Raw genomic sequence first — 71,805 nt, 5'->3', positions numbered from 1 at the left:
CATTTAAAGTCTAAAGTTTGAATATACAGAGATAGACTGCTTTTCTGCACCCATTCCTTTTAGTCTGCTGCAGTATTGCGTAGTCTACGTTAACTCTGCTTAAATGCATGCTTGTTGACATAGGATATTTCAGTTTCCCACTGGTACTGTGTAAAGATCTGCAGTTAAGGCTCATGGCTTTCTAAAAGTCTTATCAGTGAATGTTTTCCAGTATCATATATAATGTAAATGGAAGCCTGAAATTGGCTTTCATTGTAAGTGGTACATTTGATGCTTTCCTTTAATCAGACTCAGAGATGTGACCAAGTGAAAACCTATTAAAGGGAAGGTGGGTTGGCCTGAGCTCTTTGAATGGGTGATGTGAAGTCTCATTGATTCTTTGTAGAATCATGAAATAGTTGAGGTTGGAAGAAGGGACCTCTGGAGACTGTTTAGTCAACTCCTTGCACAAAGGAGGGTCACCTAGAGCAGGTTGATACAGGCCATGTCCAGTCTGGTTTTGAATATCTCTGAGGATGGAGGCTTTACAACCTCCGAGCAACCTGTTCCAGCGTTTCATCACCCTAAGAGTAAAAACTTTTGTTTAAACAATTTCCAGTATGTCAGCTTGTGCCCATTGCCTTATCCTTTCACTGGGTACCACTGAGGAGAGTCTGGCTCAGACTCTTTACACCCTCCTGTCAGATACTTATACACACAGAGATCCTCCCTGGTTGTTCTCATTCTCCAGGCTGAACCATTGTAGTGCTTTCAGTCTCTCATAAGAAAGACACTCCAATTCCATAATCGCTTTCACTGGTCTTGCTCTGGTGTGTCTATATCTGTCTTGTACCCAGGGAGCCCAGAACTGTACGCAGTGGTCCAGGTGTGGTCTCAGCAGTGCTGAGGGTAGGGAAAGAACCGCCTCCATCAGCCTGCTGGCTAATGCAACCCAAGACATTGGTTTTTTTTCTGCACCGGTGCATTTCTGGCTTGTGTTCAACTTATTTTCCACAAGGACCTCCAGATTTTTCCCTGCCTTGCCACTTTCCATCCAAAGGGACTCCTGTGTCTGTGGGTACATGGGTTTATTACTCCTTAGGTGCAGGATTTTTGCATTTCGCTTGGAACATGTCGGTTTGTCAGGATTTGCCTTAAAAAGTACTTCTGCTGAAAACCTCTGTTTTTCTTTGAATTTACATTAGGCTTCACTGGCAAAATGGCTTGGATTTGGGCAAGCCTATGAGACTCCGAAAAACAGATCACGGCCTTGCCAACTCTAAATACCGTAACATTAAATCAAAGCTTGGGTAAGTACAGATGTAAAATGAGTTTATACGGACTTATAAACAGTCACTTTATCCTAATTTTGCCATGCATTTGCCTATTACTTCCTAGAAAATGCAGTTTTCATGTGAGGGCTGGTAGTTTTATACTAAGTGTCTCTTCCAGATTTTATTTTTTGAAGCTATTTGTGCGGTGCTGTAAATGGATGGCATCGGTGGTATGCACTGCTGGATTCTAGCCTTGACCGTGACAAAACCCATTCAAGCAATGATCTTGGACTGTTTCTTTCCAACCCACATGATGGGTTTTTGGCTTCTGCAAAGGTTATATTTATCCAAACACCACCCTTAAAATTCCCTCCCAAAACCCCAAATGTCCTCTTTAGGATATCTAAAATTCATTTCTCATGTGGGATGTCTGCTTCCAGACAGACAAAGCTTTAAACAACTAGAAATGCACTGTTTGGGTATGCCCTAAGGACTCTTTCCTGTTATGATTGACTGCAGAGGTTAGTTTCCTGTGTTACATTACATAAAATTATGTAACTTCATAAAAAAGTTCATCAAACTTTTGTATAATCATGTTTTCTTTCCAAGCTGTTGGTGGAATGATGTATGTTGTATTTAGACTCTTTCCTTTGGAATAGGCTGTTGTTTTCTTGCAGCTGTTGGTCATGAGGTTAGGCTATACTTCCACTCTGAATTATTAGTTGGAATGTCACTGTTCTCCTCTCTTCACTTGCCATACTTGTACTTAGGCCTGCTGAAAAGTGTTCTTGTGTACATGTATCTGTAGAGTTTTTTCCCTCTTTTACTAATGCTTGGTACAGGATAGTGTTTCATTTGCCTAGCATCAAAAAAATCAGAAGTTACTTTATAGTCCTAAGAGAAAGTATTCTTTGCGGTATGTCATTGTAAGAGCATCTATAGTATCAAAATGAAAGTTAAGAATTTAAAAGCCAGCTAGTAAAGCAGGTTGCATTTGACACAACGTATGTATTTGTTGCAATGACAGATCTGCACAGGAATTTTGAATGGATGGAGAAAATATGTCTGCATTGCTACTAAGAAATGAGATGGCTGTTCTTATCTACGGCCCTAAATTCTTTTCAATGAGTTACCCATTTACAAAAATATGAAAAGTTTGGTTAAGTAGCTATTCCTGTGGAAAAACGTGCTGATCAATAAAAAAAATATGCAGCCCTACTTACTGCAGTCCAACAAAAATATATAAAATGCTGTAAAACCTGCAAAGAAGTCAGTTCTGTTATGTGGCTTTACCATCTGCAGACAAACATGGTTTCATAACCTCTGTGAAAGCATCTTTCTAGATGTTGTGAAATCAAAAATACCAACGGTACCAAGAAAACTGAAATGTCCAAGCAGTGTTTGAGATGCAGAGGAAAAAACTTTCACATTTTTAACAAGCTAATTGACTATATTTACTTTAGTTAGAAGTTCATTTACAGCATAATGCTTACTATGATGATTTTCCAAAGTGGACTAACTTAAAGGTGATATGCTTTGGAGTTAAGGATATGTAGTTCCATCCTTCTTGATGATCTATGGTTGTAGAAGGTTGCAACAGAAGCACAACAGGGTTGATAGTGGGTGGAGGTGATGGCAGGGGTCTCTTTTCAGCACGTTTCAGGGCCTTGCCAAAGATGATTTCATGCATTCCCCACCACACTTGTGCGTACCAGAAAGGTTCACTGCTCCTGGTGCTTGGCAGGCCAGTTCGGTGAGGCAACACCGAACGCCTGCAGGGCCTGTTTGATACAGCTGTACACCCTGCAGTGTCCAGATCCTTTTTTTCCCTTAGGCATGCTCAGTTACCCCTTAGCAAAGGAGCATGTCTTCAACTCTCCTTCCTAAGGATCCTGCTTTGGTCTGTGTAAGGGATACAAACATAATTGCTCACACAAGAAGTAAAAAAGTATATCACAAGAAAAAAAATCCCCATAAAATGTCAAACCCTGGAAGAAGATACAGGTGGATGTGTACATTGCAGTAAAAAATGAGTTATATCCAACAGTGTCTTTAGTGCCTAGCTTGTTTGCTTGTCTCTTTTACTGAACCTGAATAGCCACTGCATGGCATTAGCTTTCCCATTCAATATCATTTGACTTGATCCAACTGAACACTTTGGCCATAATTTCTGTGCATTCCTTAAACGAGCATTTAGAAGTAATTTCACATGGATAAGTGATTTAAGTCGATAGCTTAATGATTTCCCATGATTAAATTAATGACTTTATTATGCAATGAAATAAGGAATACAATATCAATACTGAAGTGTCACAGTTAAATTCTGGTTTTGCTTAGTTCTAGCTACAACAGCTGTACTGAATAACAAGTGTGTGCAGAGGAGTGCCCAGGGCTGCCCTGCATTCTGTGCAGTGTCATCACTATCTCCTATTTCATAAATATAAAGTCTGCTTTTAATCTTGGCAAATAAACATTTGGCTGGATTTCATTACTTACGTTTATCAAAGCCCTTATGCTTTTGCATAAATCATTAGGATTAATTTTTAACATAACCTAGATAAACAGATTCTCATTGTACATTGTAAGAAATTTCAGGTTAACTTCCTGTTTCATGAATACCTGTATTCATAGGCTACATGAATATAACGCCAATGCTTGTCACACTCATTACTTTCATGGTTTTAAAGACAAGTTTGGAAAGGTATGCATGAGAAACCTATTGCTGAGACCTGGGCTAGCAAGTTTCCCATAGCATTCCTGGAATACCAGAGGAAGAAATATGCAAATCACTTCAAACCCAGACACTTTGGGCACAGCTTACAAATTAGTCTTTTCGGCATAAATCCTAGTTCAATAGCTTAGTTATTCATCTGTAGTTTTGCACTCCTGCTACAAAAGGAAGGAATTTCAAGCACATTGTTTGTGAGCTGCTTACAAGCCCTCCCCTATGAACCTTGGACCTCTTTCTTAACTGCAGCAAAGCAGGCTGAGAACATACCACAGAGCAGTATGCTGGAATAGTTTTTAAATGTTAATGAATAATATGATCACTTTATTAGAAAACCCTTCTGTGATGTGTTTCCAGGCACTGTACAGGAATGTATTTGTGCAAACAATGTTTTATTTGCTTAAGAGAACAAATCACTTTTTTGATATCCTTTGACCTTCTTTTTTCCACTTTTCAACTTTTAAAGTTGTTGATGTAAAACTTCTGTGAAACAGGGCAGGGTAACTGGCAGAGAACAGTGTTCTAATGTCTACTATAAGTATTTTTAAAGAGCCATGATCTATACTATCTCTAAATGATTAGATCCTTTCTGTGCAGCAGCATTAATCATCCCTTCAATTATGTCCCTGAACTGCTTTCAGAGCTCTGATATCTCTTATTTCTTCGTCTCATATTACATGTGACAGGAATGAAAAGTGGCTGTAATTATATAAAGTGGGGACTACTTCCCATTTTAGTTCACAGGATATAAAAGCACTATCCTATTTGTATCTGGCATTAAAAATCTGGGCAACATTCACACTTATGGAGCAGATACAACAAAACAGATGGGAATAATTCAGGTGTTTTTCCTTAAAACAGGCTGGTAACTTGAAAAAATGTGCTGTAAATTAAAACTGCTCATCCAAGCAGCTGTAAATTTCATGACTAGCACTTTTTCAGCATATGACTTCCTGTGACCTCACTGACCTTGTCAATATTGTGAGGAGCATAACTTCAGATGGAGAGAAATTACTTTTGAATAGTTGCTCTGAGAATGTACAAAGAGGCATCTCTGTAACAGGAGGCATGAGATAATTTAAAAACATATGAGAAGTTTTAAAACAAAGGAAAAACATACAAAAAATTTTTGTATATTTGGTGTTCCTGATTCACAACTTGCTTGCTTGTCTCACTATATTGTGTTTAAGGCTATAACTTCAAGAATCATTCTTTTTTTAAAACAATCTCAGCTTGTTTGGAGGGAAGGTCATTAGCTGTCATATTTATGTAAGAGCTTCCAGTTGTCAACCTAATTGAACTAAAATGCAAAAGTAGTAAGGCTTTCTTACCTCAAAGTTTCACTCTTGATGTAAGGTCAATTTAAAGCCACGTTCAGGTTTTCTGGAAAACGAAATCATGTGTGTGTAATGGTTGCAATTGGCAATACTGGTGAAATGTGCTGCTCTGCAGCATCTTCTTTTTTGTACTTGATTAACTTATAGTAAAAATTACCTGTTGAAAGGGCATTATTTCAAGGCATAACACTCAGTTTTAAATCCCTACATTCTGTGAAATTTATCCTTTGTTACTGATAGCTATTTGTAGCAAAAATCATCCAGGTGACTTAACAGACAATTAAAAGAAGATTTGAAACCTTTTATTTTAAGTTTGTAAATAGTTTGTCTGCCTTTCTCATTTTTTATTTTTTGCAATTCACGTCTGACTTGATCTACAAGGTAGATAAGTTAACTGAATGGTACTGTGAATTGTCTTGCTTCTTGGTAGAAGTGATTTTATTTGCAATTTGAAGGTTCTGTTGTCTCTTCACTGTTGTTTCCTGAGTACCTACAGTAATGGCCTTAGCAGCAGAAATGATTTGGAGGTTAAACAGTTAGCTCAAAGAAGCATCATTTGCTTCAGACAGTTTTGCTGTGTACTTAGATATGTCCAACTATTCTAACTTAGGTAAACCAGCGCAGTGCTTTTGCACACCTTGAAGTGTTCTTGGACTCAAGGACTATAGAACTTGCCCTCTGGATCTTTTGCAGATTTTTTTTAAATTTCAAATGTAAGTCTTTCAACCAGCTCTAACACTATGGTAATGCCCAGAGTTTAAAGTTGTCAGGTGCTATGTAAGTTCAGACACTGCCTTTGCTAAAGGGCTTTTAAAACTTATTTCACACAATACCCAACTGCTTGTAACAGCCATTTCAACGGAACAACAGAGAATGGAGAAAATAGCAATACAATACTCTGCTTAGGGAAGCTGTTAAGGCTACAAACTTAATGGTCAGTTCATTTTCAATACACGTGGCAAAAATGTCATAGGAAGAACGAATCTGAAAAACTAGTGAGATTCTAGGCTGTTGATCCTGATTGCATGCACAAATGCAGCTGATAATATGCAGTGTATTTCATGTGCAGATGCCCAAGTTTTCTCTAAAAATGAAAAACAAGTTTCACCTCCACCTATAGGATAGGTAAAATGATAAAAGGGTAGTATAATAGCCTGCCCACACTTACACTGTAAGGGAACATCAAAGGATAGAATTCCTTCTGATTTGCATACTGACTATTTGCAACACGCTTTGCTCTTACCCTCAGCTGCAATAAAACTAATAACATGAATCTCATACTGACATTGTTTGGGACAAAAGTATTAACCCAGAATTATTCACCACTGCCCCCTTCAATCCATGTCCTCTTAAATACAGAAATCTGTCTTGAAATCTAAGTCCAAAAAGTGTTCCACTAACTATACCGCAAATTCAAAACAACTTATTACCATGTGTGAATCAACTTCATAACCTGCTTTGAGGAGCAGTGTAAAAGTCTGGATTCCAATGCCAGTGTTCCTATATTGGGGACTTTCATATTTGGTGTTCAGATCTGCCTGCTTCTCCAAATAAGCGCAAGAATTCAGCAAGAAAAACAGGTCAAAGGCATTTTAGTAAGGCATTTATCCCCATGGCAGTAAGCAAAGTAAGCAGATAGAAGAGACACTTAACTGAATCACAAGAGAAATTCTCAGATACTTTCTCACTTGCTAAAAAAATCTCAAGCGCTTGCAGCTTTCTGTTTTTGCATAATTTCAGTGAATCAGCCACCACAAAATCATATGATAAATAGTTTGTGGGCAATCTTGGGGAAGGTTAAGGCTTGTATCTTAGGAGTAACAAGCCATGTTTGTCAGGTATCTCACCACTGTCATAATGATGCAACTCAATTTTGCTGGAATGACTCTGTTACAAAGCTGTTAAAATGCAGTTAAGTCCATATGTTACTCCTATGTCATTTAGATAAAATTCTGGCAAATTCAGTGGTAGCAGCAGGCTTATAAGTAGTGATTGCAGGACACATACCAGATTCGTTAAGGCTGTGGGCTTGGCTTTCTTAGCTGCAGCTGAATAAAGTGATTCATCTTATGTGTATTAAATGTTCAGTTATTAAGAATATGAGTGTGGAATTTCTTTGTAATTCTAAATTTAGTTCAACAAAGTGAGCTGTGCCAGCCATATATCCCAGTTGCTGGATCAATCTTTAGGTTAAACGTTTCCCTTAAGGAACTTTGCACTGCATGGACGACCTTAGGGGTTTGCAGCGATCCCTAAATAGAAAATAACTGGTTCTTGTGTATTTTGCAGAAAGTTAATGCTGGCATCTAGTGGTGGCTTTTTGCATGTACAAAAACCCTGACAAATTTGGTGGCTTGATAACTAAATGACTGCTAACCTGATACTTTGATGCTGCCTCTTCAAAATCTAATAAAATGTGACATTTCCTGTTATAAACAGCTTTATTGTGGGGAAAATAAATAGTACCAATAACAATTCTATGCTTTTCAAATGCTTTTACTATTTTATGTAGAAAAGATAAATTGGCGATATAATGCATTTCCCCTAATTTACTTATAATTAAAGTACCTAAAATATAATATTTCTCATAGTTCTGTTATTAGGTCAATTGCCAAGTAATGTCGTGCAAAAACATTAAAAAATATTCAGGATATATTATTTTTGTGTCAAGCTATTTTTATTTCAACTATTAGCCGTAACAAAGCAGTGACTAATAGTCACAGATCTCAAAAGCTGAAGGAATTTCAACAAACCTATTCAGTATTTTACTTCTGTATTTGGCCACATAGTACCATATATAATCAAATCTGCAGTTTTTGTTGCCTCCTATAGTTTCTCCAAGTGAAAATTTCATTTTTGTTTCAGTGCTTTTATTTGAAGGTTTTTAAAAATTGTGTTAACACAAGGAATTCAAATCAGAAGAGATGCATAGTATCTACTGTCTATTTACAAAGTATAGTAAGGGAGAGGTTATGCAAATGTAGAAAATATTAACATCTCCGTTCTCAGTCATGTTAAAAGATATTGAGATGAAAATGAGAACCCACAGAAAGATTTCTGCATTGGATGGGAATGGAAAATCAGCTAAGGCTACTGGAAAGATTTTATACAGAAATGGTTACTTTGTTCTGTGGAATGCAGCCTGACCTTTTAGTTATAAACTTTTTTGGAGATGGGTTTTAGGTTTAGACCTAAGACTGTGTGATTGTATATATTGAATTTTTTTATAGGAACTTGGAGAGGTTGACATGTTTTAAAAAAATCCAGCTGTAAAATGGGTTATCCCTGTTCCAAGCTACAGTCATATTTTAGCTCTGCCTGAAGTCTGTGTGATATCAAGAATCATAGAATGGTTTGGGTTGGAAAGGACCTTAAAGATCATCTATTTCCAACCCCCCTGCCATTGGCAGGGATGCCTTCCACTAGACCAGGTAATGCAAGAATCAACTTGTAAAAAAAAAAATGAACTTCCTAATGGGTTGATGGAAATTATGTCCTTTGAGGCCAAATTTTCACCCACTGAATTTTTAGTCAAACTCAGAACTATTTCTGGGTTTTTCTTTTATGTAGCAAAGTGGCAGTACTTCATATCAAAAGAGGACAATTTTCAAATTGGATTGCCCCCTTGCTATATACAGACATCATCAGTATAAAGTTAGTAACTATGAATACATGTACAGGCATATTTGGCTAGATATTTACATATATTTCTAAAATCTGTTAGTCTTCTGTCAAAAAAAACTTCCGTTTTAGCTCAGAATTCATATTTTTTAAAAAAGTAACACATTAATCTTTGTGTTAAGCAACCCAGCAATTCAGATTTCATTCAGTTTTGAGATCTGATATGTATAAGCGTGTGGTGTAACATCTATAAACCGTAAGAAGGCTATACGACACAGGAGTCAATATCTTGTTCCATGTGACATTTTCTAATATATTTTCATGTAGTTCAAAATAACTTTCAATATAAGGTATACCCGTGGAATCAGTACTATAGCTGAGTGGAAGCTTTTTACAAATTGAATGATTTTCAAGCATATAGGTAAACATTTGCAAACAGGCTGGTTTTGTAGTAAACCAGGGGGTGATTTAATGTTTGTTACTGTATCACATATTTGTGAACAGTTGAAAACATTTAGCATGCAAGACTTCAGCTGCTTTGAGCAAAGATAGCACACAACACTGCCACACAGACTAGTTCCCAGCACAGGTATTAAGGTGACTTGAAACGGAATCTTTAAACAAAATAAACCCAAACTTGATTCTTTGCTTACAAATGTTCCTACCAGTGAGCTTTAGTGTTCATCAGAAGGAATGTGAAAGCAAGCTGAGCAACAGTCACTGAGAGCTGAGGAGTCCGAGGCCTCCTTTCTTCAGTTTCTGTGTTCTAACGTTTGTGTACTGAACTACAGGATCTTCTCATTGCACTTTGGAGAGGAATGTTTTAGTTTTAACTGAACGTTAAGGCTTTTTCCTTTCTCTTGAAGCATTGTAGATTTGTCACTCCTGGTGCTCTGACGGGATGCACTGCTTTCATCACATTAAGCACCCTTAGGTATCAGGCTGGGGTACCCCACTCATGTGCTCTGAGCTAAGCCATGTGCTAAGACGATTGGCTTTTTTGCCCTTCTTTGCCCTGTACATGTTATAGACAGTCCCATAACAAGTTTTCTTATTGCAGGAAACTATCACTGGTAATGTTCTCACTCCTGTACCTTTCCTGTGTACTATTGTTTGTTTTTCAATTTGTACTCCAGGTTTTAAGTTCATTGCGCTTGGTGTTTTGTGGTCTGTGACAGCAGCATGTGCAGCTGTTCCGCAGATCCTCCTGATCTAGGCTGTTTTTGAACAGTCTGTAAAAGCGGGAAGCAGGTCTCAACGACATGGGCTGTCACTTCCAGTTTTATTTGGCTGTGTTGCTTGGCAGGATTCTCTGCAGAATGTGAAATCATCTCTTGCAGAATCTTTCTAGCTCTCGTTATCTTTTTAAACTAACAATGATCAGCAATCAGTTGAATAATACAAAGTTTCAAACGGATATTAACAACTCATTAGACACATTTAAATAGTCCCTGTGGTGTCCTTCATTGTCAAGTCAACTTGCATCTTCCCTGTGTTACTCTCAGTGAATGATAAATCCTTACTTCTGGTAAATTAGGTCAGAATTCAGCCAACATAACCTGCTGTGTGGCAAGATGGCAGGCTTAGATGGGATTTTCCCATATGCTCGATTCTGATATCTGGTCCTGTGCTTCTTAGGTTTCTGTCTGCCTGGGGTGAAGTCTCATTACTGCAGAAAGGACCCATATTTTAAGTGTATAATTTCTATTTCTCATTTTCCATTGTTTGCATAGATGCACAACACACTAGAAGATTTTTTTTGCCTTCTCTGTCTATTTCTACTGTCCTCAACTACCCTCTTGAGATACTTGAGAATGCAGAAACTCAGCTGATAACCAGTTTCCAACGTTACAGGCATGCTGTTACAGCTGTGCTGAACAGTGTGGTGACCCATACTTCCTTAACATTGTTCTGCAGTTTCAACTTTCCCTAATGCAAATCAGTCTGAATGTCATACTCTTTTTCTGTTAAATTCCCCACTGGGTCAAAATTATAGCCAAGTGATCGGGGCATAAGGCAATTAAATCCCCTTATCAGTACGGCTATTGGAGAACAGCACAGCTATTGGCATGCATGGGATCATTTAACTTGTGTGCAAATGCCTATTTGTATTTGCAAACAAATGTTTCCAAATGTATTTTGTATGCTCAAAGCATTAAGCTGTAGGCAAAAAGAAACTCGCCCCAGGGAATGAACTTTGTGCAATATGGAAAAAATTGTTATAGTCTCTAATGTCAAGCCATTGAACCAGGCCCAGTGCTTTACATTTTGTTTATAAAATGTTTCTTGGATTTCAGCTTCTTGTAGATATAATTGCTGTCCAAAATAGTCGTCTTTCCAATACATACATAAAACTTGCCTTACAAATTAAATGCAATTGGAAATGTGTATCAACTGTTAAACCTAGTATTTTTTTTAGCTAGTTACAATAAGACATGCTTCTCTTTTTTGTGCCTTTGTTCTGGCTAGGAGAAGGAATTGAAAGATACTGTTCCACACTTTATTTATAGATAAAAGCTTTCACAATCTTAATCTTTGAATAGCAACAGATGTTTTTTAAACTCTGCAGATTAAGTTTTAAACTCTGCAACGAATTACATAATAATGTAATGCCCTGCTGTTGTGATTCAGTCCTCAGATTTCAATCTAACAAGTTTATAACTAAAGCCTGATAGTTTTGATAGCAGTTATGATTGACCTTTCTTGTTTTTCTTCTCTGTGAATGTTTTCCTAACTTCCACTGTTCCTCTTACTTGCAAGGAGTGTGGGCTACATAATGGCACTGTTGGCAATGGGCCTAAAAGAGCCATTGATTGGATTCCAATGGCAGTTGTGTTCATTCCAATTCAGAATGAAAAATTGAAATTTAAACCACCTGTAGAACAGATGTTTTGTTTCAAGAACATTGAATCATGTTAATTCATCCTATACTTTTATTCAGCTTCATCATTTTTGTGTTATATTTCTTATGTTTAAAATATATGGGTCATGTTTACTAAAATAAACTACTTCTAGCATGTTCAAATTGAATGAAAGTTGAAAAGATTTGGTATTTCTTACTCAAAAGCTTTGTCCAAGTAGTTGTTCCCCTAAACCTCTGGTTTTCTAAAGACTTTTACAATTTCTTTGTCTATCCTGCTAAGGAAACCAAAAGCTACAGCTACTGAAAGCAACATAATACAATTTCAGTTAATCTAAGAAAAGTTAAAAAAAATCCCGCTGGGAGCAATGTATCACTAGCCTTGCATCCTTCACAATAAAACATAGCATTGCCAAAAATCCCACATTATTAGGCAGAATATACAGAAGCAGGATCATTTGTCTGAGGTCCACTGGCACCACATAAGCAGTGATGTTTCTGGAAGGCTCACAATGAATATTCACTGTATTTAAAAGCATGTTCATGATTTGTCTGGTACCTTGTAAGTGAAGTTAGATGCAGCAACTTGTGTATATGGCTGTTGTGATACACCTTAGAAGTTTCTAATACCTGACAGCTGATGGGGTCTCCTTTCATACCACTGAAATTTGGTAGAGTTGAAAATATATTTATTTTGGTGAGAAAAAAATAACCTGAAGAATAACTTATTGCCACTGTTTCCATAGTTTCATATGAGACAATAGAGAATAGGTGTGGACAACAGATGTACCAGGGGACGTTGTAAAGAAGTAATTCTGGATTTAAAGTCAACTGTCAGCACAGCCAAATATTTCTTGGGGGTGAGGAAGAAAAAAGGGTGAACTATGTGGGTGTGTTTGCATGTTTGTTCACTTCTGTGCATCTTGCCTTCTGTGAGCTGTAATTGAGCATTTAGGGCTTTCAGGACACAGTGAGTACTGAGGAAAAGATGCAATGCAAAAAGATACTGGATATAACTAAACAGGGATTTTATTAAATGGGAAGATCAAATACAGCTGTGATTCTTTTAAATACAGCTTACCTTTAGAAGCTGGAGATTACATTGCCTTCAAATGCATAGTCTTTAGTGGAAAAATATTTCTAAGAGTGGTAGACTTGTATTAGTGTTTGCTATCTGCGTTGCAAACATGAGTGTAAATCAAATGCTGGCATTTCTACTTTACCATTAAAGTTTGCTGTGCTCACAGTGAAATCACTTGGTGTGGAGGCAATTGTATATGATCTGCATTGGGACATAGATTTCCTGTTGGAAATATACTGTGAAAGCAAACATGAAAGTGTGCCAGAAAAAGGGGGAACAGCAAAAAAGGAAGGGATTCTGAAACCAGACAGTGACATACTGTGGGGAGATGCTGGGATATAGAAACTACTGCAAATCAGAAATATTTAATATGCATGCTCACTTGAGAAAGATGGATAGGACCAAGATTTTAAGCAGGCCATCACCTTTGGGCGAGAGTTCATGAGGTAGAAATTGAAAAAAAAAAAATATTTCCACAATGCAAGAATACTCAAGTCCTGAATTCCAGCCTCTTTAATACTTCAGTACATAAAAAGTTAAAACATTTAATTGCAAAATATAGATATACATAAATCCAGTGTTGCAAATATGAAACATTGTGATATCTCTTTAAAAAAAAGTTGAAATATTGAAGTGAAGCATTTTGACCTTCTCTAACCCTGACTAAAAGGTTAACTTAAAAGTGACTGACTTCTCATTTCTCTCTCTCCAGGGTTCTCTCTTTGGGATTAGAATTCCCTGGATGGAAAGTAAAGGAATTAACATAGCACACGTACTGGTAGTGATGCATCCTTGTTCTTGCCGGAGCAGTGGAAGATGCAGAGAAAACGGTTGCCAAGGCTGCCTTCATAACTGTCCCAATAAAGAGAGGAGAGGTGGTTTTGAACAGGAATCCATCCTAGAGTTGAATTCTTAGTTTTCTAAATTGCCTTCTGGCTAGGCTAAGTAAAGCAAACTAATTGTACTGAAATGAGCTTTTGTGAATGCTCTCACTGTGCCAGAAATTTTCAGATAATGTGACTTGTTCTGCAATTGCAGTTGATCTTTACAGTCAGTGCAACACATTAGGAAAGTGTACATCAGTGTTAAAGCTGGTGAGCAAATGCTGTAGTTTATCTGTGCAAGTCCAGTGGCTTTTTGTATGTTATTTCCAGGCGACAAACAGTTCAGCCAGAGCCACTGCTAATGGCTGGCTACTAGATAGCTTAAATACCAAACAATGGCTGGAGTTCTCACCTACCTGCCAAAGTTGTGTTTTTAGCTAGGAATAAAAAAAGAAATGCACGGAAGAAAATTCTCCCATCTTTGAGCACCCAGAGGTTTGGGAGAATGCTAATGAACATAGTCTGCCTTACCACTGATCTGCATGTCAGTCCTCTGATACCCTTTTCCACTTTTGTGTCCACAAAAAGCTAATGTTGTAATTCAATTTTTACAACCTGTAAATTAGCAGTAATGATTGAGTAGCCTTAAAGGAACTATTGCAATCAAAAGGCACCTAACGTTTCGGATGCTTCAACAGCACAACTAAATTCAGATGAATTCATGTAAACACAACACAGAAGCGGCATCTATTCTCCTGTCTCAGGAGGTAGATACAAGGTTACTCTGTCTGCCCCACTGTCCTCCCTTCTAGTTGCCTTGATGTTGCAGGATGTCCCTTGCCTTTTTCCTTTTTTATAGTTTCATATAAGTTTTGGTGGCATGTTTGCTCTGCGAGTGTTCTATGAGATACTGCACTTCCATCCCCATCCTTCTGTGCTTATAGCCTGGATAAGCTTAAACTGGGTTTGTGTAGCAACTGGTTACTCTGTTGTTAAAGATACATGTGAAATGGCTACATCTCCAGAATTTTGCCTGTCTTTTGTCACCATTCAGAACCAACTCACTCAAGCTGCTTTCCTCAACCACTATGTGGGAGCACTGGCTACTTTTTGTGCTGGTTTTTTTTTTCTGAAATCATTCTCTGGACATGTGGATTGCTTGACTTTCTCCTCCATTATGAGCTTGCCATGTTCTTTCCAGCACTTGAAAGCATAAGTATAGTTTAAAGTAAGCTACAGTGGAGTTATGGGAACTTGAAAGCCTGATTTGATTTCACACTGCTGAAAAGCGAAAATGTGTCCACTTTGTCCTCTGCCTCAGAAACACCATACTTGCTGAACCTGCACTGGTTGTGTATGCCCTAGAGTCTACCTTGCACGGTAGTATCTGCTGGTTCTTATAAATCATGCTGCAAAATGTCTACAAGAGCTTTGTTCCTTTGAAATTTTCTGTAATAAAATAAATGTTCTTACCCCCAGTGCAAGTGCTCCACAAGAGTGGAGCTTTTGAGCACCCTTGTGCTGTTGTCTGCCTGAGCCAGTGACATTATTCTAAGGCTAGAGTGTTGGAAGGGCATTACTGATAAAATTAGCAGCTTCATCAGCATCAGATGGTTTTCCTCCATTGTGCCTGAACCAGCTCCAGCTTCCTAATAGTTGCCTGTGTGTGTAGGGAAGAGAGGACTGAGAGGGAATAAATTATGAGGTGAGATCAAAGATTAGACTTTATCTGTAGTGTGAGTATGGTGTAGGGGGAGGTAAGAGGTAAAACAGCTGACAGTATTGGTATGCTGGAATACTGATCTGCAAAGGTTATTAATGATTATGTTTCTTTAACATCAGTGTGATCTCTTCTGTTCCAAAGCAGCAGAGTTACAAAACACAAACTCCTCTTCAGAGTAACTTAATGTTACTCCAATTGGTGGTGAATGGGGCAAAGTCCAACTGGTGGCCGGTCACTAGCAGTGTTCCCCAGGGCTCAGTTCTGGGGCCGGTGCTGTTCAATATCTTTATAGATGATCTAGACGTAGGGATTGAGTGCACCCTCAGCAAATTTGCAGATGACACCAAGCTGGGTGAGAGTGTCGATCTGCTGGAGGGTAGGAAGGCCCTACAGAGGGATCTGGATAGGTTAGATAGATGGGCCGAGACCAACGGCATGAGGTTCAACAAGGACAAGTGCCGAGTCTTACACTTCGGCCACAACAACCCCATGCAGCGCTACAGGCTGGGGGAATAGTGGTTTGAGAGCGGCCTGGCGGAAAGAGACCTGGGGGTGCTGATCGACAGCCCGCTAAACATGAGCCAGCAGTGTGCCCAGGTGGCCAAGAAGGCCAATGGCATCCTGGCCTCTATTAGGAATAGTGTAGCCAGCCGGTCTAGGGAAGTGATCGTCCCTCTGTACTCAGCACTGGTGAGGCCACACCTTGAATACTGTGTCCAGTTCTGGGCCCCGCACTTCAAGAAAGATGTTGAGGTGTTGGAGAGAGTCCAGAGGAGGGCGACCAAGCTGGTGAAGGGTCTGGAGGGTCTGACCTGCGAGGAACAGCTGAGGGAGCTGGGGTTGTTTAGCCTGGAGAAGAGGAGGCTCGGAGGTGACCTTATTGCAGTCTACAACTACCTGAAGGGAGGTTGTAGTGGAGTGGGAATTGGCCTCTTCTCCCAGGCAACTAGCGATAGGACAAGAGGACATAGCCTCAGGCTTCGCCAGGGGAGGTTCAGGTTGGACATTAGGAAGCATTTCTTTTCAGAAAGGGTCATTAGACATTGGAACGGGCTGCCCAGGGAGGTGGTGGAGTCACCATCTCTGGATGTGTTTAAGAAAAGACTGGACATGGCACTTAGTGCCATGGTCTAGTTGACATGGCGGTGTCAGGGCAATGGTTGGACTCGATGATCCCAGAGGTCTCTTCCAACCTGGTTGATTCTGTGATTCTGTGATTCTGTAACGTGATTTTAGGTGGCTGTGCTTATGATCAATGACCTTATCCAGTGCAGAAGAACACAAGGCAGCAAGGAACAGAAATTTGCTGTTCCTATAGCAAGATGACAGGGAGGATCAAGGTTTAACTGTGAAATGGGAATGAAACAGGCTTTAGAGCCTTTCGGCTCCAAAGGAGCTTGGTTCTGGTCTCAGTTTCAGTGTCCTAACTCCAAGAATAAATATTAACTTATATTTATATAAATCATAGGCAGTTGCTGAAAGAATTCAGAGACCGAAAGTAGGAAGTAAGGTCCCTAACCTCTTTGACAGCCACCTTTTCTCCCTGGGCTCCACAGCAAACCTGTCAGTGGTCCCAGATTTAACAGGATATAGCGTAGAAACAGCACAGTCTCCCTCCCTCCCCAGAGCTCCTGGTGGGCAGGTGGTTAATGCATTCCTGCAGGCTGTAAAATCAAACACTTTGAATGAAGAATTCTGGGTGAGTCTGCAGCTACCCACCCTCTATTCAAGGACAGCACTACCACCTAAAAACTTAAGCTGAACTCAGAGCTGTGGCTGTGTCCTAAGTATGGCTGGATGAGCCCCGCGGAGGACTCACCAATGCCGATGTAGCTGAAGCAGTAGGACCTTTTGTCACATCCAGGAAACTGATGGTCAGGTCCCTGGGAAAGCAGGGACATGCGAATTCACAGTGTGAAAAGGACACACATCTAAAAGCTGTACCTAAAACTTTTACTTGGACTTTTGAAAACAATTTCTTATTTTTAATAGAAAATTAATTTAACAGAAAATATTTTATTATCTCTCTTAAAAATGTAATGTATTACTTTCTCACATGAACAAATTCCCATTTAAAAAGGGATACTGTATGCGGCTCTGTAGGAACCTATTGATGATTTTTTTCTACATTGAAAGAATAACATTCCTATGTCAGTAACCTGTCAGTCAGCATATCTGCTTTTGGGACATGTCCTCAAGGATTTTCAGAGACACTGGAATTAGCTAGGAATAAACTGTTACTGCATTATGAGTAGGGCTGTGTCATGCTGCTCATCTGTGACACAGCCGTGTGCTTACACCCATTTCTGTCGGCAAATCCCAAGTGCCAGCCCGACCCCGAGCTTAGGGGCGATCTCCACCCTCGGCACCTCGGAAAGGTTTCAGAGCAGGGAAATTGGGTGCGGAAGGACAGCTCATGCGGGAGGGAGGGAAGGACAGCGGCGCCCGCAGCGTCTGCCGGGGCCAGGGGATGCTGCTCCGCCTGCTCCGCCGGGGCCGCCGCCGCCTCCCGCCGCCGCAGCCGGCTCCGCCGCCCGTCCCTGCTTTCGGTTTCACTTCTTCTGGCTCTGGGCACCGTGTTTCCTCACGGTTTTCGTGTGCTGGGAAACTCGTGCAGACCCTGGATGCCCCCAAAACTGAAGGAGACAGAGCCCGCAGCGGTAAGTGGATGCCATTCTTCACTGCTTACTAATAAATGCAGATACCAGAGGCACAAAGCCCAAGTACTGCTTGGGAGTTCGGGCGATTTCCTTGAACTTGGATTTCTCTTAACTTGCAAGTTAGCAAAGGCGGTGCCACTGCTGTTGCTTAATGAGTGTGCTTTGGTGCTTGGGCCCGTATGTTGTGTCCCCAGATGGCAGGAGGTATTTTTGTGTTTTTTTTTAAAAAAGAAAAGGCAATACAGGTGAAGTGGAAATGTCCCTACCTGGGAGATGCTGGAGGCTCTCCTGCTAAGTTCTCCAGTTTTCTAAAGTTCTTGCTCATAACATCAAAACTGTTATTCTTTATTTTGTCTATTAAATGTTATTCTGTGACACTGTCCCTTAAGTCTGATAATGGGTGTGTGCTTTCTTCGCTGGATCCCCAACCAAAGCATAAAACACCTGAAACAGACTCCAGGCTTCCTGCAATGAAAACAGCAGAAAAAGGCACCCCTTCAGGCCTCACTGGAAGTCAGCCAAAGAACTTGGTTTGTGTTTGTGCAGTACATTTCTTGCGCTTTTCAAACTTAAATATGAGCTGGCAACAACTGCTGAGGAGCTTGGCAGCTCTCTGATCTCCCTAAAATAAACCCTCAGAAGGAGGCAGGCCAGAGGTAAAGCTTTTGTTACAGACAAGCTCCCCCTTTGTTTTCCTTAGCTCTTCCAGTTGGGGTGCAGAGGAATGAGGCAGGACAAGTGGTCCTTTATTTTCCTCAGCTAAAGGGATATGGGTGCTGTGTTCAGCAGCAGCCGTAGCAGGTCAGGCTGTCTGCAGGATTATCAGGTTCAGTTATTCGCTGTCTCCTCCCCTTCCCTGTTTGCCAGTGGCAGGTGAGTGGAGAGCCAGGCTGTATGAGCTGCAGGAGATGGGCCAGGCCCACATGCAGGGCTCAGCAGCGAATTGTTTTTCATTGAAGTTTATTTTAAATCATTGTTTGCAGTCCTTTGTGTACACCTTTGCAATGCTTTAGGTCCCTCTTTCCCTTGCTTGTATCCCCACTCCCGCTAGATTTTACTGATGTCTCTCCCTAGATGGCCAGGTTGCTCCCACAGAGGCACTCACAGGGTTCCCCTCTGGCCACTATAAGGTGGCTTTTTGTCACTGGAGCAGTCCTAATGCGTGCCCTCTGAAGAGGCAGGTCACCTATGGAGCCAAACTCTGCTGGGGTCTGACCTGCTAAACTCCTGTTTGGCCACAGGTTGCAGTGTCAGTTCCTCAGGGTGTTTTGTTAGGGTAGTGAAAACTCTTCTCTTTAAAAAACATCAGTTCTGAAGGCTTTTTCTTTTTCTGTACAAATGTGCTGGTTTAATTTCTTGTTTTATTGTTTGCTATTGAGGAGTAATCTAATGTGCCTAAAGCTAGATCATGTTAATTAAACATAGGTTCCAAGCAAAGGAAAATGTGACCTGCAGAACTAAGCAAGCTCATATTCCTGGGAGTTAGTCTTTTGAGACACTCTTCTAGATTCCTGTTAAAGTCCAGTAAGGTTAAATTCCCTTCTATAGCCTGTTCTATAGTGGGGCACCGGTAGTCTTCTCTACCTCTGAGCCCATCATGCTGAGACTTAACTCATTGGTAAATTGAGGTTGGCAGGTAGGTTCCAAATTAATTGGCAGAAGGCCATACAGATATGTGTATATGGAGATTGCAGAGACACTCAAAGCTTCAGTGGTGAAGGTATAAGCTTTATATTTTTTAAAAAAAGAAAAAATTGAAGTGGAGGAACATAAGCTTACTGTTCTCTGCTAAAGCATGAAAAAATATTCTGGCAAGCACTCTCAAAGTATTTGTTCTCCCTCTACTAAAGATTAATTCAGTAGAGAATGATATGGAAGACACACTGGACTCTTCTCTTGATTAGCAGAAATGCTATTTAATTAGACAAACTCTATGACTCTGCAGGCTAGTCAAACCCTTCTGAGCTCTTACAGCTCTATTCCGGTGAGAATTTGTGTGGAATGAATTTTCTTCCATATCTACTAAAGCTGTACTACAAGATCACCAGGTGAACTTAAATCTTATGGATACTAAATTGAAACTGAATAAAATATGAAAAAGTCTGAGATTCATCAGAAATGTAATGCCTAAAGAGGCAGAGCCTTTGAAAATTAGAGCACCAGTAGACAGAGGTTGATATCCTAATGGAAATGCTCAAAACATATGGGGTGAGGTATATAAATTCTTAAATGTGCGAGTTTTCCTGGAAGTATTTGGATAAATGTATTGAATCTATGGACAGTGTTTTCTCTACACACCTTAGGTCTTCTCAGTTTCCTTCTCTGAATAGGTTGGTACTGATTCATTTTGTCTGCTCTTGCTTTCTCATACACCTTTCTACAGCCTGGTATTCCTTCTTTTGCTATGAGATAGAAAGACAGTTAGAATTTTGTGTGGCTGACTTGTAAAATAAAAACTGGCAAGAACTGTAAAATAAAGAAGTGGTATATTAGGCATTCTTACTGCATAACTATAAATATTTTAAGTGTAGTTAAGCTCAGAGCATAGTGACTAACATTGAGGGGCCTGTGTATAAATATTTATCAGTGTAGTTAAGCTCAGAGCTCAGTGATTAGCAGCGAGGGGCCTGTGTATAATTTGTCATATTTTATGCATGTTAAAGCTATGCAAAATTAATCAGAAAAAGGAAAATGGTTGGAAATTTGCCTTGACAATAGATAAAGCGTTGGCTGCTTTTTGAACATAATTATTTGTACATAAGACAATACTGCTGTTTTTAAAGAAAAGTCTTAATTTAGAGACATTTAGACATACCTCTTCTGCAGAAATGAATGGTACTTTATGGGTGAAAAATACTGAAGGTTTACTTAGTATGAAACTATGTGTTTTTCGAGCCTGGCTTGCTTAGCCTTCAGTTTAAGATACAAGTTGTGTCAAAATGAGTGTAATTCGTACTCTGTTCATTTTGCCTTTGCAGATAAAACGATGGGAAGTGCTATTCCTTGGTGGAGCACCTTATCTGTCAGACTGGTGTCTGTCTGCTTGCTGTGCGCATCAGTTGTAAAACAATGTCAGATCCAAAATGAAATGGCTGATTGCAGTCACCTAAAGCTGACTCAAATTCCTTCTGATCTCCCAAACAATATAACGGGTTTGGACATTTCTCATAATCAGCTAAAACAGCTAGGTCCTGCAAATCTGACCAAGTACAGCCAGCTGGTTTACTTGAACGCAGGCTACAACAGCATCTCTAAATTGCAACCAGAATTGTGCCAAAATGTGCCCCTGTTGCAGATTCTGAAGTTAGAACATAATGAATTGTATAAGCTCCCTGACAGAGCCTTTGCTTCCTGCACCAACCTGACTGAGCTCAATCTAGGATACAATAGAATAGATATAAAAAATGATCCTTTCATATCCCTGGAGGTAAGCTTTAAAAATGCATCTTTTAATGTAAATAAAGTATAAATGGGGAATTTACCGTATTTTCCAGTGTGTGTCCTGAACAGCTGCTTATTTGCATCTGAAAATACCCAATATATAATCTTCCTTCATTATTTTTCTAAAGAAAAGGCCTACTGGCTTCTTGTGTTAGAGCACACGGGAGTCTCATCTATCCTTATGAGTCAATGCTCTCTATCCCCTTTTCCCTATTGCATCCCATCAAGGCACCTCTCCATACAGGATTTGTGCTGAGAGAATAGCAGCAGCAGATCACAGAATCACAGAATCAATCAGTTGGAAGAGACCTCTGGGATCATCGAGTCCAACCATTGCCCTGACACCACCATGTCAACTAGACCATGGCACTAAGTGCCATGTCCAGTCTTTTCTTAAACACATCCAGAGATGGTGACTCCACCACCTCCCTGGGCAGCCCGTTCCAATGTCTAATGACCCTTTCTGAAAAGAAATGCTTCCTAATGTCCAACCTGAACCTCCCCTGGCGAAGCCTGAGGCTATGTCCTCTTGTCCTATCGCTAGTTGCCTGGGAGAAGAGGCCAATTCCCACTCCACTACAACCTGCCTTCAGGTAGTTGTAGACTGCAATAAGGTCACCTCCGAGCCTCCTCTTCTCCAGGCTAAACAACCCCAGCTCCCTCAGCCCTTCCTCGCAGGTCATACCCTCCAGAACCTTCACCAGCTTGGTCGCCCTCCTCTGGACTCTCTCCAACACCTCAACATCTTTCTTGAAGTGCGGGGCCCAGAACTGGACACAGTATTCAAGGTGTGGCCTCACCAGTGCTGAGTACAGAGGGACGATCACTTCCCTAGACCGGCTGGCTACACTATTCTTAATAGAGGCCAGGATGCCATTGGCCTTCTTGGCCACCTGGGCACACTGCTGGCTCATGTTTAGCGGGCTGTCGATCAGCACCCCCAGGTCTCTTTCCGCCAGGCGGCTTTCTAACCACTCTTCCCCCAGCCTGTAGCACTGCATGGGGTTGTTGTGGCCCAAGTGTAAGACCCGGCACTTGTTCTTGTTGAACCTCATGCCGTTGGTCTCGGCCCATCTATCTAACCTGTCCAGATCCCTCTGTAGGGCCTTCCTACCCTCCAGCAGATAGACACTCCCACCCAGCTTGGTGTCATCTGCAAATTTGCTGAGGGTGCACTCAATCCCTACATCTAGATCATCTATAAAGATATTGAACAGCACCGGCCCCAGAACTGAGCCCTGGGGAACACTGCTAGTGACCGGCTGCCAGTTGGACTTTGCCCCATTCACCACCACTCTCTGGGCTCGGCCATCCAGCCAGTTTTTAACCCATCAAAGAGTCCACCCATCCAAGCCCCGGGCAGCCAGTTTGTCTAGGAGGATGCTGTGGGAGACAGTGTCGAATGCCTTACTGAAATCTAGATAGACTACATCCACAGCCCTGCCCTCATCTACTAAGCGGGTCACTTTGTCATAGAAGGAGACCAGGTTGGTCAAGCAGCACCTGCCTTTCATGAATCCATGTTGGCTGGCCCCGATGCCCCGATTGTCCTACATGTGCCGTGGTTCCACCACCTTGCCTGTCACCGAGGTCAGGCTGACATATGGGGCAAAGTGGATGGTATGGAATCTGAGTTGCCTAGGGTCTAAAAATGGTAGCTAGCCTGAATTCTCAAGGTCAAGGTGTAATTACTTAGACCATGAAGGCCAGCACTTGGCCTGAATGTAGTGTCTCCCAGGACTTTGGGGACTGAGAAAGAGTAAAAACCTATTTACTCCACCTTTGTTTTTCCTGGTAGTTTACATGTGGTTAAATATTCTTCTCTGTAGCATCTATGAGGTTCGGGGACCAGCACAGGAGGCAGTAAAACACTGTTCCATTGTCTTTGCACCAACCAGGGAATCACACAAAAGGAAGAACCTAAGGACAAAAGAAAATAGAGACAATGTGTGGGTACTAATTGTCATACAATGTTCTAATGAGTGTGCATGTTGTTTTGGACTAGTCTGAACTTCTCTGCTAAATGTGGTATTCCAGTTCAGTGACATAAAATGTGCTTGCTTGCATGGCAGGACTGCAAATTTCTTTGGTTTGCAATAGATATTTTAGCAAGTTAAGATCATGAACACAATGAGAGTTACAGGTGTGGAAGATACAGAAGGCTTCTTCCTGCAGGAGCTTGAAACCTGTCATTTCTCTGTTACAGATTTATTTTAATTGTAGTATTGCAACTAATTTCTAATCAATTACACTCTAATGCAATATTTCAAAATGGTTTTGTATTATATAAAATAAAAATAATTTTAGACTCTTCTGTTTGCATATTTTCCCCAGAACTTGAATATTTTGGACCTATCTCATAATTTTTTGAAGTCAGCAAATTTAGGATTGCAGCAACAGTTGAAGAATCTTCGTGAGCTCATGTTGGATAGCAATCAAATCACTGAGTTGAAAAAGGAAGACTTCAGTTTTCTTAGCAACACCTCATTGAATAGTCTTGATTTGTCATCAAATCCACTGAAAGAGGTAGGAAGCATTTCAACAGAAATTCAACGGGTGTAAGCATAAAACGGAACTATCCTGATTTATCCTTTTTGATTGTATGGCATTGACATTACATTTTTGATCCATTGAGGTCAAAGATAAAACCATTCTATTGTATACAGCATTACTCCTGACCTGCAGTAGTGATACACATAATTATTTTTCTCCCACTGCTACCAGCAAGAGCTGGTTCCATGTAGCTCAGAGGTCTCAAGCAAGAAATAAATCAAGTAGTTCTGTGAACCCTTACCAGCTATTTTCTGTGCAGGATTTTTTTTGTACGTGCTGAAAGTGAACAGCTGATATACTTTCCAAGTGTGGAAAAAGTGTGATATTGTGCAAGGCTAGTTATACAGCCTAGGTCTCACTTCCTAGTTAATCAAAGAGAATATTCCTTTGTGCCTGTGGCATACCCCAGAGAAATAATCATTGCAGAAAACTATACTCAGTCTTTAAAAAAAAGCAAGTGGGTGTTTTCTCTGCCACCTACCTCACTGGTCTCTCTGACCTGCTTCTCAATGTTATGATATGATTCTTTGAAGACGGATGGTAAGTGTTGCAGCACTGATTGACCTTCAGCATGTGAATACTGCATTTGCATTGAATTTGCTTGGTGGTTTTTCCCAGTTGATCAATCTGTAAAGAACATGTATATTAAAATTACAAGAATATTTTAAAGCTTGTACCACTGCTGAGAGGCAACCCCACCGTCCTCTTTCCCTTGGCCGCTTCATCCCTCCCCCTTTCTGGTACAAGCTTTAATGAGGCCATTAACTGGATCGCTGGAGAAACTCTACAGATTTTTTGGCTTGGTTAGCTTGTAGTCAGGCTGGTTCCCTAACTGGTTCACCATGTGAGAGCATGTATGGCCATATTGACACAAGGGTACAGAGTGTGGGTAAGTAGATGGGACCGCTCCTTTCTTGGGCAGAGCTACTTTATGCTAGTTTAACCTGCTCTGATTTTACAGTACTGCTGTCTGAAAAGCAGCCTTATGCATTTGAATCATTCTGACAAATGGAGTATTGAATCATTCAGCTGATATCTGAATCAAGATGAGGGGCCAGCACTATGATGGAGGCTTGGGATATCACAGAATCAGCCAGGTTGGAAGAGACCTCAGGGATCATGGAGTCCAACCGTTGCCCTGACAACACCCTGTCGACTAGACCATGGCACTAAGTGCCATGTCCAGTCTTTTCTTAAACACATCCAGAGATGGTGACTCCACCACCTCCCTGGGCAGCCCGTTCCAATGTCTAATGACCCTTTCTGAAAAGAAATGCTTCCTAATGTCCAACCTGAACCTCCCCTGGCAAAGCTTGAGGCTGTGTCCTCTTGTCCTATCGCTAGTTGCCCGGGAGAAGAGGCCAACTCCCACTCCACTACAACCTGCCTTCAGGTAGTTGTAGACTGCAATAAGGTCACCTCCGAGCCTCCTCTTCTCCAGGCTAAACAACCCCAGCTCCCTCAGCTGTTCCTCGTAGGACAGACCCTCCAGAACCTTCACCAGCTTGGTCGCCCTCCTCTGGACTCGCTCCAACACCTCAACATCTTTCTTGAAGTGCGGGGCCCAGAACTGGACACAGTACTAAAGGTGCAGCCTCACCAGTGCCGAGTACAGAGGGACGATCACTTCCCTAGACCGGCTAGCTACACTATTTCTAATAGAGGCCAGGATGCCATTGGCCGGCTCATGTTTAGCGGGCTGTCGATCAGCACCCCCAAGTCTCTTTCCGCCAGGCCGCTCTCAAACCACTCTTCCCCCAGCCTGTAGCACTGCATGGGGTTGTTGTGGCCCAAGTGTAAGACCCGGCACTTGTTCTTGTTGAACCTCATGCCGTTGGTCTCGGCCCATCTATCTAACCTGTCCAGATCCCTCTGTAGGGCCTTCCTACCCTCCAGCAGATAGACACTCCCACCCAGCTTGGTGTCATCTGCAAATTTGCTGAGGGTGCACTCAATCCCTACGTCTAGATCATCTATAAAGATATTGAACAGCACCGGCCCCAGAACTGAGCCCTGGGGAACACTGCTAGTGACCGGCTGCCAGTTGGACTTTGCCCCATTCACCACCACTCTCTGGGCTCGGCCATCCAGCCAGTTTTTAACCCATCAAAGAGTCCACCCATCCAAGCCCCGGGCAGCCAGTTTGTCTAGGAGGATGCAGTGGGAGACAGTGTCAAATGCCTTACTGAAGTCTAGATAGACTACATCCACAGCCCTGCCCTCATCTACTAAGCGGGTCACTTTGTCATAGAAGGAGACCAGGTTGGTCGAGCAGGACCTGCCTTTCATGAATCCATGTTGGCTGGCCCCGATGCCCTGATTGTCCTGCATGTGCCGTGTAATGGCACTCAGGATGATCTGTTCCATCACCTTGCCTGTCACCGAGGTCAGGCTGACAGGCCTATAGTTCCCTGGATCTTCCTTCCGGCCCTTCTTGTAGATGGGCGTTACGTTTGCTAATTTCCAGTCAGCTGGAACTTCTCCAGTTAACCAGGACTGCCGGTAGATAATAGAGAGTGGTTTGGCAAGTTCATTTGCCAGTTCCTTCATTACTCTGGGGTGAATCCCATCCGGGCCCATAGCATTGTGTGTGTCCGATTGGTGCAGCAGGTCACTAACCGTCTCCTCCTGGATTACGGGGGGTTCACACTGCCCCCCATCCCTAACTTCAGGCTCTGGGGGCCGAGTCTCCTGAGGACAACCGGTCTTAACATTAAAGACCGAGGCAAAGAAGGCATTGAGCACCTCTGCCTTTTCCTCATCCCCTGACACTACACTACCCTCCTCATTCAGCAAGTGGTGGAGGCTCTCCTTGACCCTCCTTTTGCTGTTGATGTATTTGTAAAAGCTTTTTTTGTTATCTTTGACTGTAGCAGCCAAATCAAGCTCTAATTGAGCTTTGGCCCTTCTAATCTTCTCCCTACACGACCTGGCCACGTCCCTATAGACCTCCCAAGTTACCCGACCCTTCTTCTAGAGCAAATAGGCTCTCTTTTTTTCCTTAAGTTCTAGCCTAAGTTCTCTGTTTAACCAGGCTGGTCTTTTTCCCCGACGGCTTGCCTTCCTACAGACTGGGACAGCCTGCTCCTGAATATTTAGCAATTCCCTTTTGAAGCATGTCCAGCCTTCCTGGACTCCTTTGTCCTTCAGGACCGACTCCCAAGGGACTTGGTCCACCAGCCTCTTAAACAGGCTAAAGTCTGCCCGCCGGAAATCTAAGGCAGAAGTTCTGCTCTTGCCCCTCCTTACTTCCCCCACTATCGAAAACTCTTAACATTTCGTGGTCGCTATTCCCAAGACGGCCACCGACCCTAACATCTCCCACTAGTCCTCTTCTGTTCACAAACAACAGGTCAAGCAGGGCCCCTCCTCTAGTGGGCTCATTTACCACTTGCATGAGGAAGCTGTCCTCCATGCATTTGAGGAACCTCCTAGATTGCTTCGTCTCTGCCATGTTGTATTTCCAGCAGACATCCGGCAAGTTGAAGTCGCCCACGAGTACAAGGGCCGGTGACCGGGCGGCTTCTGACAGCTGCTTGTAAAATGCCTCGTCCGCCTGCTCATCCTGGTTGGGTGGTCTATAACAGACTCCCACCGTAATGTCCGCCCTGCCGACCTTCCCCCTGATCTTCACCCATAAACATTCAACCTTGTCATCCTCACCATCTTCCTCAATTTCGACACAGTCTAAGCACTCCCTAACATACAGCGCTACCCCACCACCTCTCCTGCTTCGCCTGTCCCTCTTAAAGAGCTTATAGCCATCCATAGCAGCACTCCAGTCATGAGAGTCATCCCACCACGTTTCTGTGATGGCTACCACATCGTAACCTTCCTGCTGGACAGTGGCTTCTAGCTCTTCCTGTTTGTTGCCCATACTGTGTGCATTGGTGTAAACGCACTTCAGCTGGGCTAGCGGCCTTGCCCCCGACACAGGCCTGTCCCCCCTAGGTTCATTTGTGGCTGCCCTGGTCTTATCCCTCTCCCCCATCGAACCTAGTTTAAAGACCTTTTAACCAGCCCTGCCGACTTCTGGGCCATAACCCTTTTCCCCTTCTGATTCAGCTGTTCCCCATCTGGCATAAGCAGGCCCGGTGCCATGAAAGCCGCCCCGTGGTCAACAAACCCAAAATCCCACCTACGGCACCAGTCTCTTAGCCACATATTAATCTGTTGTACTTTTATAGTCTTTTCCCTATTTTCACCAAACACCGAAGGAATTGCAGAGAATATAACCTGCGCACCTACCCCCTTCACCAAACGCCCCAGGGCCCTGAAGTCCCTTTTGATAGCCCTGGGACTTCTCTCTTCAATCTCATCCCTACCCACCTGGAATACTAATAGTGGGTAGTAGTCAGAGGGCCTCACCAGTTCAGGAAGCCTCCTGGCAACATCCCTTACCCAAGCCCCAGGGAGGCAGCAGACTTCCCTGTGAGTCGGGAAAGCAAGTGTGTAGTATCACATTGCATGAGTGTAGCTTCTGCTCACACAGAGAAACGGGGTTTCTTCTTGGCTGTCTGAAGGCCTAAATAACTTTTTTTACAGTATATCTGGTTTTGCACTAGTATATTGGTACCCCTAGCAGATACCAATAAAAGAAAGATGAAGAAAAAGATTATCTCAATTTCTAAGATACTTCTAGTGAAAGAGTTTTACTAGTTGGACACAAAATTGTAATTAACTTGCATCTAACTAAGCAACTTTCTATCTTCTTCCAAAAGAGTACTACTCAGAATTACAAGAATCATGTTACAAATTTTATAACTATTATCACAAGAAGTATAAAATCCAAGAAGCGTTTGTGTGAACTTGGCTGTGGAAAAATCTGAAGCATAGGAGTTATATTCAGCTTGAAAATCTCATTTGAAAACCTTTCCAAATTTTGGCTTTACGGGGCTACTTTCTCACGTTATTCCCTTGTTTCGATCAAAACTCTTTTTTTCTTTTCCTTTCAGTTTCATACAGGATGTTTACATGAAATTGGAAATCTGTTTGGCCTCACACTGAACGATGTTGAACTTGGTGAAAATCGCACAAGGAGACTTTGCACAGAATTATCAAACACAGCGATTCAGAACCTCTCGCTGAGCCGTGTGAAGCTTTCACACATTGGCAAGTCAACTTTCCAGGGACTGCAAGGAACAAATCTTACAGTTTTAAACCTTTCCCAAAATTCTCTGTCTGTGATAGAAGAGGACTCATTTCAGTGGCTTTCAAGTTTACAGTACTTAAACCTGAAGCATAATAACATTCATGTATCGTCACGTTTATTTTATGGATTATCCAGCCTCATGCATCTGAATCTGATAAATTCACTTGCTGGGAAAATTGAAGATTTTTCCTTTCATTGGTTATACCGCCTGGAGTACCTTGTAATGGATAGTAACAATTTTGCAGGAATTACTGCTAATACGTTCACAGGTCTGAACAGCCTGAAATACCTGAGTCTCTGTAACTGCAACATAAACTTACAAAGAATAACTAATAAAACATTCTCATCACTTGCTAATTCCAGTTTGCAGGTTCTCAACCTCACAAAAACAAGAATCTCTGCGATAGAAAGTGGGGCATTTTCCTCCTTGGGACACCTGAAAATTCTTGATCTTGGTCTCAATGAAATTAGTCAAGAGCTCACAGGTCGTGAGTTTAAAGGTCTCAATAATATACAAGATATTTATCTTTCCTATAACAAAAACTTGGGTTTGAGAAGTGAATCATTCATTTTTGTCCCAAGCCTTAGAAAACTGATGCTGAGGAAGGTAGGTTGCAGTAATCTGGCACTTTCTCCTTCGCCTTTTCATCCTCTACAAAATCTGACCGTCCTGGACATCAGCAATAACAACATAGCAAACATAAAAGAAGACTTGTTTGATGGACTTCACAAACTTTACATTCTGGATTTGGAGCACAATAATTTAGCCCGACTTTGGAAACATGCAAATCCAGGTGGCCCTGTTCTTTTTTTAAAAGGTCTTTCCAACTTGCATATTCTTAATTTAAAATCAAATGGGCTTGATGAGATTCCAGTTCAGGCTTTCAAGGGTCTGCTTCAATTAAAAAACTTGGATTTAGGATCAAATAATTTGAATTTGCTTCCAGCAACTCTGTTTGATGACCAAGCCTCTCTGAATTTGTTGAACCTTCAGAAAAATCTGATAACCTCAGTTGAAGAAAAAGTGTTTGGCCCGGCTTTCAAGAGCTTGAGAATACTAGAGATGGATTCCAATCCATTTGATTGCACCTGTGAAAGCATTGCTTGGTTTGCTGATTGGCTTAATGTGACCCAAGCATACATACCTGGATTGAGGTCCCAGTACATTTGCAACACCCCACCTAAGTATCACGGTAGTCTGGTGTTGCATTTTGATAGCTCAGCCTGCAAAGACAGTGCTCCATTTAAACTTCTGTTTGTGATCACTAGCACTATTGTGATGCTAGTAATTTTTATTGTTCTTCTCATCCATTTTGAAGGGTGGAGAATAGCTTTCTACTGGAATATTTCAGTAAATCGAATACTAGGTTTTAAAGAACTTGACAGACAACAGGAAGAGTTTGGTTATGATGCCTACATTATTCATGCAAGACAGGACAAGAATTGGGTGTCTAAGAATTTCATCTCTCTGGAAAAAAATAACCACTTTCAAATTAGGTTTTGTTTAGAAGAACGGGACTTTGAAGCGGGCATATCTGAATTTGAAGCTACAATTAACAGTATAAAAAAGAGCAGGAAGATTATTTTTGTTGTGACCGAACACCTCTTACAGGATCCCTGGTGCAAAAAGTGAGTAGGATATAAAATTTTACATGTAAGGGAGAAAATTTCTTACAGATTTTTTAACAAGATAATCTCTTTTGCTGTGTAATTTAATAAAAAATACCATGCAAATTCAAATTTAATATATTTGCTTAATATTTCATAACTTCAGAATAATTCCTAAGTTAGTAAAGTTAATGCTCCACATGTACATTAGTGGAAATTTGAACCTCTCAGTCAATGTATTTTTTTCAGAGTCAAGGTGTCACCAGATTGCTTCCCTTAAAATTACATGTTTGAAAAAGGGCAATAACGGGTGAGATCACTAGCATCCAAAGGTGATTTTTATTTGTCTCTAAACGAGTCTTTTCACCTTTCTTATGTAGTGATCTTGAAAAGAAAGGAACTTTGCTAAACAAGGCTATATCAAGACAGTAGACTTAGGTTATATTTTTAGAGGATTATTTTTTTCTTTAGTTAGCAGGTAACTAATTTAACATAAGTAATGAGAATTTTATATAATAGAATAGACATTAAGACCCCTGTTTTGAGTCCCGTCTTTGAGTTTGCAATGTGAGCTATTAAAACAACTGTTTGTCTTTTTTTCCCTCCACATGAAAAAAAACATGTATTTTTGTCTTATTTTTGCTTCAGTTTTAAGGTGTATCATGCTCTTCAGCAAGCTATTGAACAAAGTCGGGACTCCATCATATTGATCTTTCTTCATGATATCCAAGATTACAAGTTGTATCACGCACTTCACCTAAGAAGAGGAATGTTCAAATCTCGCTGCATCTTGAACTGGCCAGCCCAGAAAGAACGAGTCAGTGCATTTCATCAGCAATTAGTGATGGCACTTAAATCTAATAGTAAAGCGCACTGAATTTTGGAAGTACAGATTTGAATTATGGGGTCATTTTATTGCGTATTTTCTATCATTGGAAAACTATCAAGCTTTCAGAAAAAAATGAAAAAAGTTTGTCATGCTGGAAAGATACGTAAGAGTCACTATAATTTAAATTTACTTGTCTACATTCGTGTTTTTGCTGATATTTTAATCCACCTGTAGTGAAGTGACATGTTGAAATGGATCATGACTGATAGTCATTTCAGTCTGTGTATCAGAAATGTGGTAGAAATTCTGAAAAGCAGTGAGAATGACTGATGTTCTAGGAAAAATGTCCATCTGATGTAGTGCAGAAAAGACATAGCATCTCTTAACCGGTGTGTAAAAGAGAATGCAATAATTACAAAATAGCAAATTCTGTGTAGAAGGTGGAGTGGACACTCCTGCTTGCTTTCATAGCACAAGGGGAGATTCAGTGAAAATGAAACTGGAAAGCTTTCCATGTGAAGCATAGTAAGTAACATGGAAAATTATTTCTGTAGTTGAAACCAAGAAACATAGTGGAGTTTCAAAGCGAGTTTTAAAATCTTTGTTTTAAGAGAAAGCCACAGAAAGAAACTTGACCCTGTGAGCAACCTGTTCAGAACACGCAGTGAAGGATTGCTTATGCCTTCTGGGTAGGGCTAGTACTGGTGACTATCAAAAACAGATTTTCAGGCTCATGAGTCAACTGATGTAATCAATGTGGTATGATTAAAAAAAATAATTTACTCTTCCCTACTGAAATTCAGTGAGCTGTCAGAAGGACATTTATACTGAGACATGTCACCTTGATTCTTTAAATGCACATAAAAATATATGCAGGCCATTAAACAGAACTTGAAATCAATGTTAAACATGGCCAAGGCACAGCTGGTGCACCTGTATAAAATGAGTAAAGGCATAGATATTTCTGTAGCATAACCAGAAAATGACTTTGTGGGGGAGGTGGTGCTACTGTAATTTCATTACTGAAATCTTTGTTACTGGTGAAACAACAATATAAAATAACCCCCAAAAAGAAATAGTTTTAAACCGTACCAGAAATGCTACTGTGACTACAGTTACAGGTGGAGTGGGAGAAAAACTTCCAAAGTAGATTAATTTCAAATTTGTTGTTTCCTTTTTCTTTATGATTGTATATAGTTTTGCCTTTGATAGCTAAAAAGAAAATTTTAAAGAAATCAGAATTCTACAGTTTAATTTCTTATATATTAATCTAGTTTGTTTTTTCCTTAACATACTTTACAGAAACAGGGGCTAGTTGGCAATTGCCAGAGCATTAAGGTTCAAACATATGGGCTAGTAGCTTGGTCTGGAGAGAGCTGAGAACCAGCAAAGTGTGCTCTGAAAGGATGTTCGTAATGTTTGAGACTGGTTGCAATTTTATGGAGTGTTTGAGCACAATTTATTGTAAAGTGGACACTAGACAGTCATTTGTATGTTTTTGTTAATATTTAATTGCTGCTCAAGGACCTTATAAAACATTGTCAGTTTTTAGTAGGTGTGTGATCCTTTAATAGTTCATGAATATTTTTAAATTGCTTTTTTCCCCTAGCATTTCCCTCATCTATTTCAATATCACCGTTACTCCAAGAATGCTGTTTTACTGCTTTAGAAAACACCTTTCAGATAGTTCAATACTTAACATTTTAAGGAGCTTTTCTCATGATTTGTTATATGTATAGATGAAAAATGTTGGTTTTTAATAGGTTTGTATGTCCCATGATGATAAAAAATGTAAATGAGAAAAATAATTAATGAAATAGATTTCGAATGCACCAGAAGAGTGAAGTGGGTGTAGGCTCTCTTCACTTGCTCAGGAAGTCCTGAGTGAAAACAAAAAAGGCTTTGTTTACAGCTGAAGTGATAGATGATGATTCCCTAATTACAGTAATAGGATTATCCCCATTGTGATGCTTTCATCTCATCTTTCTGACCTTTTCAGGGGAAGTGACAAGAAGTGACAAATTCTTTCTTTGTGCTTAGGCCATGAAAGTTGAGGAGGCAAGTCAGTAAGGATGGGGTGCCAGGTATGCACCATGTCAATCGTTGTTGCTCTTATTTAAAGACTAACATGTGAAAGGGTTCCTGTGTTTCCTAAATCTTTAATGACACACAGTAGCAGAATTTCTCATTCCACATCGATATAAATTGTTTAGAAAATGTTAGCTGTTCACATGGATATTAAAAATGACATAAAGATGCAGAGAATGCATGGAGAAATGCCGAGGTGAAATGTGATACAAGAGGTCAGAATAGATGCTCAAACAGTCCTTTTTGGCCCTTAAACCCTGACAAATGACAGTGTGTCTAAATTCTATAAGCTGCTGCTTCTTACTACAAATGCCCCCAAAATTGGTCTCAGAACATTGAGAAAATGAGTTATGGATGGTTAGTTTTGTAAAATAGCTAAGAATACAAACTAAAAGTACTTGCTGATGAGTGAAAATAATTTTAAATGATAAAAATATGGTGAATCATTCTAAACCATTATTTTAGTACCTACATTCAGTTTAAAATAATTTACAACAGAAAAAGACATTATAAAGGCTCACAATGGGAATTAGACTAATGTTAAAAAAAAAGCACAAAAGCGATAAGCACAGGGCTAATGGTAATCGTCACTTTTACTTGACATAAAATTTTCAAATAAATTTTCCCTGTTTGTCTGAAAGTTACCTACTTCTGCTCTGCTCCTGTACATTTGTTTGACAATATTATTGAGAGTAAATAAATGGGCTTACCATGGCAAAGAGTTGTAAGTGCTTTCAGGATTAACAGTCTGTATCTGAGATGAGTAGTTTCTTTGCAGTGGGCAGCATCAGACTATATTATGCTGATTTGCCGAGGACTTGGATACCAAATAACTTAAAAATAGTTCCAAACTTGTAGTGTCAAAGATAGTACCTAGAACTAAAGAGGAATCATCTGTGTTGAAAGCAGAATATCTGAAGGACTTGAGCGAGTCAAATGCTCAAGTCTGTAGATTTGTGGTGGAACCTGACTGTTTCTGTAGTTCTTGAATGACACATTACAGACAGTGATGTTCATAATAGGTTCTATTCCAGGTCTTCATGCAGGGTTGCTTCGAGGCTGCAGCCGAGATAAAAATACTACACACCAACATGCTCAATTATGCTACTTTCACTGTGGCTCAGTCAAGGCTTTTTGGCATCGTGAGGAATAAACACAGATTGTGCTACTGTTAGGTTTATGTGGGCCTATTCCATAAGGTTTGGTCAGAACATGCTTATTTCAGTTTGTAAGAAAAAAGGCCAAGAATATCCTAAATTCAAATCTCAGTCGTACTTGGTGTCGCATGTGCCCCACCCTGCCAGCTCATAGCACTCCTTGATGTGCTAGGAAGACAAGGCAGGGATAAAATTCCCCACTATGTATCCTTGGTTGTCATCTAGCAGCTGCCAGCTTTAAGTTGATAGTGCAACTAGTTGCTTGATGTATGATCCTGGGCTTATACGTATAAAGGAACTGTACTATCTTTCAGCCTGTGCTGTTCTTATGGACTCTGCCAAGGGCCATGCCACCTGCCATATTCTGAGTTGACACAATGTTTGCCATGACATTATACCAGCCATTACAGCGTCCCCAAACTGCTGCTGGCATGACCACTCTTCTCTCCGTCCATTCAGACAACCCTATGTTGCAAAGCTAGCTCAGTATCTGCCCCGGCCCCGACTCGTGTGCCTCCAACTGCCTGGTATTTATAGCAAAAGAGAGAAAGTTCTTTGATTCTGACACCCTCTATTGCTCTCCAAGCTGCCTGGGATTGTTGGTAGCACACAATCATAGAATTGTCTTGGTTGGAAAGGGCCTTTAAGATCATCAAGTCCAACCATTAACCTAACACTGCCAAATCCACCACTAAACCATGTCCCTAAGCACCACATCTACTCATCCTTTAAATAGCTCCAGGGACGGTGACTCCACCACTTCCCTGCGCAGCCTGTTCCAATGCTTGATAACCCTTTCCGTGAAGAATTTTTTTCCTAACATCCAATCGCGGGCTGTTGCTCCTTGCAGCTTCCTTTCTGCGGTTGTCTGACATGGTGTAAGGCGGTGTGCTGGGTTGGATCTATCTCGCTCCCCGTTTCTGTCAAACCCTTCCTGCGCACAAACGTGTGCTCTGCACGGAGGAAGGGTGGGAAGCGCGGCCTTGCGACCCCGGCAGATGGGGTTGGTTTCTGCCCCTTAATATTAGGGGGGATGTGAATTAAAGGGAAAATGCCACGCTTTATTTCCTTAACTCTCAGGCTGCAACAGGTTGCTGCCCTACGCTTCCGTATGACTCGGGTGCGTAGGCTGACGGGCACTGGCAGCCTTGTCGCAGCCCGGCGGCGGGGTTTGTTTGGCCTAGCAACGCCCGCGGGGCCGGGCAGCCCCCGCCGGGAGCGCCGCCGGCCGCCTCCGCCCGGGCCCGCGGGGGCGGGAAGGGGCCGCCGCCCCGCCGCCATGAAGGTGGCGGCGCTGGACCTGGGCGCCCTCCTGGCCAAGCTGCGCCGTGCCCCCGCCGCGCCCGGCCCCCGCGCCCCGCCGCCCGCCAGCCCGCGCCCCCCGTCCGGTGGGGGTTGCGCCCCGGGCAGGGAAGTGCCTCCGAGGGGAGCGGGCGGCCGCCCCCCGCGCCCGGGAGCCGCCGCGGCGGACAGGGAGCCTGGGGGGCGGACGGGCGCCAAGGCCCTGCTCATCACTCTGCCCGACATCGGGGAGGAGGCGGCGGTGGAGAGCGGCGGCGAGGAGGAGGCAGCCGGCAGCCCCGCGTGAGTGCGCGCCCCCTAAAACCTGGGGGGCCGGGGGAGTCGGGGGTGTGCGCCCCTCTGTCTTCTGGGGTTCCCCCACCCAGCCTTTCCGCCTGTGCATGTCCTGAGACCATCTCTCCACGCTGGAGTTTCCCTCCCCCGGGGGTATTCTGGGGGTAGGAAAGAGCACCTCCAAGAGCAGGGAGAGGGGCCGAGGTCCGGGGGGAGCGCAGGGGGTGCTGAGCTCGAGTAGGGACCGTAGAGGTACCGCATGCAGGTGTGTGGGTTGTAGCAACGTCTGTCCCGAAGTTGTAGCTGTGCATCAAACCACACGTTTCAGTCACTGCCTTGTAAAAATCTAACGTTCCAATAACAGGTATGAAACTTTGGATGCTTCTGTGTCTAATCTTCAAGCTACACCTTGAAAATGTTTAGGTTTTGCTCAAAAGAAGCCTGTTAAGTGTGTGTGGTGTAGGATTCAGTTGGTGATATTTTGCTAAAGCAAAGGTATAGTGAAGCAGAAAGTGGTTTCTTAGCACATGTAAAGCAGGAGAACTTACTTAAGTCAGTAATAGTTGTATTACTGTATTGGTAGAGTATTTTGTACTCTTACAAAAAAAAAGGCTACTGTATATATTACATGAACATCTATAATTGCTGCCTCTGTAATACTAAACTATGTTAGTTTTTGTTATTACTGATAATCAGAAAAACATTAATATTTTGTCAGGTGTCAATAGGGATGAATATATTTTGGAAAGTTAAGTTTTTAACTCTTCAGGACTGAACTCTTTAGTATGCTGTTAAACTTTAAGATGGATTTTAGAACCTCTGCTTTTATTTGGGTTTCTGTGTAGCATAATTTTAAATGAAAGTACTCTGGCTTTCTGAATCTGTCTCTAATTCTTCCCTGGCAGAGAAATTGTTCTTATTCCCCAGCGTCCACGGGCATTAGAGTAGGTATGTTAGAAGGTAGCACTTATTTAGAATCAGTTTATGGGTTTGATGTCTGTGATCTGTTTTTTGATTGGGCTAATAGTGTTTGCTTCTGTAAGCTTTAGTAGCAACAATGTCTTGAAAGTCACTGCTTGCTCTGTTTTGGAAGGAAAAAAAAGTGTTTTTCTTTTACGGATGTTTAAACTGGTCTGCTGATTTCATGGAGTGTCTCTAGTTCTTGTGTTGCAAGGTATAGTAATCATTCATTCATCTTTTAATTTGTCTGCTTCTTGTATGATTTTGTAAACCTTGACAAGCATATCATCTCTTAGCCTTCTTCAAGAGTCCCAGCCTTTTTAGCCTTCCTTCTGAAGGTGGTTCTCTATTCCCTTAATCATGTGTGTAGCCCTGCTCTTACTCCAGTATGTCCTTCTTGAGCTGCAAAGACAAGAACTGCACAGAGTATTCTGCTTGTGGACACAATAAGGTTTTACATAGCAAAGCGATGCTGTCCATTTCTGTCTCAGTATCCTTCCTGATGTGGACCAGTGTTTTGTCGGTGGCTTTGGTTGTCACTGTAAATTGAGTCTGTGGTGACTCCAGGATTGCTTTCTGAACTGTAACTGCCAGTCCTAATGTCAGCATCATGTAAAGGTGCTTTAGATTTTTTTTTTCCTGGATAACTATTGACAATACATACTTGTAAATACATACTTTTATCTAGATATTTATAAAATTATTTTAGCAAATAGTAAATGAGTTGAAATATTATAATTGCCAGATAACTAAGCTATGGAACACTGTGAGAATAATACAAGTAGGAACACAAACCCTGCCTGATGTGCTTTTACTTCACCCTACTCCCATCTAATGCATTTGGTTTTGTTTCGGAATAAATTGTAAGCTCTTTCAGGCTTAAACTTTTTCTGCTTGTGTGTAGAATTGTAGCCTTTATGGAATAGGGAGGTTAATCTGGTTTGAAGTGTATTTACAGAGTTCTGTTGAGAAGGTATTTGATGCTTTATGTAAGCAATACCAGAACCAAATTGGTGTTGCTTGCCTATAATTTCCCACTAGTTGTTTCTTTTTTTAGTACCAAAAGTAAAGCCAAGTATGATGCTGTATGAGCCGGTTTTCCTGTTGAAGTGCCGATGACTTTTACCATTAAAAAAAAAAATAAAAGGATGAAATTCACTCTTAAGACAAACTAATTGGTTGTATTGGGATGAGGAGTAAACTGTATTACATTAAAACTGGTTGTGTGCAGCAAAATGCTTATTTTGGCTTGCTATTGAAACACTAACTGATATCCCCTAATTATCCCCTAACTGTTATACTTTTGTATGCCTGGTGGCATTTCAAATATTTTATTCATAGCAGTCAACCTTATTCTGATAAGGTATTGTCTGTCTTCAAAAAAACAAAACCAAACCAGAAAGATGTAGAGGAAGGAATAAGATACATCACTTTGACAAGGAAAGTCTATACCTCCACATTAGCATTTTTTAATTAGATGGTTCCACTTAAGCTTTTAGAAGCAGTATCTTAATTAAATATTGATGACTTTAGTATTCCGTGCCTAGAGTTCAGATTTGAATCTGTGAATTACAGAATACAATATTATATTATTGATAGTTACACATAGGAAGCTTTTGTTTACCCAAACGAAGTTCCTCTGTGACAAGTTTTATTGCTGTTTAAAATGTTTTAGAAGACAATGTCAATGGCCAGTGTATTTTCATTAATAGCAGTTTAACTAGGAGTAATTGGTTAGTAAATGAAAGGATCCATTTTATGTTTTGATAGCTATCAAAATACACTGAGAGCGCAAAATAGTGAAAATCTGGCACTGATTTCTTCCTGTCTTTCCCAGGTACTCTGAATTTTCTGAGCTCTGCAACTACCAACAACTGGTCCTAATACTGTGTAGGGCTAAATTATAGCAGTACTTTGTAAGATTTTACAATACTGTTTATATACATAGTGATTTCATATCCTTGTAATCAAATTGAAGGACTGGTAATGAATAAATGTCTTTTTCTTCAAATGGAGAAAAAAATCCACTTTCGCTACTGTTGTGTGAAAAAATATATTCTGCTGTATAAGATCATGAAATTCCTTGGGAGGATAAGAAGATGCCTTATGCTACACTTACCGCAATATGCTGATGACACCAAAATACAGAGATTTCTTTTTTTAAGAAACATTATTATTGCTATCCTAACATGTTGCAATAACTAGAGGGGATAACAGCCCTTAGCTGATCTAAAGGTAAATTGGCAAGGCTTATGTTGATCATGAGTGGGTAACATTTTGTAGAAATTAATTTCGTTGCTCCCCATTTTCAGGATAGTTCTAACACACAGAAAACGTGTTTGTGAACACGGTACAAGAAGGGTATCTTTATCTGTGATGTGAAAATGTAACTGTCTGCTGCCACCTTTTATTTCTCAGTAGCTCAAGCTTTGGCCTTCAATATGATGAACTTTGAAAATGTGGTTATAAGTAACTTGATGAGCTTCAGAAGAGGATGGAAACTCGGATTCCCTGTCTCCTGTTTTAACCACTAAAAGCAATAGATCTCTTTCACGCTGTAATGCATACTAACCCGGCTAGAGCATTGCAGTGTTACTTGGCTGCTCATTTCCATTGTTGTACTGATCTAGAAGAGTAAATGTAATAATGTGGTATTTTGCTGTGGTCTATTTTTTTCACTGCAAATAAGTGTAAAAGAGCTGAGAGGTAGATTTTAATTTTACACGGTACTATGGAAGTCAATATTCCTCTAGATGGACTGAACTAAAAATTCAAGATTCCTAACATTTTATAATATTATATGTAACATAAGGTTTTTGGTAAAGTCTTGTGAAGTTTCCAGCAAGTAGCTAATCACCTAGAGAATAAATATCAAAAAAAAAAGCTAAAAACAAAGAATCCCAATTTTCCTCAAAGTGCTTTGACTGCTTTCAGATGCTATGAACTTATTCTTGTGTACCTTTAATATTAGTCTGTGTTGTTTATAGGAAACTAAGGTGGTATGTTTACAACCAGGCATTTTATTTCTGACGCAGTGCTTGGTGAGCAGGATCACTAGCGTTAGCCATGGAAAGAAGAGGAAGCGCCCTGGACCCATGTTGTTACACTTCACTGTGCTTGTGAATTCCTCTAAGATCTTGTGAGTTGAAGGGCTAGAAATGCTTTCTACTTTATGAAGTCAGTAATTTTTTTTTTAATTATTGCTCGTCACTATAGAGTTCAGCGTGCAGTTGTTTGTGGGGTTACACTACTTAGTTTTGCTTTGGCCCATAGTGGCACCAGATCAGTATTTTTTTCCCCCCAGTATTTCTGATAAGGTAGAAGATTCTTGGATCGTGCAGTAGTTTGTTGGAAGTCCATCGTCTTTTCAGTGGTGAAATCGCTCCTACCAGCTTGATCAAGTTCTAAAGGAATTAGACATTTCTTGTCTTCACAAAATACTGAACTTGGGACTGAATGAACCAGTCTTTTCTAGCTGTTGTCTGAATCGTGTTGGAAAATTTTTGAAGCAGTGTGTATGTGTACTTGTGCGTATGTGTACATGTACACTGTATGGACAGTAGGGGTGGGAATTTCTGTGCTTTGGCTCCTTCACTTGAAAACACATCTGCATAATGTATACAAGTTGGCATACAGATTATTTTTACCAGATAATTTCTTCTGAAGAGGAAGTCTTAAGTAACTAATACAGGAAGCAATTGCTAAAAATACATTTTTTTTCTTACCACTGTATTTTTTACAAAAGCACATTCTAAATAGTTCTTAAAAGCTCTGGGACTGTGTGAGGATTAACATGTAAAGCTTTTTAGCGTTTTTGCTAAAAATATATATATATACATGCTTTATACTTCATTCAGGGAGTTTGGAATGCTTTTATTCTATAAGCTGTAAGGGATAAATCCTAAATAGTATGCTTTGAATGGTGCAATGAGGTATCTTGCAATGAGACAGTTTAACAACCTCTGAGAATATTGTTAACAGTGTTTCCATCCAGACAGAAATCTTCATAGTGAGGCACGATGAAACACAGTGTTCAGTTGTATGGTCAGCAAATAACTGTCCATTGGTAAATAAAACAGAGGCACATATAGAACTGTTTCACAATTTTAGTAGATTAAAAATATAGGATTACATATGTCAAGGTTGAACAAGTTCTACCTCAATAACCTATACTTGTCACTCACTAAAATGTGTCCCATCTACCTAAGCAGTGCAGAAGTAAAACATTAAATAACGCATAGCTGCTGAGGTGGGGTACGAGCAAGCCATGTGTACAGTGTTAGAGACTACATGTTTAGAGTTCAACATATATTTACAAAGTATGTCTGGTTTGTAACCAAAGACGACACATTCTGGTAAAAATATTTAATGTGACCAATTGCTCAAAGTCATACTGTTTGACTTTTAATATTTTTAATGACATGACTGTGTTCCAACTCTTTACAAAGATCATACTGGGAACTTCAATTTTCTTCACCAAAATGTAAATTCCTGGGGATTGTTTATTGCAGGTTATTATGCTACGAAGGGTAATATAGAACTAAAACATGACACAAAGAACTCAAACCTTTTGTCTTGCTTTCTATTTTTCAACCTATTTCTAGTGGCTTTCATGTTCTCTCCATTGAACATGACACAAAGAACTCAAACCTTTTGTCTTGCTTTCTATTTTTCAACCTATTTCTAGTGGCTTTCATGTTCTCTCCATTGTTTTCATCTCCTTTTCATGTTATTCCCCCTCTTCCTCCTGCTCATTGCCTATCACAACACTTTCTGAATGAGTGATAGTTTTTACATCCTTACTTTTCCTGCTCCTGACTAGGTGGGCTGAACTCCTAATAGTTCTCAAAATACATCCTCTTTTGGCCATGTAGATTCTTCTAAATAGATTGGTTACTCCGTTTCTGTCTACTACCTAAAACCATCTTCTTATCTCAACAGAGAGACCAGAGGTTTTAATGCATTGTTCAACACTTTAATTTAATTTTGGTTTCTTTATTATCTTTCTATAACTTGAAATTAAAGTGTACATCATTTCCCCTGCACCCCAGCATTGAAAAGAAATGCCTTTGTCTGTTGACCTATGTATGGACGCACAGCTTGAACGCTGCTGTGCATGTTTGTTCAGGTCATAGGTGCTAATGTGAGATGAAAGCTGGTTAGCTGCTGGGTGATGTAGTGGCATCATGTCCCACAGGCTGCAGACAGTGAGGAACAGAGGATTAGCATGGTGACTCGATGGCTCTTAATAATCAGAAAGTGTCAGGGTGCATGAGGGGTTTCTCACAGATGTGCAGCAGATTACCTGACTGAACACTGCCCATCGTCAGCGTGTGATCCCTCTGCTCTGGCTGATACACCTCTATTTCAGCATATTTACATAGTGAACACTTCTGCTTTAAAATGTGTGAAATATGCTCTTTAATGCCTCCTGATATGAAAGAAAATTGAAATAAGGACATGCTGCTCTGGGAACTTACTGGAAGATTGATTAGTACTTGAGATAAGTACTGGAAGAGACGTGTACACAGTACTGGCAGCATTTCAGTTGTATCCTTTTGTTACCAACAGCTACAGAACTGGAGGGAGAGGCTTCTGCAGTGTAATATTTTGGCAGAGTATTGGAGCACTTGCTGAAGTTTGATACTGAGTGTTATTGGCAACCTAGCAGATGAAATAGTGTATCGAACATTATCTGGTAGTTTCAGTGAACAAAAGTGAAAGCACAGCTCTCATCATGTGAAAAGCAGACTAGATGCAGTGGCGAGATATATATATATATATATATATATATGTATTTTTAAACATTATAAACTCAATGTCTTGACCTCATTGCAAAATTTTGTAAGGCATTTAAAACAGAGACTTAAACTTCACTTCTTTGCATGAAATTAAAGTTGTTCTGATCTCTTTGATGTTATGCTGATGAAAGAAGTCTGTTACGAAAAGATATTAACTGAATTTGAAATGTACATCAGTAACAAGAATATAAAGGGAAAGTCTTGTGGACCACTTCCAAGTGTTTTGTTAGGGTGCTGCTCCCTCCTTGTCTGTTCACAGACACTTGATCCTGCAGCAGTAAATGCCTCCTATCAGATCCAAAGAAATAAAATACCTTCTCTAAGACACTAATTAGCATTCTTTATTATTGCAGTTAATTAAGATGATAGTATTTTTCTTAATGTTAACTCATAATTTATATTAAAAAGTCAGATTTACTTCTATAAATAGAAGAGGTGCTTAATATGCATATCTTGTTCTCAGAAACTGTTTATATTTCCTAGAACCAAGTATTATAGTTGTGTTTCCATTTTCACAGTGAACCAAGATTAGAAATAGAGAAAAAAATATATAGAATAGTCAGCAAGTTCATTCCATCTTAAAAGCTTTATAATTTTGAAATATATGCAAAATTTGTAGAAGAATAAATTTACTATGTACATATAGTTTAAAGAACTAAGCCTAACTTTAAAATTGGAACAGTTTATTGTTCCTCTGTCTTGTAAAGATAGGAGCAGAACTCAACACAGGTCCTGGCTGCAAAAGCCTTAAGTCTATTTCAGGATTCAATATGAAAACACCTAATATTAGGCATCGCACTTCAGTCTGTGTAGTACAAATATCCACCTAGGATGCTGTGTTGTATGTACAGGGTATTATTCTTAGAATCATAGAATACCTCAAGTTGGAAGGGACCCATAAGGATCATCAAGTCCAACTCCCTGCTCCTTGCAGGACTACCTAAAACTAAAACATATGACTAAGAGCATCATCCAGATGCTCCTTGAACTCTGATAGGCTTGGTGCCGTGACCACTTCCCTGGGTAGCCCATTCCACCGACCTGTGACTGACCACCCTCTCAGTGAAGAACCTTTTCCTAATGTCTGATCTGAACTTCCCCTGACACAGCTTCATACCATTTCCACGTGTCCTATCGTTGGTCACCAGAGAGAGGAGATCAGCACTTCCCCCTCCACTGCCTGCCTTGAGGAAGTTGTAGGCTGCGATGAGGTCACCCCTCAGCCTTCTCTTCTCCAAGCTGAACAAACCAAGTGACTTCAGCTGCTCCTCATAAGTCTTGCCCTCGAGGCCTTTCACCATCTTGGTCGCCCTCCTCTGGACACAGTCTGATAGTTTGATGTCCTTATATTGAGGCACCCAAAACTGCACACAGTACTTGAGGTGGAGCTTCACCAGTGCAGTGTAGAATCTTATTTGTGTATTAAAAATTATGGCCTGTGTATTAAAAATAAGTTTTTCCCTTATATCCACCTCTTTAGAAGTAGCCCTGAAGATGCAGGAGGATACTATATATGCACTGCTATATGTGTTGTCAGTGGTTTAAAAGAAAGTTATGTGCACTTATTTTTGATTTTTTCTTCCCTCCAGATGCAATATCAAGTGGAAACCTTAACCCTAAGGTGAAGCAGGTCTTGGGTAAAAGAGGTGATTTTGAGTGCAGCTAGTGAATGCTGTGTGCAGAAGGCTGCCACAGAGGACTAACAAGCTGCAGATGGTGATGTAGGGAAGCACTGAGGATTCAGGTTCTGAGATGACGTGTTGCTACTTGGAGGCAAAGAGGAGTGGTCATTCTGAGATGCAGTGGGCTCTTCTGCTGGCCAAGATTTTTTTCTTTCCTCTAGTCATGATGCAATTGTTTCCCAAAACTGAGATATAAAATCAAATCATAGCCTTCTTGGAGGCCATTTGCCTACATAGACCATAGTCATTGCAGTGTTATAATGAGATAATGAGGATGTGTATCGATCAGCTGCATTGCACTGATGAGCAATGATATTCCTTTGGCAAAGTCTTTCAAGATTACCTCCTCTGTGGAGCTGAAGGCAGTGTATTCTAAAGCTATCTTCTTTTAGAACCAAGTGTGTTTTTTATGATTATTTAGGAACAGATTTTTAGCTACATATGAAGAACTTTACACTGGGGCAAATTACGTTAATTTGGTCAGATCGAAAAGATTGTCACCTGAAAACTCACTAACAGTTCAACTGTATGAACACTTCCAGGGTAATCTAATCATCAAAATACTAGTAACACATATATAGATTCAAAGATAGTAAGTGCCATTTCTGAAAACTGAAGGGCCCAATCAGGTGGTATGATAAAAGGCTAACAGTAGAAAAACTGTGACAAAGGTTCTTATTTTCAAACTTCAGGTGAAGTCAATACTTCCTTGAACAATGAGCAAGATGACTGAAAGCACTGAAATGCTTTTGACAATGCTCATTGATAGGTAAGAGAGCAAAATGAAAATCATCTCTGGGTCTGGAGTGACACTCATCAACAAAGATGTGTCCTATCATTTTTTTGCGTGTATCTTTGCTACCTGTCAAGTCTGCTACACAGCTTCTGGCATGTTCAGTAATGCTAATGATAAAGATGTGTTGCTGGAAGCTTAGATGGTAAATATTTACTATACCTCCTACCATGGCAGACTTCTTTTTCCCTTATTGAGCCGTGTCATGTCTAAGCAAACAGGTAAACCCGATATTATAGCTGTCTTAAAATTCTGCCGAAGGCTAGATGAAAGACCTATTAAATTTCTCATAATTCTGCTTCATTTACTGTGCAACTACTAGGGTTACCTCAGCTAAACTATTTGAGAGATGACTTTTCAAGATATACCACAATTTTCTTAACTTGGAGAAAGCTGAAGAATTAGGGATTGTAAGCAGGAACAAGTATTGTTGTCATCTACCTTGATTTCCTTTGTGTTGCCGCAATAAGTAAGTAAAGGCTGAGCCAAACTGAGTGCTTTCGACAGTTGTAAAAGTCACTGGATCTGTCTCGTAAAAGGTCCAGACTGCTGAAGGAAGAATTCAGTGCTGTTGTATTAACCATATGTAAGTATGCTCAGCCCTGAGCACAGTTGCTACAGCAGAGTCTTCAGACACACCTCCTCTAGGATCTGCCAATGACGTTCAGTACTATCTGTCAAACGTGGCAGTTTGTGGTCATTGAAGTTGTTACAAGAGGGTGAAAGTGCTCTTATCTTCTTAAAGGTCCTCCTAGTCTGTTTGAAAAAAACAAGTAAATAAACATCTGTCTTGTCAGGCAGGACAGGGAGAATGTACCATGGTTGACTGCAACCATGTTGGACGGATGACTACCTCACCTAGAGGGAAGAGGGTGTGTGTCTGTCCTATGAGCTTTGTACTTTCTGTGGTATAAATGTTTAACTACAGTGCTCCATTGCATGCCTGGAATATTGTTTGTAATTTGTGCAGAAAGCAGCTGGGGGACATGTGGAAGGGCCCTTTTGTGCAGTGATGATAACTCAGTGTCATTTGTAATGAGGTTTGTATGTTCTGCTCTGTGAACAAGATAGTGACCAGGAGTGGTCTGTGCACTTCCATGAAACTGCTGCTGAAAGGTGGGCACAGTGTTGACAGTAACCATTCACAGAGGAGTATTTAAGCAGAGTGGATTTGTGGAGTAACAACTTCTGTTCACTTATATCACTTCAAAGAAGAATAAGAAATAGGCTCCCATGGTATTTGTCCCAAACCAGTGTAAGAAAGGATGGTGTGTTTTCAAAATCAATTTCTTCCCACAGATGTATACACTTATGCTAAAGAGAGCTTATATTTTGATTTTTTTTTTATAGTCTCACTCATATCAATGTTTTCTATAAATCTGTCATACAAATAATAGTTATCTCTTGGTTTTACAAACTTTTTTTTAGATTATATAAAGAAGATGGGAGATCTGAGAAAATGAATTCTCTTAGACAACAAGGCAGCAGCTTTATTAGAGATGAGGATATTATATGTCTTTGGCAACGGAGCAATGTGTAATAAATATTTTTATCGGAGGCTCTGGCTGCAAAATAAACTTTTACCCATCTGTTAGATCTCATGTGCATGTATGTAGATAGTAAAGTTAGTATTTTTTCTCTGTTCATTGACTTTTCTAAACTCTGGTTGAATGCCTTTTCACAGCTCCTTTTATAACACTCTCTAGTTCCAAATTAGGGTGGTGGACATAGTAGTAGTAATAATAATAATATACTCCTCCTCAATTAATTATCCATAAAATTGTCATTGCCTTGGTGGGAAAGAAGGGAGAAAGGGCTTGATTTAAAGTAAAACAGTTGCTATTGTGTTTTTTCCTATAATGTTTTTTTGTATAACTTGGTGGTAGGGTGTGAGGGGTGACCAGTGACGATTTCCTGCAGTTGCAATGACAAACAAGCCTTCCAACAAGCAAAAAGATTACACAAAATCTAACTCTTGGTCTCAGTCTTTACACTGAGCAAATGTAGGAAAAGGTGGGAGACGAGCTTAAGAGTGGATAAATGAAAATAGTGTATTAATAATGTATTTAGGGGAATAATAATCAAAACCTACCTTACATAATGCTGACCTCAAAGCTAGCAGTTTATGATTCAGGAATGAGATCTTGGCAGTGTCTTTGGCAGGTCTGTGAATGATTTTTCTCTGTGTACAGTGGTATCCAGAAAAAGAAATAAAATCTTGTTCCTCATCAGACACAGTGTGGAAAGCATCATTTTACCACACTGTGCTACATCTTGTGTGCTGTGTGCAGTTCTGGTTTCACATCTCAAGAAAGGCAGCTGGGATGTGTTGGGGGGAAATAACTACCTGCCTTCAGAAGAGAGATTATGAAGCCACTCACCAGTTTTGAGAAGAGGAGGCTCAGGATGTGGTTGCTACAGATGTGATGCTCACAGAACTGTGGATGTAGCGTGATGGACAACGAGGCTGAAAACCTATTACTCATGAGATGATGCAATACTAGAATTAGAGGGCATGCATGGAAAACTACTCTGAACAATTCAGGGGAAAACTTCTCTATTTTCTTTTTTTTTTTTTTTTTTTTTCTTTTTAACAGAGTGGGCAGTAACTTCTGGAATTTGTTGCAACAGGAGGTTGTAAAGGCAAATACTATCAGCAGGTATGGAAAGGTTTTCAAGAAAATGCTGGACAAGAAGTCCTAAATGGATGTGAAAGGACTGTGCAGGGATGTATTTCTTAACATCTGTTAACCCATTATAGTGGATACTGGTGGAGAAGGAGGAAATGTACTATAGATGATGGTCAGATTTATGTGCTTCCCTTAAATAGTATGTCCTATTGCTGCTGTCAGACAAAATATTGGAGTAAAGGGAGTATCACTTTGATCCAGTAGGATATTTGTTATGTTCTTGCATTACTTCGGTAACAATTACAGCTGGGAATGACCAAAATAAAAGGCTTTGTATGTGCATGTGAGCACACAGAGGTGGTGGAAGGAGCCAAAGGCCAAAATCTGTAAAACATGAGCTAAACCTTTCTAAAATATGAGATGTTTTACATCCCCTTCTTTTTAGAGGGGGAGAGATGAGGTGAAGGATGCCACACTACAGGGCTTCTGGAGCTTCTTCTGGAAGGCTTTCAAAGTCTGTTGTTTATTTCCATTTCAGCTTCTCTTCCTGACTTTGGAAGACACCTTTCTATCTAGCATTTCTGATTTTCTTCCTCTTTAATTACATTTCAAATTAGGTGCGAAAATAATCTGCTACTGATGACGTGATACATCCTGTCTCCCTTCAGAACTCTGACCTCACATACCACCTTCAAACTCTTTGTCTTTAAAATCCCATGCAGGGTAATGGCTTGTGCATTTTATGTCAGGTCTCCTCTTTCATATCCTCATCCTTTTTTTTTTTTTTTTCCCCCTCCAATTAATGTCAAAACATTTCCCCTTCCCTATTCATTATTTCTCTTGCCTTTGTGTTCTTCTAAGCCTGGAACTTCTCTCTTAAATTGCTGTTATGCATTCATATCAAGCCCTTCACGTGTGATGGGATATGCTTTTCTCGAGTTGTAGTGAGAAAGGAAACCTGAAGCTCTAATAATTTTTTTTAATTTAAGCTTTTTGTCCATACAGACTCACTTTTTCTTCTTATTTAATCTACTTTTCCTTGTATCTGATGCCCTCTTCTCTTCTTCTTTATGTAGATCAAAGGGCTTTCTTTACCTCTGTACAGCATTATGAGGTTGATGGTATAAACAATTCTATAGCACAGTTTGACTTTTAAGTGCAACTGTGAAACTTCTGTGCTTAGCTGACTTACTATATTTATCCCTTTTCGATCTAAGCAACTAGACAAATTTTGTGTGTTGCTTCAGGAAAGGGGGGAAAAGAATCAAATGTTTCTTGCAATGAATATATAAATGTAAGATGGACCAAATTTAAGACTGTTTTACTGCCCACAAGGCTCTACCCCTCCCATGCCCCTTTACAATAAACAAACACAAAACAAAGATCTTAAAATTTGACTGAAGACATATGTGGCTTCATTTGCTCAGGCCTTCTCTCTTCCTGTTTTGTGTTTTTACTTTGCTCTATTTCAGTCAAGATCCTTTCTTCACATCATTGAAACTCATGAGCAGCCTCATATTTTCCTTTGTTTTGACAGTGTTTTGTTTCAGAGACTATTATTTTCTCTTCTGTAAGGAAATGTAGTGACTTAGAGCAGTCTGAAGTAAACAGCATGCCCAACGGTTTAATTGAGGTTAATTCAGCCTAGCGTAGGATTATTTTTGTGCATTGGCTCTGTGCTGTGAGTGTTGTTTTTAAAGGAAACATATTACACGTGGTAGAAGCAGTTTAAACACACTTCATTGTTATGTGCTTATTTATTAATAAACTACTATTGGAAAGGACTGTCCTACAAGCTTTTGGGATTTAGGGAAAAGATCACAGGGTTTCATTCTTCTTTTTGCTTTCATTTGTCCGTACTGTGGATGTGCTGTTTTTCACTTTTTCAGCTAGAAAAGGCTGTCCCGCTGCTATGTTTGTGCTAATATATTCTCTGTCTGATGTCTTTTGTTGAAGTAACAGGCAGTGCTTCCTTCAACGTTTTGTACTTCTGGAGGTAACACAAAACTGGAGTTATGCCACTGTGGAAATGTATTTTTTTATGTTTTGAAGTGTAAGTTGTAAGGCATGTTGAAAGAGGAGGAAGCTGAGGTGGCCACAGCAGTCAGCTGCTGCACAGAGAATTGCCACAGATATCAGTCTTCCTCGTGGCAGTGATTTTGTAGGACAGTTAGGTAACATCCATAATCATTGCCCTTGACACAAAGATTAAAAAAATAAGTGATTGATAACTTTGTATCTGCATTTTTGCTTGCCATCCTCTGCTGCTTGCTTATGTGAACAAGAGAGGTCTGCAAATACGCATTGTCCCTGGACTGACAGCGTAAATCTCTGCTGCAAAGCTTGCCTGCTTGGACTTTATGTAGGGGTGTGTGGTCTTGGCCCTTTGTTAGGCAGTGTGTTGCCTTGCTTCTAATTTGGTCTAGAAAATTAGAAAAATAGAAAAAAAAATAGCAAAATACCCGTAAAGACTGTTTTTGTACATATGTGTGTAGGTCTTTAGGATGGAAGTGGCCAAAAGCTAGATGATAGGAAAATCCCTTTAGAGCCTGCATAGCGCTACAGCATTCAGTTCCCTTAGCTCAAAGCAGTGTTTCAGGATAAGTAGTTTGAAATAAGATGTAGAAAATCTTCAGAAGGTTTCAGAGAAATAAATTACTTCATGTTATAAATATTCTTGGAAGTGCAGTTCTAGTTCTTGGAGATTTACAGTGTTCTGTTTGTAGAAGTTGCATTCCACGAACATATGTATGTGCAGTGATTTAGAGTTAAAATTGCATTTTCTTAACCTGGACATAACTGGCTATTCTAGATCTACAGCTGCTTGTTGGATATGTGTAGCTTGACAAAGAACTATGGTCTTTATGTGTGTGTTTTGAGATTTCAGACAAACCTACTCTTATAGAAGGACAATAGCTAAGGTCAAGAAGAGCTGTTCTTTCGTAATGTTTTACTGGATCAGAAGAATGTGGAACTCTTTTTTTTTTTAAAAAAAAAAGCTATTTGGTGAGAATTCTTTAAATATCGGGAAAATTGCGTAGTCATTTTCCATACAACTTTCTTAGTGTGTACTATTTTCTTTGGTTATGAAACTTTAAATATCATATGAATGCTGCTCTTTGTTTTCCTGTAATGAGAGGCTTCATATGCTATACTTTTTCAGTCTTAATTTTCAGCATTTTTAATGTTGCCTTTCTTCTTTCCTGGTAAGAATACTTATTTGCTTGCTTATCAGCAGATGTACATCCTCTGAGAGACTGTCTGTGTAGACACCAGAATTTATATACTGTGGCTAGAGATGAATGGTCTAGTTTGAATCTGCAGCTGACAGCCTATACTCTGCCCTGTCACCCGTGCTCTAGGAGAGCAATGATTTGCACAGCGATAGTTCAGAGGGGAACTCAATTAATTAACAAGGAAAATTCTTACTCAATTGTCCAGCACCGCCTAAGTTTTTTAGCATCTATAAAGGCGAGGGAAACCCTCTCTGGGCAGAAAGGCCCGAAATTGAGCCTTTTTTGCTGCGTGTTCAGAGGCGAGAGGTGCGGGCGATGCGCACCTCTCCCGTTCAGGCCGAGGGCGTAGGGCCGCCTTGTTTTGCGGGCGCCCTTTTGGGTCGGGAGCCCCGGGGGAGGCCCAGCCCTTGCTCCCGGGGCGTGAGGGGACCCTCCGCGGAGCCCCCCCGGCGGTGCCCGCCCGCGGGGCGAGGGCAGGGCGGGCGCTGCCGGGCCTCCTCCTCGTCCCTCCGCTTCTCGTCGCCCTGCAGCAGCCAGGGGCGGTGCGAGGGGCCGCCCGGGGCCCCGCCGCGCCGCCGCCCTCCCTCCCTCGGCGCCCCCCATGCGAAGGGCGCGGGCCGCCGGCCGGCCGGGGGGCTGCTGCAGCGGCCGGGGGCTCCTCGTCGTGGGGTGAGTGTGGGCGGCAGGGCCGGGGTGCTGCGCCCCGCTTCTTGCCTGGTTGCGGGGGGCTGCAGTCTGCCGCAGGGGGTGGCCGGGGCCGGCTTGCTGGCCCTGCCGGGGCGGCTGGAGCACTGGCGGGCGTGGGCGGGCAGCGTTATCATTTTGTACCGTCATCGTTCAATGCCTGCAACTGCAGAGACTTCGGTCAGGGCTGGGGAGCAGTCGGGAGCTGGCTGCTGCGGTGCCTGGCGTTCGCTTGCCAGCGCCGGGAACCTGTGCTGTGGGTGTGCTGGGAGGGGTTTTTCATTTCTTTTTGTTTTGTTGCAGTCGTTTCCTGACTCCATCTTCTAATGGCATATGGTCCAGGGAGACAGGAGTAGTACCACTGCATGTGGTGGAATGATGTGGCAGAAACACTATCTCCATCTCACCTCATGTATTATGCCATTAGGTATAATGCAGATGCTTTATTTCACAGAGAAAGTCTGTGAAATTTTATTGGTGGTATTTCTGGTTTTTTTCATGTTTGTAGGTTCAGGTTCCTTTCAAAGCCACAAAAAAAAAAAAAACAAACCCAACAACCCATCTGGGGTTCTTTGAGAAGTCAGAAAGCCATATAGGTAGAGGGGATCCAATGAGTGTAGTTAGCTTGGGTTGCCACAAGTCTGTCAAGTAAATGAAGCTGCTGGAATACAAGAGGCAATGGTTCTTGCATAGGCAAATAGCTACCGCAGGAAACAGAGGTTAGCAGTAAATTGTTTCCTCCTCCAGTGGTGTTTCGTAGGGATCTGTACTGGGCAGTTCAAGCTAGTTGACCAGGTAAAGGGGTGCGCAGTGAAGTGAGAAGGCTGGGGGGTGATACTAAGCTGTGGAAAAATACTAAGGACAAGGGTCAGGTATGAAAAAAAAAAAAAAAGAGAAAGACGTTATAAGGCTGCCTGGGCAGTAACACGGCAAATGAAATGGCAGAGAGGGATGCATGTGAACAGAAGGAACCAGCTTTCCATGTAAAAGATGGGCTGTAAGCTCACCACTATTACCTGGGAGATAGATCTTGGTGTAATGACAAAATGAAGTTTTCATGAGGCTGGACTGTACCACTTTTCATAGGGCCTCTTGGTTGTGACAGTGGCCAAAAGCAGAGGCCTAGGGAAGAGGGAGGAAATTTAGAGCAAACACATAGAGATTGCTTTCCACTGCTGTTGTACTGGCCTCCAAGAATTTGCAATTCAAGGTCTTCCCTGATGAGAAGTTTAAACTTGTGGTAGGTTTTTGGTGGCTTATTAGCCAAGGCGTAGGAGTAGGATGTGTGATGTGGTCCATTTGAGTGGGGGGGTTAGGTTTTGACGTATGCATCTCTGTAATCATAGAATCATTTTGGTTAGAAAGGACCTTTGAGATCATCAAGTCCAACCATCAACCTAGCATTGCCAAGTCCACCACTAAATCACATCCCTAAGTATATCTACACGTCTTTTAAATACCTCCAGGGATGGTGACTCCATTAGAAAGGAGAGGAAAAAGGCAGAGCAATCCTAACTGTTGCGGGGCCGATCTATGGTTCTTGGCTAAAGAAATCAAGAAAAATTCTAGAACTGTGAGCTGTTTCCTTAGAGTTACTCATTCACAAATGTACTTTGATGCAATCACGCTGCTATTCACGGTTATGACCTGAGGATATTATGGGATGAAAATAGGAACTTCCACAGATGAAGTATTCTGTTGCTGTAAAAGTGTTTCTGAAGGAACACTTCGACACATCTGTATATATTCTGAAGAGCTGTATTTAACATATTAATGACAGAACTTAGGGTGATTATAGAAATATATGATTATACACAGTTTCTGTTAAAAAAAAGTATCTTCCTTCATTAAAAGGTATTTTTTTTAAGGCTAGTAATAAAAATGCAGGCATTCCTGTGCCTTACTGTATCTTAATATTCGTCTGTGTGGTTTGTAAGAGATGGTTGTAAAATTTGAGTGTGTGTTCAGGTATACGGAGAAACGAAAAAGACAAGTTTTAGCATTTCTTGTGCTGGGAAGGCATAACACTAGAAAGTTTGTGGCTTGGTTTTTAAGACACCGTTAAGGAGTCTTTGCTACTGGAAGAATTGATGCTTTGTGGCCTGTAGATGTATTGAGAATATGCGCAGGTTTCCTGGTGTACTAACATCTCAGTTCACTTCAAACAGCCAAGTTGAGAGTTCATAGTTTTGGTAAAGACGCATGTTCGCTTGGCACCATGTCTGTAACTTCTTTTATGCAGAGAGGCATCTGAGAAAATGGACTGTGTTAGTGATTGAACAGAAACACATAGCTAAATAACTGCTGTATGGACAATCACTGATTTGTGCCTTCGCTCTGTTCCTGCAATAGTGAGGTGCTGCTGCGTTTGTGTGCGCTTCATGCAAATTTTAAAGTGCAAAATTGAAGGAGGATGCCTGTGGAGTAAAATAAGTCTCAAATTAAATGTACATTTTTCTGAAAAATAGTTGTGTAAATAAGGTAAATAAAAACTATTTTAAAACAAGGTAGTTTGTTTCAAGCAAATGTTTGTGTTGATGGATAGGATTGAAAAATTCAACAGAGTTGTCATCGTTTTTGTTTGGTTTTTGTTTGGTTTTTGTTTGGTTTTTGTTTGGTTTTTGTTTGGTTTGTGTTTGGTTTGTGTTTGGTTTGTGTTTGGTTTTTGTTTGGTTTGTGTTTGGTTTGTGTTTGGTTTGTGTTTGGTTTGTGTTTGGTTTGTGTTTGGTTTGTGTTTGGTTTGTGTTTGGTTTGTGTTTGGTTTGTGTTTGGTTTGTGTTTGGTTTGTGTTTGGTTTGTGTTTGGTTTGTGTTTGGTTTGTGTTTGTTTGTGTTTGTTTGTGTTTTTTTTTTTTTTTTCCCCCTCCAATGGAGGTGTGAGTTAACCTTATTTAATATTATGGAATGATGTGTTTCTGTTTTTATAGGAAGGGACTGTCCAGACGTTCCACAAATCGGTGTATTTCTGGAAAAAGTGGGGGGTCTCTTCCAGCAGTTTTTGAGAGAAATGTGCAGGAAGCCATCGACAATTTTACTTGGTATGCATTCGCTTCTGAAATAGTGCTTCATTAATGGACTCTTGGCTTAAATAGATATTTCAAGATTGGTATTCATTTTCACTAGTCATGCTTCTAGTCATTCTCACGGATGACAACCATTGCAGGATATAATGCAGGATGTAAATTGACCCAACCCGTTGTTTAGAGGGTTTGAACTTTACTCCTGGTTTGTGTAATGGATTTGCATATTTTTAGAGCATAGTGAAGGGCACTGATTAAGCTGGGAAGGGAAGTCAGACTTCATGGTTAAATGCAAATAGTGCTCCCTAGTGTTACAGGTCAGTTAACTTTCATGAAGTTTCATTCCAGTTGGCACTCGCCTTCACTGCGTCCCATGGTGGGTGGTAGCTGGCAGGGACTAGCTAGAGATTTCTGAGAGCTGGAATCTGAGAACACGAGGTTTAAAGTGCACCAGGTCTAACAGCATAAAAGACATTGTGTACAGATATGTAACTCAATGCTATTTGAAACATTTGTAGAGATGTTATGTTCAGTTTTGCATAAGTTTCTTGTGATAGCTTCTAATAGACTTGAAGAAGGCTTATGTTATGTATATATCTTTAATATATAGTTTTGATGTGCCCATTAGCTGAATTGGAGAAAACAAAGTAAGTGTTAGAGATGGAAATGCTTGGTACGTGTGTGTATATATATGTGTGAATATAGTTCAGAGTGCCCTTACAGTTGCAATGATATACATAAAAGTGTAATGCTGTAGAAGGAATTGCCTTTAAGGCAGTAAATGATACAAATAGGAGCATGTACTCAATGTACTCATTAAAAACATATATTTGCAACTCTTCACATCGACTCTAACAGCATGTCCTGAAAACATTGCATCCAACAGGAGTATGTATCGCTGTCTGTTTATGTGATCAGTTGCATTATTTTTAAAATGTCTGTACAGAAAACCATTGTGTTCTTTTTAATTTCTCTTCTTTTTACAGTGAAACACTTTCATCACTTTCATTTAGTAGCCATACAGCACCCACGGAGTTGAATAATTCTTGGTCTGGAATAAAGAGCTATACTACTGGTTTGTCTACTGAAAGAAGTTCAGTTTACTCCTGGAGGGATGATGTACGTCACAGAAACCCTTACAGTACACTTTATCTAAATATTGTAGAATAGATTAATTTTTACAGAAAATGGACATGCAGCACATCCTGTAGGAGAAGTTAACCACTTTCATTCATTATAGCCTAATGATTAAGTATATTAATTGGATATTTAAAAAATAGCTCTGTTTGCAAGTTGATATTGGTGCACCTGATGTGTAACAAAGAAAAATGGAATAAAAATATGAAATGATGGAATTTTGGGAAAACAAACCTGTTTTACCAAAGAAGGTAGGCTTAGGGTTCTAAGTCCAAGAGAGTGATGAAATATGTGTTTTCAAATATTGCATAATGCAGACAGTGTCTAAACTGAACTATTCTCAGTGTTTTGAGTCATAAGGTACATTCATGAACATGCATGTAAACGTCCCAGTCTGAGTAATATTTACTTCTTACCTAAGCTGAGTTCTGTTTTGTAGATGATGCAGGGAAAGGTTAAACCCACTAGAGAGGCTGACCTCTGAGGCATATCTGGTGCAGGCTGGTGGAGTTGAATAAATCCAAAAGCATTTCAGTCATTGCCACTTTCATTTTAAAAAGCCACCCGTGGCTGATAGTGGTAGTTCTGCCATACCTTTTGCATAATATCCTAACCTTTAGGGTACTGAGCCCATCTGTCGCTTCCAGCCCCCCAGGAGAAAGCCAGACCCTGGATCATAGAATAACCTGTGTGAGAGTTATTTCCCCATTCCTTTTTGGTGTGATCCCTTCTGTAGCCTGAAGTGGTTGGGGCTCTCAGCTGGAAGTGAACAGATGTGATTTGGGCCCTGAGTATTATAACTTTTTTCTGTGTTTCGAAGTGTCTAATATAAGTGGCCAAATAACATTATGAACAGTGCCGCAGCCGAGGAACCCTCAGCCAAGTGCTCATTTCAACGTCAGTGGATAAAGTCAGGCTCTTCCCTGCTACCTTCATATGCCTCTGCACTCACCCATTTCTGGTTGCGCTGAGTTGTAGCTTCAGTGAAGAGGTGTGGAAGGCCGTTTCTCACACTGAGGGTTGTTTCCTAACCACCCGACTATGTCGTGCAGAAGGAAGGTGCCCCCTCTTGGTCCTCTTAGCTGTTTTACTCAGAAAGGAAAAGCACTGCTCAAAAGAGCAGGGAGCTTTGGTGCCCTGGGTCACAGAGGTGCAATGTGCATGCTTCACTTCGTGTTGGAGCAGGGAGGGAGACAGGAGTCCAGACACCTTATAATTGGTGTTTTCTGTCAGCTAATCCTAGGCAGCTAGTTCGTTTGTGCTAAATCACCTTGCTGTGGCCAGCTGCCTGGGGTTTTTTTGCACTGCAGCATACAAGCGTATAAATTGTGTCTCCAAAGTAGGTAGCCTGAAGGTGCATTCTGAGATGCTCAGCCAAATCGGTCCAAGTTGTCCTGTTCTTTAAATATTGTGGGGTTTTTAATATAAATGTGTGTGCGTATTTGCTAACAACTATTAATTTTGTAATACGTAGGAATTTGATAAAGCCAACACACAGAGAGTGCATCAGTTATTTTGGGAGATTGATGAAATGCTGTTTGAAGGAAAAGTGACCTCCCAAACTCAGAGCCTGCAGGCAGAATGTGCAGACTGGGTTGAACGATTTCCTCATCTAAGGTAAGGAAATTTCTTGCTGGTAGTAGTTTTAACCAGTTATCACTGTGAATTTGAGTTTTTTGGGTACCCTTGTATGAATTGCTCTTGATGTATGGCATCAGTAGCACCTTTGCATTCAGATCTGGTTCTCTGGGACTGAGCTGTGCCATAGTTATGCAGTAAGTCTGGGTGGTGCACTAGCAGCTAATGCTCTTTATTTTACTTAATACAGTGATTGCAGACAAAGATATTTTAGCAGGATGTAATGAGAAAATAATAATGCACCATTTTCATAATGACTTTTTCTAAATAAAGAATACATCTTGTAAAGAAGTATTTTGTTTTTACTGTAAGTGAAGACATACTGTGAAATTCCAAGAAATTTAGTGTTAATTCTGTTACTGATTCTTGTAAAAACAAATGCAAAATGAAGGCGACCACATGCTTCACGTATACTGCACAGCCATAATGTCTTCCTAGGTTATGTAAATCAATGTACAATGTGTGATACTAACCTGACAATAACTAGTTGAACAGATATGAGGACGCGTACATGATTAATGAGAATTGTTTTGCATAGATGGGCAAAATGTCTAGGCAGCCTGATGACTGCTTCTTATAACACAGGGGACAGAAGTCAGTGTTGCACTGTCATACTGTCCTGCCTTCATAAATGATGGCATGTCATTTTTAGTGAGATGTCGTGGCTCTAAGCTATTCTAAACAGAGACTTGCATGTGTCTATCTTCTAGTGAATAGTTTGTTAACACCATTAACAAGAACGCTGTCAATAACTGTGGTACGCTTTCAATGCTTTTAGATAATTTGCAGAGGTTTGTTACTAGTAGATATAAATTAAAATCAACTAACAAAGCTTGTCACGCTTTGTCAGGAACAAGAGAGAATTGTTAAATAAATCTGAGGCAATTTTCACTAGCATTAAGCCATGCTTTGCCTTTTTTTTAGATACTGTAAAAATTAATAGAACATGCATAAAATGGAGATAGGTTTTTGTGCTATGTAATTCATTCAAAATATTGTTATTTCACTATATTTTTAGAGTATTTTCACTAGGTGGTATTTTTTTTCAGTAAGTGATTCCCTGTACTTACAATGTTCTGATTCAAATCTGGTGCTGTCAATACCAGCCAAGTCCAAGAGGTTGAAAGTGAACTGAAGAAATCTGGGAGCTCTGTGTCATTTGATACTAAGGGATGTGGTACATCCTGCGGTTTAAAAAGAAAAAGAAGTTATTTTCATTATCAAGCTTAAACCTTAAAACTCAGTTTGTGTTGACTACTCAGAAGAATAGCTTCTGGGATGCCAGATTTATTTCTGACAGTTGTGCTTCAAATTGCTTACTGGCTGTCTTTTTTTTTTTTTTTTTTAGTTTGAAAAACAGCTATGTTGATACATGAATACTTAACTCAGCATGTGGGAATAAATATACTTGAGAACTGTCATCAGTAAGAGAAAGATCAGATCTATTTAAAGAAAAGCTTTTGGTTCTTGGCTTAAAAATAAGTAAAAAAGGCTATTGCCTGGAGCTTCTTGTGGCATGAAGTGCTGTTCTGTAAAAGGTAGTTTCATGAAAATGGGTTCGGGTGAGTCTGAACATTGCTGCTTGCACTGCAGATGCGACTGGCAAATTCCTTTTGAGATCCCTTGTGAATTCTAGTGAAAACAGTTCAGTAAGCAGTGATGTTTATTGACCTATATATACTGTGTTCAGATTTTATAGAGTAATTTTGTGTACGTTTAAATAGAGTTGCTTTTACCTTTTCTCTCTACCTCTGTGCATTATCCATGTTGGACTATGTGCATTTTCCGAACATCAGTTCTAGCCTTAACTATCCATGTAAACATTTTGGATTAGGACTTCTGCTCACATTGATGGATACTGAGTTGGATGAGTGAAGTCATAGCAGATGTTATTTGTCTTCTGCATCGATTTTTAAACATTTCTTATGGCGTTTTGATAAGAACCTTTAGAACAATCTAACAAGTTTGACTGTTTGCTCTTAAAAATTATAAGCTAGAATCTCATCTTGCATAAATCAGCGTAACTTTGATGACTGAAATACTAGGCAATGTTAATGTTTTACACAAGGCCCTGGCCCCTCCATAAATTTTCAAAGCAAGTGTAAGGTGTGCTTTCTCATTGCCTACTGTTGCCAGGTATTTGTATTATTGATATTTGCATATGGAGTGGATTTCCAACTAAGATACCACTTGCTCTCTCCTTTTTATTCAGGGTTCTAGGAAAGCAGCTCCTGTTGCCAAAGGATGAAGGCTTTCAGCATTTTCAGAGCAGAAGTGATACCTGTGGGGATACTAAGTGTTTACCTGGCCTCCGTGAATGTACTGGTAATATAAAAGAGTATGTTAATTTTTTTAAGTTTTCTTTTTGGTCTTCGCTCTTCAGAAATATGTACAAATATTACTTTTGTATTGCTAAAACATGTCAGTATAATAAAATATGCACTTACTTCTTTCTTTGAATATTTAATTCTAATTTTGTTTATATTTTTTCAGGCTCTGCATTTTGGGCTCTAAACTGATCCCAACAGCATCTCCAATACATAAATCACTAGATTTAAGTTCCACTAGGATTTCTACCTCTGACTCATCCACATATTTATTCCTGGAAGAAGAAATCTATGATGTAGATGGAAAAATAGAAGAATATCTTGCCTTTGACAACAACAAGCTGTAAATAAGATTTATGTATTTTTGAAGAATATAATGAAAAATTATTAGTGAACCCAGTCAGGATTCATACGCTGTTTTCCTCTTCTGTAAAATACAGTTCCTTTTGTCCCTGTGTTTGGTAGCACAGTGGTCAGAGCACTCACTGGGCATGTGGAAGATTAGGTATGTGGTCTTTCTAGTGGTTCAGAACTCACATCTCCCATTCTGAGGAGTATGTCTTAACCACTTGTTGTTTTGAGGTGTTTTGTGCATGGAGATTCAATAAAATAAATATTTAATTTTGAGACAAAGAGTAGAATGAAGGAATCCCTTCTCCCCAAGTGAGTGCCTTGACCACCAGCTTGTTTAGGGTCATTACACTGTACGAGCTCTCGTTGTCTGCCCTAATGAATCTTAAATTCTTTCTGTGCAGTGTATAACAGGTTTGTGAGGAGAGGTGCAGGATACAACCCACATTTAGAGCACTCTTATGAGTGACATGAGTCACGCGTCTGTCTTCCTGACAGTGCAACCTAGGCTTCCCATGAGCCACTTGAATGTTCCAGCAACTAGGGTACTGGGTGGATGAAAGACCATAACGTGCTGTTTTCTAAAAGGCCTCTATGAGGGGGAAACTTTGGTAGGACTAGTGGGGCACAAAGCATAACTTTTTGTGCTGAAGCTTGATGCACTTACAGGAAAAAGACATGGTTGTTCTGAAAAAGTGAGGAATCAGACTGACACCTTTTCAGTCCTGTTTTTGAAGGAGAGGGCCTGGGTAGCTGCCTTTTGGAAGGGGTTTGGGTTTAAGAATCCTCTTAGGATTCTTCTGTCTTCATTTTGCTGAGTAAGTGAACTTAATTTGGGAGAGAGACTTGACTGAATGTGCATTTCTCTCCTTTGTGCCTGCTTGATATGTTGTTTCTTGTTTCCTTCAATTCTGAAATATCTTGTTCTCCATAACTAAAACATTAGGTGTTACAAAGCCGGATAAGAAAATAGCTTGGTCATTTTGTGAGTTGGACCATTCCGCCAAGTATCAGTTATAGTTAAGAAGTTTGCAGTCTGGTTTGAGGAAGAAGTGACTGGGAAGAGAAAGGGAGATAGTAGAAACCAGTATGAATTTGGGATCATCTGTGTAATTTAAAAAAAAATGCATTTCCTTAGAAAGGAATATGACGGCATTAAAAAAAGAAAAAGGTTAAAACTTTCTTCCTGAGAGATGTATTAGAAGGCCAAGTTAGGAAATGTTGCTACACTGTGCTTCCCGAGGTAGGGAGGGAGGGGAAAAAAAAATTTAAAATGTAACTGTCCACACAGTAGTGGAAGGGTAGGAGATGAGCGTAAGGCGGTGGGCTCTGCTGTTCTTGTCAGGCTGCAGAAGTCCTTTAACCTTGTTTGTCTTTGATCAGTGGTGGAGCATTGCAGATGTGTGCAGATACACAGGTTGTGATAAAAAAGAAATGTTCTATGTGATAGTCATCCTGCCAAATGTGACAGACAATAGTTCCCTTATGTTACGGTAAAAAGTGTAGGATTTAGTCTCAAATGACAAAATGCCATGTATAAAGCTGTTCCTTCTAGAGCTGTGCATCTTTGTTGTAATGCCCTGACTGGATTTTTTTAATTTTTCACCTGCAAGCAAAAGAAAAAGAAATCATTATATGTAGTCGATATGTTCTGTTCCCATAGGTACTCTGTATGTTTGAATTTGCATCTTTTTGTGGTCAACGTCTGACTAACTTTTCTTCCATATGTATGTTTCTATTCATTAGCTGTGTTAGAAAGAGGGGGAAAAAAAGTCAAAACCTATGGGAATTCATTTGAATTTGCTTCCTTTATTAGTGATGATGAGAGCTGGGAACAAAAGAAAATGCATCTTACTGAGAAGAGGAGTAAGCGTGGCATTCCCCCTGTTTCTCCCAATGCCTGTATCAAAGATGCCGTGGCTTCTGAAGTATTTGATCGTATCTGGAGCAATGTAATTGGAATATTGGAGGAGCTGATTAAAAAAAATTGGGAAACCAGTATCACAGGTATTTGGTATTTTCAGATACGGTATTTATTGAATCAAACTCAGAAAAATGTTCTTTGTTTTTGTTTTTTTTTCCCCTTAAATAAAGCTTGGGAAATGTGGTTATTTTAAGATAACCATGTTGGTAGTACAGCACTGTAAGATATGTAACACCTTTCCACGTGCGTGCACAGGCACATGCATGCACCTAAAGTAGAAACATTCCTACTAATTTTCAGGGAGTTTTGTATGAGAAGTGTGAAAAAAGGAAGAACACTGACTGAAAGAGCTTCATTGCAGGACAGCATGTTAAAAAAAGAAGTAGTTACTGGCTCGGGATGGAAATTGATGATGTTAACAGGGGGTCACTGACTGACAGGTCTGAATTTGGCATCTAGGAATCAAAGTCTTCTAGTCCTCATTGTTTGAGCTTTGTTAATAAAAAGAATCCTTAGGTAGATTGTTAAAGCGAGATAGACAGCCTTGCTGGCAGTGCAGGAGTTCAATATAGGATGAAGAAATAGTAATGCATGTAATTTTATTTTATGTTTTTGTATTCTAACAGACTGTAGTGAGGAGAAACAAAAGTTAGGAAAATTAACTAGAAGTGAAATTCTCTTTAGTGTGCATGTGTCGTCTTTGGAGACTGAGGGAAATTTCAGTTCTTCTGTCCATGTATTTTGAAAGGACAGTAACAGAAGAATACCTGGGGGTGGGTTTTGGAAATTACCTCAAATGTGAGGTACACTCAACTTCAAATGTAAGTCTACAACACAGTAAGAAATGGCAAAATTTCTCTGAATACTTGCAGCATCAGAACTTAACATGTCAGGTGTTACTGAAATATAAAAGGGCTTTTCATACTGCAGGTGGATTGTTTAGCTCAATATTATAGTTTAGGGAGGATAGCTTAGCAGTTTTATGATAGGTGTGCTCTTTTATCTTTATGAAAGGCATAAACTTATGACAAATAGATACCTAACCCAATTATTTCACCTAGGAATGTTAAAGAATTTAGGTTTATGATACAAATAAGATGGTGGTATATACCCAAAATGACACAGTGAGCAGCTGCTGTCAGACAAGGATAGGATCAATAGACTTTTTTTCTGTATATGTATTTTATTTCTGCTTTAAAAAAAAAAATCTTTGGGAATTTTTAAATAATATTACATGAGTCTTAGCAGTATTTTCTTAAATAAACGCCTCCTTCCAATTCTACCTGTTTAGACCAGCTTGTTTGTCAGTGTCAGAGAAAACATAAACAGATGGGAATGCTTCCAGAAAAACATCATTTATGGTAGATTTTTAAATATCGTGGAAACTTAAAACTATATGAAAGTCTTTATTTACTGTGAAGTCTAATATTGTTTGAATCCCAACAAATGAAGGCTGGTAAATATACAAAACACCTCTCATTCCCTCTACTTTTTTTTTTTGGCTATTCTGCAGAGGGTGACAAACAGGTGGAAAAACTGAAAGCTGTTACAACAAAACTGCCACATTTGCCAGTCGTTCGTATCACAGCAGATGCTGGGAGCGTTCCTCTTTCCAGAGGCTCTGAAGCAAAAAGTGTATCTTTTGTTTCCTCTCGGGTAAAAATAACTTTCTGTCAAACACTGCTCTTTTCTGCTAATCTTGGACAGAGTCCTGGTTGAAGCTAGAAAAGGCTTTTTTTTTTTTTTTTTCTTTTTTTTTTTTAAAAAAAAAAACAATTAGGTATACTTCAAATATTTCATCTCATTTAAAATGAAGGTTCATTAAACGTGCATCTCTTGTTTTACTATCACTTGTTCTTTGGTGGTTCTTAAAGGTGCTGTTTACCACGAAGATATTGCTGAAATTGGTTTACAAAAACCAACTTGTTAGACTGTATTCCCTCCTTAGAAAATAATTCTGCTTTTATTGTGGTCCAGTCATTTCCTCTTGGTAGAATTAAGAACACATCAGTCTCTTCCCTGGACTGCAGGGATGTGAAGTTGCATCTTGAAGGGCTTTACTTGCGATGCTGTGAGTTTCAGACTCTCTCATTCCTTTTCATTTCCTTTGGTTCTTGTAAAAGGAGACTCTGCTGTACGTCCACCAGCGTGCTGGCACTAGGCCTGACCTGTCTTTTTATGGAACCTCATGTTTGTATTGATAAAATGCCCTTTTCTGCCCAACTTGCTGCCTCTTCCCTCTGTCCCCTGGCTCCTGTTGTGCACGTCTGTTCTTTTCCAGCCATTGCTTCGGTGTTTTTTGTTTGTTGGTTGTTTGGTGTTTGTTGGTTGTTTTTTCCTCCTGTTTCTCTTTATTCAGTTCAAGCAACTTAATTCTCTTCCATCTGCTTTTTATCCGTGCTTGCTAGGTAGCAAGATAAGAAACATGGGAGAGAGAGCAGTGCAGTCTCAGTGCTCCCCATTGGCACACTTCATTCTGTAGTGGTCCCACCAGCCAAAAGTAAAATGCTTAGATAAGTAATGCCCAGGCTCTGTGCCCTTCAGCTGGCCTGTGCTGAGGGAAAATTGAAATTTCAGAGAATCGAACTCCAGCTTCAACTGAAGCTTATATTGCAAATTGAGTCCCAATGCAGTAACTAAATTTATCCAAGTTGTGTTTGTAAGAATCTGTTTAAAATAAGCAAAACAACGTATTTGCCCCATCTACTACTGAGAATTCTACTGGACCATCTTAACAGAAAATTTTCTAAGAAACAAGTAAAAGATCTTATAACTATGGGCTTTTTGAGGCCTTCCTTCAAAAAAAAGTTAAGATTAATGCAATTTGTTGCTTTTGCTAGGTTCACCGTTTCTCCAGCAACTTCTGTAGTGTTTTGAATGGTGTGATGACAATTCAAGCAAAACCGCTCCAACAGAGGCATGTTGCTGCAGTAGAAAAAATACAGTAGGTGCTGGTATTGGCATTTTCAAAATGCAGCATAATTCATATTATATAAAAGATGCTTTGCAGTTATAAAAAGGCAATAAAAAGGCAGTCATCTGCTTTGTGTGTATCACTGATGTGACAATGATTTGTAGAGGTTGCAATGATACTCTGTTAACAAATCCTTTTACTTTTTTTTCTTCATCCTCATTCCCCGTCTCGTTCTCCTTCCTTTTTCCCTAGGAATGAGCAAGAAGGCAAACAGCACAGCATTGGCTCCAGTGCTCTAAGTTCAGTGCACACTAGGTTGGGGAGAATTGCTGAGAACAGTGTTCTCTCATCATCTCGTGTACTGCTGGCATCTTCTAGGAAGCTACCAAGCCATCGTAGGTTACCTTCTCTCACTTGCGACCAACTCTCCTCAAAAGCTCCTAATATGTATAATGATGAATTCCTTACGGGGACTAAATTGTGAGTTTTTTCATTTCATTCTTTGCTTTCCTCAGAACTTTACTGTAATTTCACCAGTGAAGGATTTTGCAAAATACTTGAGAACTAACCTGAGATTTATTATTGATTCTGGAATTCAGAGACAAAAAGAAAGCAAGGAGAACCATATTTTTTGAGGAGAGGCATTTGTTTTATTTTTTTGTTGCTATATTAGGTGCTGTTACTTTCTGTAGCTGAGTTCTATGAAGAAATGTACGGCTTAATAATTTCATATTACTTCAGTGAAGAAGTCTTTAATATGAATTTTCCTAAAAGAGGAACTCTTAAAATTCCGCAGGGGTGCCAGCTCAGATCGTTTATCTTCTGCTCGTGCACCTGCAACCTGGAACAAGTTACCACCAATAAACTCGGAGGCTGTTGAACAGTATCTTTCAGTACCTCGATTGCAACAGAGCTCTGTAAGTTGTGTTAATTTTTGTACTGGTGAAAAACTTCAACTATTTGGAAATAAATTGCTCTGTGTCACAGGTTGAAATGGGCAATTTTACAGTTTGTGTTGGTTCGTATTTAATACATGGTCTTAACATGCTAATGTGTTACCAACCAGATAGTAACCTTGTACTTATATGCGCCTGGGTTTAAATAGCTCTTTTTGATGTTTTATTCACTAATGTTAGGTTATAAGAAGCAGAAAATTATGCTGACTGAAGTAGAAAAGAATACTGATTGAAAAAAAAAAATCTTATCGATACTTGCCCATTTTTGAAGGATAGGGAAGTAATAAGTCACCAGAATTAAAGTAAACTGGCATTTTGATATTTTGCTTCTGAATAATATTTTGAATTGAGACACATATAAAGTCTATTATTACTTTTTAATTAATGTAGGCCTTTGGGGATTATAGACTAGTGTTAGTGAACAGTCTCAAATCTGTTTGAAAAATATGAGTACCCTTAAATTACCTTAAATTGGTGCTTTTGGTTAGTGAAAACATACTTTTCTTGTGGTTTTTTTTTGTATGGCAATGGAAAAATTATTATTTTAACCAATTCAATAGCTGCATTCTCTCAATGCTCTTTTTAATCCTCTCAGCATCGAGGACGATATGCTCGCAGCAGAGTGTCAAGTGCAGTGCCTGGTGGTATGGAGCGACGGCCAGTCAGAGAAAGAACTGTTACTATTGATCAATTTTCAAGGCCCAACACAACTCATACATTCAGAGTATGTTACAGTGTAAGTAGAGACATGGAAAAGTGAAGAAGCTTCCGTTCGTGCTCACTCTTGGTCTACAGAAGGTCTCATTTACTGGGTCTCTCCTGATTTCTGGTGTACAGGGATTCCTGCTACCTGTAGAGCGCAGAATGTTAAAAGGCTTTGAGAGGATGTGGGACCTTGAACAGCAGGACTAGTGTATGAGAAAGAGATTTTTTTTTTTTTTTTTCCAAGTCTGATGCATTAAACGTTTTTTTTGAGGGTGTGTATGCACTAGAAGTGTGTAGTTTTAGTACCGCATGGAGCTTTGCAGCATGGTAGGAATCACTCTGCTGGACTATATCATAGAAACTGTGATCAAACCATTTCAGTAGATAAGCATACCATACTAGCTAATTGTATGTCTTTCCTTTTCACAGACAGACACACCTCAGAAGAGATCACTGACTCCCATGGATTTTGCTAACCACAGAGGGACAGGTCAAGGATTTTTAATAGACAGGCAAAGTAAGAACCACGTGGAAGGCAAAAGGCCAACAAAACCTATTAACCCATAATACAGTCAAGAAGTAAAGTGCTCAGGGAGAGCCATCTCAGCATGAAAGAAGAACAGATGGGCTTGGCAGGATCTCTTGAATTTGATTTTGAAGTTTCTTCTCACTTGGTCTGAGATAGCTCTAACTCTGACTGTTAGGAACTCTGCAAAGCTTCTTTTCATTGCTATGACATGGAAGGAGAGGATTCCCCCTCACCTTAAGTTTTTTTTTTTGTTAAGATTTTAGCATATTTACAATTATGGCAAGAGTATGTGGTGTACAGGCTAGATGTTTTGGAGCTGCTAGAGTAGCAATACAAATACATGTTTGTGAACTGCTCCATGCCTACTCATTTCGTGACATCAATTTTATTTTAGACCTCATATAAATTCACCAAATTAGTAAACTTTTTATGTGGGGAAAAATAAAATTGAAAATGTCCTTTTTTAACATAAGTATAAAGCTCTCTTAAATAAATACAAAAAAAATCAATATTGATTTGCAACTGTGTCTTTGATTTATAACACTGTAAAAGAGAGCAGCCCTATGTGGCGTATTTAGTTCCATTGTTACAGTAAAGCTGACTAGCTAGTTCCTGGGGTGTTCGAGTGCTTGTACATAACCTTTATTTGTTTGGAAGTTCCTTGAGTTTAAATAATTATAATAATTGTCATAATTATATAAAAGGTGATGTAAGAATAAGGGCACGTTAGCAAACATTGATCTGAGGAGGCTGATGGAAGTAACTCATACATAACATACAGATTCTACAACAATTAACAGACAATGTTTTATCTTTTCTAGGCTCACAGCATTACTCCAGATCCTGTCAGAGAAATCCTCCAACGTCAAGGAAGAGATTTCATATTTCTTCTTAACCTGGCTTAGGAAGAAACAGAAAGTCCCTGCCCTGAATGGAAGACTGAAGTGCTAAATTTGACAGCTAGTATCTTATGTAACAAAGAACACGTGCAGTATGCTGGTTTCTGCTGAGCCTTGCAATCCTCAGAATGCCTGCATTGCTTTCTTTTAAGGTTGTCTGACCAGAGGTTAGATTAAAAATTAGAACAAAATGAAATAAATAGTTGAGATCCCAGAGCTTTTGGTATCTGCTCTGTTTGCAGAGTCAAGATGCTGCTGCACTTTCTTCTCGGGCATTCCTCCTTTTTCTTTCTTTCCTTGGGGAATTGTTATTCTACCTATAGAAGCAAATAAGTTATGTTTAGGCCACGAAGTCCTCTTTCCACGTTTTTGTGTTTCCTCAGTGTTAAAGATGTTGTAGTCTATCCAAACATCAATTATATACAAAATTTATACTTTTAAACAGGATTTTGTGGTATTTCCTCTTTAGCTCCTTTTTTAACATTTCTCCATTTTTCAGTCTGTCTGCTGATTGCAGTTGTTCTCTTATAAATATTGTCTGTCCCTACTTTTTCTTCCTTTAATTCTTTTGAGATGGAATTAATTCATTGCTTCCACTTAACATTGTTCTGTATGTCACTTATTTTGGGAACTGCTGGCATAAACTTTGTGTACAGGAAGCAGTGTTTTCCCTGTCAGGACAAACATGTTTGTAGATCCTGAGCAATTGAACCTGCATGCTGACAAGTCAGTAAGACCATTCCCACTTCTCGAGATTTCTTAGAAAATATGGCCAAATTGTACAAATTAATAATATTTTTTAGTATCCAAGCCTACAAAGTTTTAACATGAAAATATGAACTTTATTGATGAAAGCATTATTTCATACCTCTTTGTGTAGACCTGAATGGGAAGATCAAAGAGGAGATTGGGATTGTGTTCTGCCCAGAGATGACAGCTCTGATTGGGTCCCTGGCTATTAGTACTGTATGTTCATTTGCAGTCAGGGGTCCCTCCTTCCATCAGAGAGCCAGCAGTTCAAATAGATGTGGTTGAAGAGCTGTTGAAGGGAGGAGGAGAAAAACTTAATTATTTGCCCAAATTGTGCAGTTAAGAATAGAATCAGTTTCTTCTACTTGGGAACGAATACTAGTTCTCCTCACTTCTTTTTTATGAACGTTCAAGGACTGGTAATTCAAGGCAAAGCATTTGTAATGTATGTTTTATATGTGTACTGTTTATCAGATTTCTCGTTTGTGTAAATGGTCATCAAACGCTGCATTCTTTTGAATAAATGAAAGCATTTTTAAATAGCTTCCTGTCTTAGTATTTTTATCCTTTATTTGCACTAAGTTTATTCACTGGTGGTATTACGGTATAGTATCTGAGAAAGCAGAATGCTTTTGCTTTGGAGTTGCAGATTGATTTCATAGAGTTGCAGGTCAATTTGATGCAGTTTCTTCAGAAATCTTAGGTAAAAGATGACATAACGTTAAAAATTCACATTTAAGTCTTCAGAGGTGTGTGCAAAATGTAATTTTGATCTTTTGAGTGCTCCCTCCTCTATTATATAGACATTGACAAGAATGCAGAGAAAGGATGGCAAAATGTGTCCCTTGCCACAAAGTGCCACAAGATGGTAACCCAGATCTTACGTTGTGGGCTGAATGAAAAGATGAATGTTGCACCAATTTGATTCGGTAATGGCAGAAGTGGGAATTGCACAGTGAAGTGTGGTTCATCATCTGGCACTTTGTGAGAGAGAAGATTGCTGGCCTCTGTGAAGCTGTGGAGCTCTATCACTGGATTTCTGAATGGAGAGAAGAGCAGAGCAACAAGCATCTGCTTCTGAAACTTGAAAGGAAAGGAGATATGTGCTAATTACTAGAGCTGCAATGGAATGCTCTCAGGTGGCAGAGGAGAGGGAAGAGGAATGTTTGCTGGCTGCCAGAAGTATTTTAACACAACACTTTCGGTCAGTTTTTGGTTACCTAACAGAATCATGGATCATCTTGCATCCTGATAATGAGTTGGATAGAGTTCTACACTCTTGATTTTTTTTTTCTCGTGGTTGTGGGACTAATAAGTCTCACTTTCCATAATACCTGCACACCCAAGTATTTATGAAGCCTGCTTGTGCACAGGAATAGCATTGAAGTGAATGTCTTTGTAAATCTGGACCTCTAGGGCCATGATACAACAGCAGCTGCTATGAACTGGGCCCTGTACTTACTTGGACGTAATCCTGAAGCCCAGAAGAAGGTTCACAGAGAACTGGATGAGGTGTTTGGTATGTTTTCTGTTCCTCCTTTATCAAGGTTGAAGAATTGGAGGTAGGAATGTGTCTTGTGACCATTCTGGAGCTTTAAATAGCTAGAGGTGGTTGGGACGGGTGCTGGAAGATTGAGCTGCTTAATACTGCACGCTTGCTTCTTTCTTGGGATGTCACCTGAATAAAAGAGGGGACTGATGGCAGTGTAGCTTGCCTTAAGCATTTACAAGACAGAGTATGTATCTGCTACTTTCTGTGATGAACCATTACAAATAACAGCAAGAGTAGCAAAGTTCATTTACAGCTGTTTACCATGCAGAAAAATGCAACGGTCAGCACTTGTGATAAAGTGTTTGCTGGGAGATCGCAGGAACAAAGTGCCAAAATTTACTCCCCTCTGCTGCCAAGGGTCATCAGCCCTTCCTTAGCTTCTGATGTTCTGAGCTTTCTCTATCTGTATTTCTTATCTTAATTGCTTTGTTTATGCTGTTTGTTGGTTTACTAAAAATGCCAGTGCAGTCAGTTTTGGTACAAAACAGAGGAGAAACTTGACCATGGCTATAAGAAGCTTTTGTGGTATATTCAGGGGGCGAAGTTTTGCAAATTGTGTGTGAGCCGTGCTGTCTTTTCACCGAACTTCTTTTTGACCACAAGGTTTCTGAGTATTGGAGGCTTTGAGGAGTGGGCGCTCGGTAGCCCTGCAGCAGCGAGAAGAAACCCTTGCTCCTCCTGAGGCAGGAAGGGCAGCAGGTCTTATGGTGGGTATGGCACCACTTCTACCTGAGCACTTTGCAAGTTGTGATGCAGGTGCTGGTGCTGCCAGTCGTGTTACTGGCACCCGTTAGCCTGTGACTGAGTGTTCAACAGTGAGATTGGCAA

General features: G+C 40.2%; 2 protein-coding genes across 2 annotated transcripts; both read left to right on the top strand.

Moving 5' to 3' along the window:
- The first annotated feature begins 21,073 nt into the window (after window positions 1-21,073).
- Window positions 21,074-31,794, top strand: TLR3 (toll like receptor 3). Its single transcript, XM_068403252.1, has 4 exons — window positions 21,074-21,514; window positions 23,863-24,054; window positions 29,037-30,862; window positions 31,490-31,794. Exons 1-4 carry the CDS (start codon window positions 21,074-21,076, stop codon window positions 31,716-31,718), a joined length of 2,688 nt encoding a protein of 895 aa, XP_068259353.1. The 3' UTR covers window positions 31,719-31,794.
- Window positions 31,795-36,194: 4,400 nt separating this feature from the next.
- Window positions 36,195-69,854, top strand: FAM149A (family with sequence similarity 149 member A). Its single transcript, XM_068403880.1, has 14 exons — window positions 36,195-36,499; window positions 55,203-55,313; window positions 56,282-56,414; window positions 57,907-58,049; window positions 60,283-60,408; window positions 60,564-60,740; window positions 62,565-62,755; window positions 64,186-64,328; window positions 65,513-65,616; window positions 65,839-66,066; window positions 66,383-66,503; window positions 67,138-67,266; window positions 67,677-67,764; window positions 68,598-69,854. Exons 1-14 carry the CDS (start codon window positions 36,195-36,197, stop codon window positions 68,669-68,671), a joined length of 2,073 nt encoding a protein of 690 aa, XP_068259981.1. The 3' UTR covers window positions 68,672-69,854.
- Window positions 69,855-71,805: the final 1,951 nt, after the last annotated feature.

This window comes from Nyctibius grandis, chromosome 6, assembly GCF_013368605.1.
Source record: "Nyctibius grandis isolate bNycGra1 chromosome 6, bNycGra1.pri, whole genome shotgun sequence".
In the NCBI taxonomy this organism is placed as follows: Eukaryota; Metazoa; Chordata; class Aves; order Nyctibiiformes; family Nyctibiidae; genus Nyctibius; species Nyctibius grandis.
Note: the sequence above shows the minus strand (reverse complement) of the source record. Positions and strands in the feature narration are given on the sequence as shown.

Coding starts and splice junctions, on each gene's coding strand:
- TLR3 (XM_068403252.1), top strand. CDS start 21,074: ATGGGAAGTGCTATTCCTTGGTGGAGCACCTTATCTGTCAGACTGGTG. Junction 21,515..23,862: donor ATCCTTTCATATCCCTGGAG/GTAAGCTTTAAA, acceptor TATTTTCCCCAG/AACTTGAATATTTTGGACCT. Junction 30,863..31,489: donor CAGGATCCCTGGTGCAAAAA/GTGAGTAGGATA, acceptor TTTTTGCTTCAG/TTTTAAGGTGTATCATGCTC.
- FAM149A (XM_068403880.1), top strand. CDS start 36,195: ATGAAGGTGGCGGCGCTGGACCTGGGCGCCCTCCTGGCCAAGCTGCGC. Junction 66,067..66,382: donor TTCCTTACGGGGACTAAATT/GTGAGTTTTTTC, acceptor AAAATTCCGCAG/GGGTGCCAGCTCAGATCGTT. Junction 67,765..68,597: donor ATTTTTAATAGACAGGCAAA/GTAAGAACCACG, acceptor TATCTTTTCTAG/GCTCACAGCATTACTCCAGA.